This window comes from Carassius carassius, unplaced genomic scaffold (genome assembly GCF_963082965.1).
Source record: "Carassius carassius unplaced genomic scaffold, fCarCar2.1 SCAFFOLD_65, whole genome shotgun sequence".
NCBI classification, from domain to species: domain Eukaryota; kingdom Metazoa; phylum Chordata; class Actinopteri; order Cypriniformes; family Cyprinidae; genus Carassius; species Carassius carassius.
Window position 1 is genome coordinate 530,197 of NW_026775106.1, and position 57,500 is coordinate 587,696.

At 39.1% G+C, this 57,500-nt stretch overlaps 1 protein-coding gene across 4 annotated transcripts; it reads right to left on the reverse strand.

Moving 5' to 3' along the window:
• Nucleotides 1–5,613: 5,613 nt before the first annotated feature.
• LOC132136722 (zinc finger protein basonuclin-1-like) lies at nucleotides 5,614–13,558 on the reverse strand. Of its 4 annotated transcripts, none has more exons than XM_059547328.1 (5): nucleotides 13,114–13,557; nucleotides 11,014–11,116; nucleotides 9,772–10,007; nucleotides 7,445–9,162; nucleotides 5,614–7,190 (listed from the first exon to the last, which is right to left on the reverse strand). In XM_059547328.1, the coding sequence occupies exons 1-5, from the start codon at nucleotides 13,120–13,122 to the stop codon at nucleotides 6,668–6,670; spliced, it is 2,589 nt and encodes an 862-aa protein (XP_059403311.1). In that variant the 5' UTR covers nucleotides 13,123–13,557; the 3' UTR covers nucleotides 5,614–6,667. The 4 variants fall into 4 exon arrangements, with proteins under 4 accessions (XP_059403311.1, XP_059403310.1, XP_059403312.1 ...); XM_059547327.1 differs by having other exon boundaries at nucleotides 5,614–7,262; nucleotides 13,114–13,555; XM_059547329.1 differs by having other exon boundaries at nucleotides 6,952–7,190; nucleotides 7,569–9,162; nucleotides 13,114–13,558.
• Between the last annotated feature and the right edge of the window lie 43,942 nt (nucleotides 13,559–57,500).

Sequence of the window (57,500 nt, forward strand, 5' to 3'; positions counted from 1 at the left end):
AGGAATGAACTGCACTGCAACTATCCCTAAACTTAACCACTCACCTCTATCAACTCAAAACCTACCCTTTACGAAAAGTAACCACACAGCAACTGACCCTAAACCTAACCACTCACCTCTATCAACTTAAAATCTACCCCTGATAATTGTAGCCCCACCACCCAGAACTTACCCCTCATTCCTTTAGCCCTCTTAAAATGAACCCTCCTAAATGTACCCCTCATAAACTAACTCTGCTCTCATATATTTTATATATATATATTATATATATTTTTTATACCAACATGATGATTCAGTTCCAAGTCTGGTCCTTTCTCTGGGCCTGGGACCTACCTGAAGCGGCCGGTGGGGAGAAGGACAGCGCACAACCCGGCCTGGACCCTTTGGGGCCCAGGCTTTGGTTTTTCATTGCATTGTCTAACCTAACCCTAACCCTAACTCTACCCTAACCTAACCTAAGTCCAAAATTCCCAAAAAATACTAAGTCCAACCATAAGAATAAGTCCAAAATTCCCAAAAACACTAAGACCAACCATATGACTAAGTCCAAAATTCCCAAAAAACACTAAGTCCAACCCACCCAAAAACACTAAGTCCCACCCATACATTCGAAAATCAAGTAAGTGATCAACTCTATATCTCGGCACCTGGTGGCGCTAGACCGACGAAACCAAGTGCAATCGACTGGGGAGGGCCCAAGGAGTATAATAAACTACGTTTCAGCTCTCTAGCAGATACGGATCACAAGATATGGGGGGTCGATCAATTCAAAGGTGATCAATCTTCGCATTTATCCCTATAACCTAACCCTAACCTAACCCTAACCCTAACCCTAACCCTAACCCTAACCCTAACCTAACCTAACCCTAACCCTAACCCTAACCCTAACCCTAACCTAACTCTAACCCTAACCTAACCTAACCCTAACTCTAACCCTAATCCTCCCAAAAACCAACCCTGACCTTAACCACATAGGCCCTGGGCAATAGAGCCCGGGACATTAGAGCCCTGATTGTTAGAGCCCTATACTGGGTGATGGGACACTCTGGTGTGTGCCAGTATGAAAGTGGAGCCTGCTTGGTGACCATGGGTGGGATGGACAGTGCAAAACCCAGTCCGATGCCCTTTGGGCATTGGGTCTGGGATCTCTACTTACCTAACTCAGCCCGTGCCTCTCTCTCTGGGCCTCGCTGGTCTCCCTTTACGGAAAACCATACTGGATGTCTCCATCTGAAAAAAATCTAAAAAGATACATATGGGTTAAGAGTCATGTAAAAAGAGTTTGTATATAGTTGGTTTAAATGTGATACACAAAAATGTACAGTAGTGAGCCAGAAAGAGGGATGTATCATAGCACAAAAAAGGTGTATTTTTTTGAATGAAAGCACAGTAACGGTCGAAAAAAAAAATGGGGGTGCCGTGAGTGACAGATAACACAAAAATATGTGTTGGAAAATTGAACAAAAGGGGTCTTAAAAACACAAATAAGTGTGTGAAAAGAAATAAATGGGTCTGTGAGGATAGTAACACAAAAAAGTGTATACTAAAACAAAAAAGTAAACTTTTAAGAGTGTAAGGGAAGATGAAGGAGTGCTTGATTTCAAAAGATGCATTTAAATGTGCTTGATATATTAAAAGAAAAGGCTCTGAAAATTTAAAAATTCAAAAATAAACAGAGGGGAGGAGCCTAGGCCCTGCTCGGGGTATAAGAAGCTGCACACACAGCTCCTGAGTGAGAAGAGGAAAATAGATGATTTTTTGCTCCACCACATACATGGTGTTTAGAAATAAAAATTTAAAAAAATTATATTGAGCCCTGAGAAGAAAAGATTTATTTTACACAAGTCATGCCTGAAGAAGACACAGAAAGCTGTCGAAACGTCACGATAAAAGGCTTGTGTACTTGTATATAGTTTAAAATCTCCTCCCAAAAACCAACCCTGACCTTGACCACTTAGGCCCTGGGCAATAGAGCCCGGGACATTAGAGCCCTGATTGTTAGAGCCCTATACTGGGTGATGGGACACTCTGGTGTGTGCCAGTATGAAAGTGGAGCCTGCTTGGTGACCATGGGTGGGATGGACAGTGCAAAACCCAGTCCGATGCCCTTTGGGCATTGGGTCTGGGATCTCTACTTACCTAACCCTAGGGTTAGATTAGAATTAGGTTAGGGTTAGGGTTAGGGTTATTGCTTAGGGTTAGGTTAGGGTTTGGGATCCCATATATTCCTCGATGGTAATTTATTAAAGATTAATAGAGTAATAATACTGTCAAGCCTCTGCAATTGATCCAGAATGCAGCAGCGCATCCTGGCTAATTTAGCCCATTGGCCTCTGACAATCATGGCCTCCTAACAATCCCCATATTTGCTGATTGGCTTTATCACTCTGTCTCCTCTACATCGATAAGCTGGTGTGTGGTGGGCGTTCTGGCGCAATATGGCTGCCGTCGCATCATCCAGGTGGATGCTGCACACTGGTGGTGGATGAGGACATACCCCCTGACAATGTAAAGCGCTTTGAGTGTCTAGAAAAGTGCTATATAAATGTAAGGAATTATGCTGACCCTGTTGACAGCCATTTATGCATGTTTGAATTTGTTGTTCTGTAGCATATGCAGCAAAAATATCGAAGATAAATTGGCTAGCTCGAATGGCGGAAGCATAGTTACAGTTTAATATTTATTTTTTGTTATTTAATTATATATATAAAATGATGTTATTATGTTACGTAATTTTTACATATATTATCAATATTATTATTTCTTGTAATTGGCGGCCCACCTGCAATACCACCTCGACCCACTAGGAGGCGCGGCCCACAGGTTGAAAACCACTGCTATAGTGTATTATGTGTATGCCATGCTAAAGGGATGGGTCTTTAATCTAAATGTAAACTCACAGAGTGTCTACCTTCTTTGCGACACTAGATATATTGTTCCAGAGATAAGCCATCATTTGTTGGTTTATGCTGCTCCTTTTCCAGCACATGACCAGCATAAACCGGCAAAGGACCAACATAAACAAGCAAAAGACTAGCTTAAACCAGCAAAGGAACAGCTTAAACCAGCTTAAACCAGCAAAGGACCAGCATCCCAGCAACAAAACATACCTAACCAGCAAAAGCTTTTTTTTTTTTTCAACGGGGTGAAGGCCTATAATGCGATATGAGCTTGCTCAAATACTGAGGTGCTAAACCATTCAGTGTTTTATAGGTAATTGACAGGTCTTTAAAATGTATTTGGTGTTCAATAGGAAGCCAGTGCAGAGATGACAGAACCGGGCTAATATGGTCATACTTCCTGATTCTAGCAATGCTTAGTACATATAAAACAATCTGTAATAACAAAGAAAGCTATTGTGAGCAATAATTACTTTTGGATCCAATATATTATGCCGTCTTTTAGTTTTGAATTGTGCCTTGTTTATAAATGAATCCGTGGTGAAATAATCAAATGACCAATTTCTTACTAAGCTGTTTTTAGACTATCAAGACAGTTTTGAATTATGAAATTTACAGCATGTTTTTATAGTACAATAAAATCTTGATCTTGAGATCAAAGATCAAGGGAATTTTGATTTCTCAGTTCATGACCCCTTAAAGTTTTATATGAGTTTATGCTCATCAACAAGTACATGCTGTCATTTAAAACATACACAATGGAAAAGTCTTCCAACCATAACCCTAACCTAGAAACTCTTGCTGTCTTGTATATGTATTAGGATGCACTGTTCAAACAACCAAACCAAATTCAGTGTGACAAGAGCCACCAGATGGAGCCAGCTCACTACACTCTAAAGTGTCATTTGGTGGCATAAATATCATGTAAATGGTAAATGTTAAAGATAAAGAATGCTAATATAACAGCATTCAGACTTTGTAATTATTTTTGAATTGATAAAGTAAGATAAGTAAGATACAATTATTTCAGCATGCATGCACATACAGCAGTTACACAAGTCAGGTGGGAAATCCCAGAAGTTAGTAATTGTTTTGACCAAAAATAAAAAAAATGTAACAAGACCACAGTAAACAGATGATTCTTCTGCACAATCTGACTTTGCTGCAGCCTGGAATTGAACTGCTGGTTTCATGTGGTCAGAGGAGAACTGACCCCCTTAACTGAGCCTGGTTTCTCCCAAGGTTTTTTTCTCCATTCAGTCACTGATGGAGTTTTGGTTCCTTGCCGCTGTCGCCTCTGGCTTGCTTAGTTGGGGTCACTTCATCTACAGCGATATCGTTGACTAGATTGCAAATGATTGCAAAGATACTATTTAAACTGAACTGAGCTGAATGATTGAATCACTGAATTCAATGATGAACTGCCTTAAACTGTCATTTTGCATTATTGACACACTGTTTTCCTAATTAATGTTGTTCAGTTGCTTTGACACAATCTGCTTTGTTTAAAGTGCTATATAACTAAAGGTGACTTCACTTGACCAAAAGTACTGTAATTAATCAGTTGGATACTTTGCTTATATTTAAAACATGTGACAGCTTTACCTGATGTGAGATTTGTGCTGAGAACACAATTCAACAGAAGTTCTGTCCATCTCAGGATCATGATCCACAATCACAGTCATAAGGAATTTTTAACTTATTTCCAGTTCCTCATCAAATTCAAAAGAGTGTGCATGTTGAACTGAAAGGTGGCAAATGGCTAGAGATGACTTAACATTCTATGCTGTCGGTATACTTCTTTTTTTATACATAATGTAATTTACATACTGTCTGTTGTTAATTCGCTGTAATCTGTGCCTAATCACAGGTATGTCATATATGAGGTATGTCATATCTGAACCCAGTATAAGCTGTGTAAATGACAAATACACACACAAAACAAAAATGTATGTTGCTTTAGATTTAAAAAAGTATATGTAAAAGTGTATATGTATAGAAGTAAACATTTACCGATATTTTTAAATAACTGTTTTTTAACACAGACAAAATGATTTTATCGAACACAAATAAATGATTGTGACTTAGATTGGTATTAGAATCCTGATAACACTTCTCATCACGTTTCAGCATACAAATTCTGGTGGTGGGGAGGAGGCATGTTACAAAAGATTTTACACATAAAACAAAGCTAAAAGAATAAATGTCCACAGCTTTGTGTGTGCTGTTGTTGGAGCCTCGTCACTCGACCAATGTAAGACTTGATTCATTCAGCTCTGATTCATAGACAGCTTTATATGCATCAGTATGTCCTCATCTGTTGACTTCAGCCTAAGCTTTCACTGATACAATCCTTTGACTGTACTAATATTAAACATATTATAGAGCAACATCACTTTAAACTGATGAAAATGTGTTAGAAAACTGAATCTTAACTGAATCTTTCATATGTGTGCATTACAGCATTCAGAAAGACCCTGTGTGTCAATGTGTGCAGTCTGACGATTTTGTTTTTCATGCTGATTTACACCGTCCTGGATTAAAAATCTTTGGTCTCCACATGAATAACAACTATGGAAATATAGCTGAAAGCAGCAATGAAGGGGCCAAGCACAACAGTGGCAATTCAATTCAATAGGACATTATTTAAACCTTAATTAAGTGTCAAAATGACTGAGATCCAAAGAATTCATACTTAAACAACTAAGACAATGAGACAGATTTCACAATAAGAAGACAAAGTAAATCTTGCCAAATAAACATTATCAAAGAATTGTGTTACAATGCCCCATGTTTGAACAGTTACAAGCAAAAGAAAAGAGAAGATTTAACTGTTTGATGCGATTAAGTTTAAGACACATAAGCCAAGTTTGGTCCAGGGATGTCACAAAATCGCCCAACACAAGAAGTATATGAAAATGATCAAACACTGCAGGTGCTTGGCCCCCTGAAAATAAAATGCACACACAATAACTTACTCAACAGGACCACAACAGCCTCTTTAAATAGCATATTGTTTGAAACAGCAACACAATCTATCAACTTCACTGAATCTTTTGTGATAAAAACAAATCTGAACAGCAAGCAAACACAAATGTACTACCAGAAAATTCATTCCAGAACATGATAATGTGAGTCCTGCACCTTCAAACAGCTTGTGCTCCTCATCACTCTCTCGCACCATTACTCTGTAATGCTCAGTCTTTCTAACAGTCACTCTCTCATCTGCCGTTGACTCTATCATGGTGTACCAATGTTCTGTCTTTATCTCATGCTGAGGAGGGATGTGTCCCCTCAATGAATAAGTGCAGAGATGGGAAAAAGTACATGATTGATATGTGGCATTGGATAAAGAATGAGGGGATTAACATACTGTATAACAGCACTGATTGCTTTAAAGATCTCTTAAGGTGATTAAAACAATTCTGTATGTGCTTTGTCATGTGTCTCGTGTGGAGAACATCTCTGTCCCTTCAATCTTTTTGCTCTGTCATTTCTTCAGTCATTTTTCTAGATCATCTGTCCTGCTCTTAAAAATCAATAAATATAAGGAATGTTTGTCAAGTAGATATTACATTAGATATGAAAAACATATCTCAACATTCAAAAGGTAAACAACATAGAGTTTATTATAAATATGATTGTGTCCTTCCAGTTGTGGTTGATTGTGCAGTACAAAGAGCAGAGTGCTTTTAAACGCGAAGTAGGAGTTAGGAGTAAATCTTTGACTATGAACATTTAGGATAATATGGCTCTGAGTGTGTGCCCTACTCTTGATTCAGGGAGGTATTCATTACAAAGTTGCGGTGTAGATTTGGATTCTGACTGTGTCTGTTGCGACTCCGTACAGAGGAGAACGTAGTGTCACACCCTGGAACTTTGCATTTGTGAAGAAGGCGAAGGTGCACCGTTTTGTAATGGGCCCTGAATGTGCCTTTGTTGCTGTAAACTTTCTGACAGAGATGGCAGGTAATGGGCGATGAGCCGTTTGTCTGCTGACTGAGACAAGACGGAGACGCAGCCACTCTGACGCTCAGCCCGTCACAGCTCTCGTCACTGTCCTCCAGAGGGAGCCCTTCCTCACTGCCCACGTCTGAGTCCCAGGAGGAATGGGCGTTCGCTCTGGTGCTCAGGTCCAGTACTGCTTCATTCTCCACAGCGCCCTCTACCGGCTCAGATGCTCTCTCCAGTGATTTACTCATGGGGAAGACGAGGCCCATACGGTGACTCTCTTTGAGGATGACAGACATCTGGCTGAGCGGCTCTTTGTAAGAGAGGTCTGGATGCTCTCTGCAGAGAGAAGATGTTCCTGAATGATCTTTTGTCAACAGCCTGTGGTGCAGATTCAGGTTTGCACTGTGTCTAGAGGATTAAAAGCAAAAATGTTTGAAGGCAAATCCAACATTCTTTTGTTTCAGAAGTTTTTCCATCTATAAAAGCAATCCTCAAACTCTTAACCCTAATACAGCAACGTAAAAATCATGTGCTTTTAAAAAAACTGCCTTGTGTAATGCACTCATTTCCCTTAACCCTACCCGTCTTACCTATCTCTGCTGCGACGGGATGGAAAAGCAGCATTGCAGCCATCCACAGTGCACATGTGCATCTCCTTTAAGTGCACATTTCGATAATGCATTTTGACACTGTAAGGATTTTTAAATGTCTTACTGCAGATCTCGCATGGGTGTGCCTGCTCGTCTTTACCATCTGGAGATATGGTCTCTGGGTCACTGCAGCCATCTGCACAGTTTTCACTGCCGTGTGTGAAATGGGTCGGTCGGTGGCTGCAGGTCTGCTCTGGCTGCGAACTGTTTGTTGGTTCTTCACATTTTGAGGACACCCTTTCTTTCTCATCATTCTGTTTATTGTGAAGGAGAGAAGGAGATGACAGTGAGATGATATGACTGTCCTCCTGAGTTAATTTGTCCCATTGTGTGTCCTGTGAGTTGAGGCCGGATCGGACATCACAGTCCACAGTTTTGCGCCCCATGCTGCTGATGTCACACTTTTCTGTGTCTGTGCAGGGGCTGAGCGGTGGAGTCTCCTCCTCGGACACGCCCTCTGTCGCCAGCTCACCCTTCTCAATTTTGATGGGCATGCTGGACTTTCTGGACTTTTTCTTGGGCACTGGCTCCCAGCCACTCTGCATGTTACAGGTGCTCACGGGCACTGAGGAAGACAGAAGTGGGAGAGAGGGCAGGCTGCCCGGTGTATGAGCCAGCTCGGCTGGGGTCACCAGGCTCCGGTAAAAAGGAAGCACGGGCTGCACAGTCTTTAGATTGGGAAAGAGGATGCCGCTATGGCTCATGCTGGATAAAGAGCCATGGAGTTTGGGCTCTGAGTTGTGGATGATGAAACTTGAGACAGTCCTGCTGTCTGAGATAGCAGCAAAGTCTCTCTTCTCGCCCTCGGCTCCATCCTCCTGCCTCGGGCTCAGACCGCCCCGCAGGTCCTTGTCACGATTATTGCGGTTCATGGGCATGTGCAGCCGTGGATTTGGGTTTGCACTGTGCCTGTTCCGACTGCGTAAGGAGCTGAAGACCATGTTGCAGCCCTCAATGGTACACTTGTGTTTGATCTTAAGATGGACGGCGTTGTAGTGTATCTTCAGAGTTCCTTTGTCATAGAAGGTCTTCTCGCAGGCACTGCAGAACACACGGCCCTTCTTCAAGGATCCGCTCTTCTCTGCACACCGCACCTTGTTCTCAGGAGACATGTGTGCAATTTCAGAAGCAATGGAGGGCGTGCAAGGCGTAGAGGGAGAGGAGTCTCCGCTCAAGTTAAACTCTTCCGACTCTATCTTTGGAGACTCGGCGTCCAGCAGCATCTCAGCTCTCACGGGGCCAGTGTCAAACGGAGCAGCATCAAGGCTCACGTCTGACATCTCATGTCTCATCTGTGCTTCCTGATGGCTGGAATCAGTACTGGTGCATGATGCTGGAACAGAATTCAGCAGTTGCAGTGGCAGCATGAGGGCCATACTGTTCACAAGCGTTTCAAAGTGGTGTCCGTTACTGCAACCAGGTGCTTCAACTTTGGCCGGCAGACGCACAGGCCGCTGCGTACTACTTTCGATGAAGCTGCGGATGTCAGAATTGGTTCTTGTGGTTTGGACTACAACTGCCTGTCCCTCCTTATCCTGCAGCGCCATGAGCTCCACAATGGACTTGGTCTCTCCGAAGCGCAGGAACTGCTGCAGCGTAACAATCTCCTCTTCAAAGGTCATTATGGCCCAGCGGTCCAATACCTTACCAGCCACATCCTAGACACATACACACAAGGAATATAATTTGCATTACGAATTCTAAACTAACAAATGTCCTACACTTTGGCTCTAAAATACTCCAGAACTTCTGACAGATTGACAGAGATACTAAATAACATTTCAGCCATACATCTAATGCATGTGGACTTGAGAAGACTAATTGCTGCAGTGGAACGATTCGTTCTAGAGCGTAATTTTATTTCATTTAGATGATGCGGGTTTCCCTGTCGAAGTAGGAGGGGAGGGGAGAGATCAGAGGGGAGTCAGGCAAGTCTTTCAGTTCGCTTGTAATTACTCTTGAGTGCCAGCAGGCTTTGAAAGTCATGCAGCAGCTTCATGTTGTAACCAGAATAAATATTTCATCATACAGCATTCATCTGGAGGTCTGAAGAGGCTTTAAGTTTACATTCTCCACTACAGGAACTACCATGATTTTAATTGAAGTACCTGAATACTTGATAAGCAAATAGAATGAAAGAAACCTTGGTGGCTCACCAATGGATTTTCAAGGAAGAGTGTGAGAAAACTATAGTTATCCATTTCAAATTGAAGTGTGATTTTCTATGAGTGGGTTCAAGTGACAGTATTAGATGGGCAGCAGCTCACCTGCAGGACGTAACCTCGGATGTAGTCCTGGAGAGTCCAGTCCAGTGCATTTAGGATCTGAATAACCTCCTCCTGCTTAAGAACACTGAAGAGGCGGTCCAACAGGATCTTGAGACGCACTGGAATCGCCTGAGTCCCATAAAGCATCAGACTACAGATATCAAATACCACATTGGAGTGAACAATCTCCACCTGGCTTCCTTGGTACATGTGATGAACCTTCAGCTTACTCAGAGCTGCAATTTAGCAAAACAGGCATCGGTTTACATTCAGAAATCAGCAAAGCATCTCTCTATGTTTCATGAAAGCATTTCTGTCATTCGTCTGGGTTTTAGAAATTTTAGAATAATTCTTTATGCAATAAAAGTGTGCTTTTATCTATTTGGTAATGAGAAATTACAGACAAAATTGTAAATGATTACAAATACTAATGATAAAAAATGGGACACTACATTGACCATTTTTTTTATAAATTATGCCACATAACTTTAATGTCAGAAAGGCATTATTAATTTAGAACTAACAGGTTCCTTTATTATTATTAGTAGTAGTATACTTGAAAAATATACTTGAATATGCCAATTTAAGGAATGAGGTCCAATACAAGTTAAGCTTAGTCAACAGCATGACCTGTCCCTCATTTTCTTCAAAGAAAAGCACAAAAACATTACAAGGAGGCATATACTATGGAAATAAATGTGGTTATATATATATATATATATATATATATATATATATATATATATATGTATATATGAGGGTTGTGTGAAGCTTATAATTTTATAAAAGCACTTCAGTTCTTCTGTTAAAAGGTGTGTATTTTTTAGCTCATAATTTTGATGGTATCTTTAGGCATTACATTGTCATTGAACCAAGTTTGTAAAACTAGATATAAATCTGCACAAAAAAAGGTTAATAAGCATCTTACCCCACAATATAATTATCTTAACATGCACAGTCTTGTCGCTATAATTTTGAAACAATACTTTAGCATTTACAAATTGGCCCCCCTTGTTTCTATTGCAAATGCCTCACTCAGTGTAACAGATTTTGTAAAGAATATATTTTTCTTTAGGAAAGACAATTATTAATTGATTGAGCTTAACTTGAAATGAACCATAAATATTCCTTTAAAGTTTCGTTAAAGAGGAGAAATAAACAACTGTCAAGAGTGTTAAATGTGGTATGAAGTTGTGTAAATGTTTGTGTGAAATGTAATATTGTTCAGAATGTGAAACTCACCATGGGCGACCCAGCCGTGCCTGCAGTGTTCACAGAGACGCCGCCTCAGTTTACCAGGTTTGAAACTGTCACAGTTGCAGTTCACCACCGTGCAGCAAATAGCCTGTCAAACACACACGATAATAATATAACTGAACTGTAATAAAGACAACGCATTTAATTATCACAAATAGCCCTTCTTCTATCTAAAATGTAAAGTTTTATACTTTCACTTATATATATGTTGTGTGTATGTGTGTGTATATATATATATGCACAAACACACACACACACACACACACACTGTATTTATATTAAGCTCAAGATGCTCTTTGGACTTTTTTCATGCTGGAGAATAAACATGATCATCATTTTGACAGCAGCTCCAGTGCTGCTGTCATTAATCCAAAGGAGAGACACCAGATAGAGACTCATTTTCAATTCCATGTCCAGTTTTTAATTAACTTTTTTTACTGTTATGTAGATAATTTATTAATGATGATTTACATTGATTTTACATTGGACCTCTCTTTACACACATCCTTTAGGGACGAAACATACATTGAGTTAGTGTCATTTCATATTAATTAAAGTCACTTTAGCATAAATCAACAGATCAAGTTTATACTGCAATAACACAAGGTAATAGCCAATAGAACCAGATCATAACTATTTTTCAATAACTATCAAAGACAAAAACACTTACACACACAAAGAAGGACAGCGATTACTGAAAATGCACAAACCTCCCAATGTACTTTAAATATTTACATCATAAGAGTCTCTAAAAAAAACAAGAAATGTAAAGAAAATAATAATTTGGTGCATTGGTTAACATCAAAGAAACCTTGGGAGAGGTAAATTTCTGAATACATTTCAAATGCTTAATTATGCTTCTGTGCAATTCATTTTCCAAAGCTCTCTCATTACTGTTTTCCTTAAATTGATAAATTGTTAAATTGAAGTTTTATTAAATACATGCGAGAATTTGTATTTGTACAGTAATATTAGTATTACATGGGATTCCATACACACATGCTAATTCATGTTTTCACAAACAGTTTAATAACACAGCTTTATGGCTGATGGTGCGACTGCACTGTGAAATATATGACAGCAATTATTCAGTCTATTATTTTGGATTTTAATCTTTAAGAAATATTTAAATTTCTTAAAAATCATAACAATGTACTCTTTATGATTGATTGATTATTAAATCAATAATTTTGTAAATGTAAAATTTGTAAACTTTAAGACAAAGGTCCCAAGTAACATCATGACTGATATGTTTTAAAACAATATCACATAATATCAGAAAAATATTAATTTGACAAAGTGTACAAGTTAGCAGCTATACTGGGACCACAAAAAGATGTAGAATGATATGAAGAGAGAAAAGCAGCGGTGTACAGTGAAAACAAGCACAGCGGTGAATCTCTAACAGAAGGAGTTTTTCTGTTAGATCTCACAAAACAGGCCTGTAGCAGCAAACAACAGTGACAGATCAACATGAGCTTAATGAAGTCAGCACACACACACACAAAGCTTTCACGCCCCAAGGCCATTAACTGTGTTTTGCCCGACAAGAATCGGGGTCTAAGTCCCACTTTGGGACACTAACTCGTCACCATTAGCACAAAGAGAAAGACAAAAAAAATTAAAACACTCCTGGTGTCCCATTAACAAAAATCTTTCAGTGATTGTCTATAATGAATGTGTCTTTCACATTGGTCTTTAGATTAAACAAGCATTCCACACACAAACATTATGGCAAAGAATTAATACTGTCTTAAATTAAATTCCAGTGGACGAGCTACAAACTCACACACTTGTGAAGACACATCACACAAGAGCACAATAAAGTTTTTCCTGAAAGATCTAGCTATCAAATTGCTCTATTATTAAAAAAGGCTCTTAATAAATAGAAACATATTTACATACACAGTTGAGCTGGTTTTTGTCCCAAACACCAGTAAACCCACACACTACAGAACAGCTCACAAAATAAGCAAGCTTTTAAAAAGCATTTTTCTCACCATGACAGTCCATGCACTTAACACACAATCCTCTTTTTTATTTAATTTCTATAAGAAAAACTCAAACTCAAACTAAACTTCTTACCTCAGACATTTTGATCAAACTAAAGTTTCCAGTGTTTCTGAGAAGTTTGCCATTCCATCAGCTCCTGTCTGTACAAGTTCTCCCTTCTACTGCAAGAGAATCCATCACTCACAGTTCAGTCACACTCACCCACACAACACACACTTTCTCCTGCAATCGACAATCACTGCGCGTCCGCAGGCCCATGTGAGTGTGTGAGCGTGTCCAGGATGAGTGTGTGCTGGAACTGGGCGCTGGGGAGTGGAATAAGACCCTCCTACCCGTCGAACTCTCTGCCTCTCACCTTAGGAGATCTCTCTCTCTCTCTCACACACACACACACACACACACACACACCTCCCCCACTGGGTGGCGGGCCAGTCCCCTCACAGCTGGCTGGAAGAGGGCATGACACGCGTCTCTCACAGAGATTTGATCAAAAGGAATCACAAAGGCTGGAGGCTCCTAATGCAGTCAGGAGAGACTCTCTACCTCTGCTCTCTCACTCCAGCAGTTTGAGTAATGCATTAAATCAATGCAGCCCGGCACAAGACACTCAAGCACTGGATACTGTATGTATATGTGTGTGTGTGTGTGTGTGTGTGTGTGTGTGTGTGTGTGTGTGTGTGTGTGTGTGTGTGTGTGTGTGTGCGCTTAAACAGCCTCTGATCAATCCCAGCAACTTATGCTTTTCTCGCCAGAATCTTACATGCTTCATCCAATTCAACGTTTTCTTTCCAGTGATTCAGTTGTCACATGTCTGCTTTAAATACAGAAAAGAAAAAAAAAACTAGATGCAAGTTCTTTAGAAAAAAATCATTGGTCAGGCAGAAGGATGTGAAGGATTTTTGACTGAAGCGCTTGAATTCAAACCATTTCATTAAATACATGTTTCTGGTAATCGTGCCTCGCAACGCATGACAATCAGTCCATGACGTTTTTATCTACTGAGCTGATGAGGCGATATTACATTTGGTGCAGTCACTTGACATTTTAATACACCAATTATACAGCAGGTAAAAACATGCTGCTTTTAATCCATTACAGAGCAGGTTTTAACAGGTTTTTGCTTCTTTAACTCTCATAGACGGATGACTGAGTGGGCATCTTCTCTCCTTAACTACAAATTTGCAACAAGCAAAATGGCAGGAACTATTACTGTGTAGCTAATATAGCTTGAAATATTCGGTTAAATCTGTATTACTTACAGGAGATCAAAGCTTTATTTGTAAGAGGCAAATTTTATGAAGTCACACATGGGAAGCCCTCAGTCGTGCAGCGAGACCCAGAGGACGCTTATCAAATCAACATGCAGAAATTGGCTGGATTGCAGTGCTGCTGTTTGTAAGATAGCCTTTTTAAAGACAGAATTCGTTTTGCTGGTCTTTTCCCTCAGGCTGCGGTCTGGAGTCCAGTTCGACGCAAAGCAACGGCTCATTCTGGCAGATTCCTTCCTGCGAACTGCATTTCACATGCAAACACAAATCGCTTCATCTACAACATACAGGGACATACAAGTGTGTTTTGACGCATTAACAGTTAAAATATCATTTCATTAATGCTTAGTATTGAATTGCACACATTTGATCTTGGTTGTAAACAACAGGCAATGTGAATATCCAAAGAAATGATGCACCTCATGAGCTTCATTTGTTCATGTACAGTACTCCTAGATGCTGCATAACATGCTGCACGATTTTAGGCAAATATATCAAAGAATTTTACTGATCCCAGAGGAAAAAATGGGATACTGTCAAAGTGTATTGGCTGTAAAACGTATTTAACCCAATGAATTGAAAGTACATTCAGACTCTATAAACGATTTACAATAAAACAGTGCTGATCAGAAAAACTGAGATATTACAGTCAACTAAACTGACTTTTGTTTCTTGTCTCAGTTTTTTTATATACATTTTTTTATTTTAGTTTAAGATTACGGCTAAAATAAACCCATGTTTATACACATCGTTCATGCAACATTAAAGCAATAGTCCACCCAAAAATGGTAATTCTTTAATCATTTACTGCCCTTTACATCGCTCCAAACTTTTGGTGCTCTTGGGCGCTTTTATTAAGCATTAAAGTGAGCGACACTGTACTGCCATTACCAAAAAAGAAGAAGATAGATAGGTTTGGAATGACAACAAAGATAGTAAATTATGATAGAAAACGTTTCCTTTAACCTGCATAAGTCTGTCTGTACTGTACGCTGAGACTATCTCTCTCTCTCTCTCTCTCTCTCTCTCTCTCTCTCTCTCTCTCTCTCTCTCTCTTTATATAGATATATTAGGGCTGTCAGTCGATCAACATTTTTAGTCTACTTAATTACATGATTTTTTTATTAACTCATCTAATTAATCACAATTAATTACAAAATAAAATTGACTGTGAAAATACCCACAAAAGATTATTTAAATCTATTTTTGTGTTAAATTAGAAAGTATCAAGTAGACATTACAAATTGTAGCTTTAGAAATATTTGATCTGATTCAACAAAAAAAAATGTGTTACGCATAAACATTTAGGCTAAAGCAGCCTAACATAAACTATGGAACGTAATGATACTATGGAAGAAGATCATTTGAGAAGATAATCAACAAGTCATTGGTAACCAAAACTTTTTTTATACCAAAAGTCTTCAAAATACCTTTTTGAAGAGGTTTGAATGACATGAGGGTGAATAAATAATGACAGTATGTTTTTATTATTATATTTATTATTATTAATGAAATGGTACTCTAAATAAGAAACTAAATCTGCCAGCAGTTGGCGGTAATTAATGTCTTCATTTGATGCGTTCAAATGGCTGATCATTCAGGAATTAAGTAAATTGCTCTCTTTATGAATTGACTACTGAATCATTCATTCACACAATTCATTCAAAACGTGGATTCATTCAGAAAATAAATACCGCTGTGTTGCTCAACATACACAACAATTCTGCTTCGGCTTTAAAGGTAATATATTCTTTGCAAAATTGAGCAAAAAACACATAATATTGTGTTTAAAATAAAGCACAATATCAGATAAAAACTCATACAGTGGCATTCTTGCCCAATATCTTGAATTTTAGGGCATAACTTTTTTCATAAAAAACATAATTAATTTATGAAGTTATTGCCCTGCATCATATATGTCAAGAGTCAATTATATGTAATTTAAGATTATGTATATATAATGAATTATATATTTATTTAAAAAAAAACAGTGACTACTGCACAATTGTCATACAGTCAGAGCATTTCATAGATTATTACAAAGAAATTACTCTTAAAATTAAATTTCAGTGATTCTGTTCAATTCGGTAAAACATGACACATCTCTGCGGCACTAAACTCAATAAAGCTTGTTAAATAAGCTCTCCCTCATGCCACTGAAAGAATGAAATGCCTCATAGTGCTTTAATGAGGATCGTTTTAATCCAAAAAGGTATGAGTAAAAGCTTTTTGCCTGCAGAGAGTACTTCAAAAACACAGAAAGCAGCGAAAAGCAGCTTCTCTCTCATAGTGTCTCTAAAAATACTGCCTTTGAACAAGCTGAAGGCCACGGTAGCCATGAGAAGTCCTCGTATTCAAATCTGACACCCATGCCACTTTCAGAGAGATGTTACGTCAGATGGTTGTGGAGGAGCTGTGTGACCTCTGACCTCTCTCTTCTCTGTGCTCACAGAGGAGCAGGAATGAGCCCCGAGTGAAGCAAAGACAGATGTATGAAGAGGCAGAGCAAAGGTAAATGGGATAATGTTAAATCTGACCCTAACCCCAATCCAAACCCTGGAATTTGCAGAACCGCAAACAGCTGTCAAGCCCAAAGTGAAGGTGAAAGTCTCTGTGTGTGTGTGGAACCAGGTCAGGATGCAGCAGAGGATTAATAAAGTGCAGCAAATATCAGTTCCAGTCTGCAGTGTGTGTGTGTGTGTGTACGCACGTCTCAACACCAGTCTGCTATTGATCAGTCCAGTCCACATTAAGGAGAGATGCTTTTATGATAATCTGCTGTTGTCCATGTAATAGCTACATTAGACATGCTGCCTGCACATCGGACACCTGTTTGGTCTCTTTAGAATTACCGTTTGCATTACAACACTGTTTAATGGCCTTTTAAAAGAGGGGGGGAGGTGGAAAACTTTCCAGAAGTTAGAGAGCACTTCAAAAAGCCATCAGCAGATGAATGATGGAGAGAGAGATGGACCATCATCGTGAAGGTGGGACACACACACTGCAAAATGCTCGATGACAATGCCTGCACTTCCTCTCCTCCGAATAATTTCATAATAAACATTTGCCTCTGAAAAAGCAGCCATCAGAGGACTTCTCACAATCCCAACTGAAAGCATGAGCTACATAACATACATAACGTGTTTTAACCGGATAAAACAAAGATCTAACAGAATAGAGGGAGTGACTGAGCGATAGAGAGAAAGAGAAGGAAAGAGAGAAATTGGAGGGATTGCAGCGGCCACCTGGACTCCATCAGTTTCAGCAGCGTAAACATCTCCTACATTCCTGCTGCCACGCTGGCCTGAGGGGTCAGAGGTCATGATGACAAACGCATGACCCAGAAGCCCTGTGAGGAGGAGAAGCTTCTGGAATCTTTCAGCAGGGGACGGCGTTCAGTATTACCAGCCAAATACTACACACCCATCGCCCAGCAGTCCGTCTGAATAGCACAAGAAACACTGACATTCCCAACACACACACTCACAAACACACACACACACTTGCATTTGTGGTTTGCAGGGACACTCCATAGGCGTAATGTTTTTATACTGTACAAACTGTATTTTCTATCACCCTACACCAACCCTACATCTAAACCTACCTCTCACAGAAAAAAGTGGCAATTTTTTAATTTCATAAAACTAAAATGTATAACATTTATTATTATTTTTAAGCCTTTTGTTTTATGGGGACACAGGAAATGTCCTCATAAACCATGTTTACGTTGTAGTACCCATGTCATTATACACATTTGTGTCCTCATGAACGATATATACCAGTACACATACACACATACACACACACACTGCATCACTGTCACTTTGCGACACACAACCCATTCATTCATGCATCTCTCTCTCAACACACAAACAGTGTAAGGAGAAGTAGTGACACTTTGTATTGAGTTGCTCCTGCACTATGTGAGTACAAAAAATGTCATTTCAAGTCTCATGTACAATCACAATGCTGTGAGTGATCTGCCAAACATAATTCTCCAGATTAGAGCAATACAATCTCTGAACATGCTTCAGCTCTACAGTGCCACCAAACTACTGTGTTTGACTGTGAAAATGTATTTAGATACAACAATGCAAGTGAAGCTTATGAATAGTTCAGATAGGCAGATTTTTTAATTTATTTTAAAAAAATGCAAGCACAGAGCCCTGTTCATTATCTTATATATTTTTTCCAACAATTTTACTACCAATTTCATAATCTTGATGTCATTTTTCAGAACTCAAAATAGTCATTATTTGTAACACAGGCTGTCCTATGTTTACAACTTTGCATATTGCATTCATATATTTAATGAAGCCTTTCATTTGCAGAAGCATTAGTTAAAAAAACTGATTCATTATGAAATATCATAGGAAACATTACTTTAGATCACCCACACACAATATACCCATAGTTTCACTGTATGGTTTTAGAACAATCATTAAATATAGTCATTCAAAACATGATGCAGCTTTCATTGTGGTTCTACACATTCATACATCATTGTAATAGATAGATAGATAGATAGATAGATGTAAAATTATTGATGAAACAATCAACTCACAAAAGGTTTTTAAAAAATATTTAAATAGGAAAAAATTAGATAAGAAAAAAATTACAGTTTGAATACAGTAAAATGTCAACTGTAGTGTTCCTCACTGCACTTCTTTGTTTTTATCAACCCTGTCTTGTGGATTTGGCCACATGTTCTAATCCACATCATGATGGATGTTTTCATTAGTTAAACATCTTGGAAAAAATCTTCTGGCATGGCAAATACAGGCCTGACATTGGTCTCCTCTTGTGATGTCATTGCATGCATCATCTATGGCCTGAAGAAAAGGGACTTGTTTGTGAGTGTGCCTATTGTGAACCTTCCACCTCCATATGAAGAAACATTCTTCAGCTTAACATCGTTCTGGGCCACTCTCAAACTCTGGGTTCTCAAACTCTCCTCCATGTCATGGCCAGGTTAAGCCTGCCTCATCCAAAAATATTAATGGTTTTCATCAGCTTCCAGCTCTATCACCCTCTAAAAAGACATTTACAGTATTGTAGGAAAAACATAAAAAAAATAACAGAATGTAGAATTATTGGGTATTTATTTCTTCCTCCCAACAACAGACATATTGAAACTGATCATACCTGAACATACTCAGTCCTCAGTTGCTTCACTTTTATAATCCAAACATTCATTATTGTTCATAATTTTCCATTAAAACTATGCTTCAAAAGTTGAGCAGTTGTATCAGTTGATAGCTAGATCACTGTAATGAAATTAATAAGGGGAAAGGAAAGGGAGGTGACTTGTGACCAAGTATGGTGACCGATAATCAGAATTTGTGCTCTGCATTTAACCCATCCAAGTGCACACACATCAGTGAACACACACACACACACACACACACACACACACACACACAAACACACACACACACACAGACACACACACACACACACACACACACACACACACAGACACACACACACACACATACACACACACACACACACACACACACACACACACTCACACACACACACACACAGACACACACACACACACACACACACACACACATACACACACACACACACACACACACACACTTTGAACACACACCCAGAGCAGTTGAGGGTTAGGTGCCTTGCTCAAGGGTCTCATCTCAGTCGTGGTATTGAGGGTGAAGAGAGCGCTGGATATTCACTCTCTGCATCTACAATCCCTGCCAGACCTGACACTCAAACCTGCGACCTTTGGATTACATGTTCGACTCTCTAACCATTAGGCAATGACTGACCAACTGCACGACTCTCTAACCAATAGACACTAAATTCAGATGTAATGCATGAGTTGCATTTTGAAATACTAATGCTCTGATGTTAAGTTGTGTAATTTTGAACGAGGGATTTTAGTTGAATGTGTATTGTATCCAAGCATTTGTTAAGTGTTTTGAAAAAAATTCGATTTTGATCATCGGTTGTGTAGAGTTTTGAAAAATGACATGAAGAATCTGTTATTAATGTAAAAATTATTGTAAAAACTAATGTAACGCAATTAGTTACAGTGAGAATTACTTTGTGAAACCATATTATACAATATCAATGTAACAAAAATAATTAATTGGAATGGAATGTAGATGGTGAAACCTACAGGTGTAACCCATCACACACACACACACACACGTGACCCGGGGTCAGCGAGGGGTGCAGGATGCAGTGTGTCTGCTTGAAAGTGTGTGGATGTGGGCAGGGAGCTGGTTTATTTTAGTATGGGGGTGTATTTGGTGTATCGTGTCTCCATCCTCTCGTGTCTTCATTACAGGGGATACAAACTCTCTCCACTGTTTGAGTCTCCTGTAATACTCATGACCTTTTTCCTCCAAAACAGCCTTCCTCCACCTGTTAACACACACAATCTGCACAACTGTGACACTTCAGACAAAATCTAGTGAGAATTTTTTATTGCCAATCTCTTGTTCAGCTTAGTAGCTGAAGCGAAGGGTAAATGTTTAGGTGTTTTGCAGAAGTTGTTGGTCTAGAGCAACAGTTTTAGGCTGTTATCTGTTGATCGCAGACGGAGGCATGCGCTGCCCCGGGCAGCTGATGTGTGTTGGGGCTTGTAAGTGTGAAAGCTGCTCTTAGAACAGTGAATACCGTCAGCCACATATAGAAAGCCCATCAGAGTGTACCTGTGCTACCATTCTCCCACCAGTGCTTGTGACCCACTGCAAACTACTGCACAAACATCATCAACTGCATGCGATTACACATTTTGTTTCTGACGTTTCTCTTTAAGGGCCGAGGGGGGTGACGGGGGGGAATAAGAAAAGCATTTGTTGTCTGAATTAACAGTGAGACAGATTCACATACTTCCAGCCACACTGCAGAGGCCACAACGCTCGAAGCCAGGGACACACACACACACACGTTTGTTTGTGTGAATTGTGGGGACTTTCCATAAACTTCTATTACTTTTATACTGACCAAATGTTATTTTCTTTCCCCTAACCCTAAACCTAACCCTTACATAAAACATGTTTGCATTGTTACACTTCCAGATAAACATCATTGAATATATATTTAATACTTTTTATTACTATTTAAATTTTTTCCCCTTGTTATGTCAAAGATTTTGGGTTTTACTTTCATTAAATAAATACATACACACACACACACTCACACACACTTATACACACATGTACACACACTCATACACATTCACACTCTCACACACAGGCACACAGCCTCCCAAGAGACATGATTCACCTGAAGGAGCAAAGCACTGCCAGATGTGTCGGAAATGGCCGGGAACCCACGGACACACACACACACACACACACACACACACACACACACACACACACACACACACATTCATACACTAACCCATATGCATACTCATGCACACAGGCTAACACACGCTAACACTGTTTGCAGCATATGCTTTCAGTCAAGGGTGAAAAACGCAGGCACCAGCGCATGCCAAAAGCCTTTCAAGCATCAGACTGCAGCTTAGCGCACTGATCCTTCTAGTCAGCAGATACATGTCACCATCCAACAAGTCAAGGCTGGTTAAACTATAAAACAGCTTAGGGACCTTTTCCAGACACCCAACCTGGACTAACAAAATATACCTCCACATCTCTCTGAAGAGTCTTTGGGCACTCCCACAATCCAACACTCAGGAAAGACAAAAAAATACTAGCTCTCACTATAAAATAGTCATGTGAAACTGCAATTAAATGCTTTTCTTGACATAAAGCAGGTCACATCAGCTGGGTGTTTGTTCAGTAAACCAGTCTTGAGAGTGTGGTCGTGTAGGTGTGTTTCGCCACAGACACTGCTGGCTCACAGACGGACGTGAAGTGCAGCAGCTTTGAGACACTCATGTGGCAGCTGGAATGTAGATGTTGCACAATGAGCTGATTGTTTCATGGCGATACGTGTCTGAGCCAAAGACACACCTGCCCAAACGTGGCCACAGCTCTGACACAACTAGAGCAACATCTATCAGCAGTCACTCACACACACACACACACACACACACACACACACACACACATACACACACACATACACACATGCAAAAGACATTTACTCAGATAGAGAGGTTTACAAATGTCCCACCCTGAGGATTTTCCCAGCTCAAGCTTGTCAACTTTAATTTCTTTTTAAATTTATATTTGAGCTGAATAGCAGTTCTGATCACTCATCAGCCTGATGATCATACAGATTCCCTGCTCCTAGCATACTGTAAGTTTGAATATGCCAAACAAAAACAAAAAAGAAAGAAAGAATATAATTGCTTTTTACTATTTACTACTGCCCTGACTAATATATTTCACATAACAGATGTTTACAAATTGTCCAAAAAAAAAACAATAACTGAATTTACACAACTGACCCTGTGCAAAGGTGTACACACGGTTGATCTTTAATACGTTCCCTGGATGATTCATGTCTGTTAATTACCATTAATTGGTTAATTACCAACATTTCTTCATAAAAATCCTCATTCTTTTGTTGTCCAGCATCTTCTGCACTTTTGAGCATTTCTTTCCAACAGTGCCCTTATGATTTTGAGACCCATCTTTTCAGTTGAGTCCACCTTACAGTAAATGATCAAAAAAATTATAAAGCTTGTTTCTTGACCATTTTTCTTAATTTTTCTTGGAGTGATAATCTCTATGTATTAGATTGACAAAAACACAAGTTTTTTTTTATTATTTGACTTTGTTTAACCAGAGTGGGTCTTTGTGTCATGGACCACAACACATTTTGGTTATAGAGAAATTAAAAGAAACCTCCATATCAGCTCAGGATGGTCAGAGCTCTGAATTATAACTTATCTCCAGAGAACATTATAAGGTACATGGACATAAAGAATGAATTCATGCATTCATGTTTCTTTTGACTAAGAAGTGAAGCACAAATGTAATGATAAGGATCACTCAACATTTAGGAACAGTTTGTAATGTGCAATGATTTGAGTCTCGGCCATGATGTTTTTAAGGGGTACTTGTGTAAGTATTGTATTGTATTTTGTAAGTAATTATGTTTATGATTGGCATATGAGAGCTTATGCCTGTCAGTGAGGTCTAAAACAGTGGTTCCCAATCAGGAAACCAGGGACCATTGTAATAGTGCTGATATTAAATGCATTATTATTTGTTTATTACAACAGGAGGTCTCAAGAAAGGGGACCTGGGAGTTATTTAAACCATTTAAACTTCAAGTAATTTGAATAATTTGAGACTGATTATGTCCACCAATTAGGCTGTGCATCCTATATATACTCAAGTTCATGCTGTGGTTAAATCAAGTAAAATAAAATCTAATAATGGTCATAGTTTCAGATGTGTGCAGATCCACACATTTATTTTTAGTCACAATTTTCAGGAATTCCAAAAGATTCCTTTGGTTACAACGTCACAAAATGTTAGTTTCATTTGTATAAAACTTGCTCTTGTTCACAAGACCACAGACATTTATCAGTTGGTTACCAGACACTTCATCTGCTGGAGAGTTCTGGGCTTCGGTGATCATCTTCATGGATCAAAACATACAGGTTTTGTCCCCTGCTGTCTCCAGATCAAGGTAAGGTTATCACTGCATGACATCCTCAAACTGATCTAGACACCCAACAACATAGCAAACGAATATCTATGGATTTTTACTTGTTTCTGGAAAATGAAAATTCTCATGCACTTGATATGTATGGCAACACGCAGACCTGTGCAAAAGATGTGGGCTGTGAACGAGCAGATTAAAGTGCACAGCTCTTCACAACACCATCACTCCTACACCGCCTGTACGAGCCATTCACGGGACGTGCACACAGGTTTGTCACATATAGAAATACGAAAGTGGTCTTATACTTTCAGCATTTATGCAGTTTAAGGGTTTGGCAGCGTGACAAGGTCTTCACCATACTTGCGCTGTCAGTCAGGAATGTCAACATGCTGTGAATCTGCCTGGTCTATGAAGGATAAGAATGTTCCAGCATTTATTGTGCTTAATGCTGGAGAAGAGCAGCCTGTGTTAGCAGCACTGCCAAGCGAAAACGGACAGCAGAAGCTCTTGGTAAAACAGACGTGCTGCATCTCTGTGGAGAATAGCCCTCTCTCTTTTCTTCTTTCGAATGAGCTGAAGGAAAATCAATAGACTCTGGTGTAATGCCTGCGATGGCACTGGTAATCCACAGTTTGCATTAATCTTTCACGCACTGAGAGAGCATCCGTCTGCTTCTGTCTCCCTCCCAAACAGAATAGCCAAGCATTCAACTGAAGTCATTACCAAAATATTTTCTGTGTGAAATCATAAACACAGGCTCATTGACGTTGACATGTAGCCCTGACTAAAGGAAAAAGGAATGCAAAGTTACTGGATTTCAGAATGAGAACTGTGGGGTCACCATGAGATAACACACTTCTCCCTCACGCAGCACTCACTGCTCCTGTGTGAAAGTGTGTGTGTGCACTGATGGTCTTGTAAAAAACTGGACCTCCTCCCTACACACTGAATCATAATCTCACAACTTATGAGGAATTCACTGTTTATGGCACAGTTTCCATGTTTTTTTTTTTCATGACATTAGAGGGGCGTAAATCATCCGTGTGATGGCTCTGACTGGTACGGGAAGGGAAGCTGCTCGTAGAAACACCCACATACTCCACCAGATGTGCTTTATAGCCCCCCACGATTGCAGCACACTGACACCACATATTCCCTCTTTCTCTGCAAGCAAATGTTTGTGTAACTCCACAAGTCAGAATGACCATGAGAACAAACAAAAACAAATCAAAGGGATCAACTTTGCTGTGAAAACGACTCACTGTACTGAGTGAAGAGATCACATCTTCAGTGTTTTACGGGCATCTTGAAGGTCTTTTCTTCACACCAAACACGAAACAAAAAAAAGCTAATTGAATGTTTGACAAATGTCTATTTCAAGCGGTCAAGGTTTTGCTGGTTACAATATTGCTCTATTAGCCTCTGCTGGTTTTAAATTGCAAATAGTATGTTATGGAAAACAACACTATTATACACCTCTTTTGTCTATTCACACCAAGAGTGAAAGAAATGACTCTCAGGATGGGCAAAATTCAAACTGATGTACAATAGATCACAAAAATTTAATTCAGCTACTCCATCTGGAGCAAAGCGTAGAAGCAAGTTCAACAGTAATTTTAGCAATGAAAATACAATATGAAACCAAACACATGAAGCATTGTAAAAATAAAAATAATCAAATAGCAGCAACCAAAAGGCATTAGTAAATAAACCCATTACAGTTTTTTACAATAGCTATGACAATTTGTTCAATACTCAAAACAATTTTCCCAAACACTTAATGCACCCAAACACCTACAACACACAATTGGCAAAACAGGTAATTTCATGCTCAAAATCACACATTGTAAACAAAGTCTGCCAAAATACTGCGAACATATCTCAGAATCCAATAATTATTCCAAAACACTAACACATGTTCTCTTCAAACAGGAACATTAAGTAAATCATAGCAGTGTCATAAAAACACTAACATCAGACGGAATTACAGAAACTGCATTATTTTATGTTTCAGATATTCCCTTACAGTAGTATATTGTATTGATTAAAAAAAAACTTTTTTTTGAAGCCTCTCTACATTTTTTTTTGTTTGTTTGTTTGTTTTGGTAAATCCATGCTCTTTTCTTTCCTTTGCTGCAGAAATTAAATATATATATATATAAATTACCCATATATAAATAGATATATAAATGACCCATAAGTAGCTTTATAGAATGTAAAAGAAGACAAAGACAGAATTACTGGAGTAAAGGCACAGCACAGGATATTACTGCAAGATAACAAAAATATGCAATACAGTTGCCATGTGAAAATATAAAATATACAAATATAAAAAGAAGAATAAAAAATTAAATAATTAAATAATTAAAAGTCATCTTCTAATCTGCCCGGTCTTCTGCATTTGGCCACATGTTCGCAAGGTGGTATGCCTTATCCATCCCGGCAGTGTTCAGCTGTGATGTCTACCCTCCATCAAAAACTCCTTGACGAGGTTGAGGAAAGTCGGGTAAGGGGCAAGGAAAAGGGACATCGCTCTCGGACAGGTGTCCAACCAGTCTGTGACTGCACGGGGATGGAGGAATGTCTGCGTTAAGAGTTTAGGAAAATGTTGAAGTTATTGAAAAAATTGTCATAGCGACTGTAAAAAACTGTGAGTGTATTTGTATGATTTCTTGCGGGTTTCATAAAGATGCATGTTTGTATTTCCCTGCACTGAACACATTCACACATTAGCTCCCTCCCTTCACCTCCCTTCAGTTTCTTCTCCCATCAGTTTTGTGTCTCTGGCTGCACACCATCCGTTAAATACAGGTAAACTAATCAAAGCTGCTGTTGATTGATTAGACAGATGAACTCGCTCCTTGTTTAAATGTGATGGGTATGTGATAAAACATTCCAGTGTTATTTCTTTGATGTTTTGGTCACTTTTTGATTAAGGGTGTTAACTGTCCTTGTGAAGTGAAGTGAAGTGACATTCAGCCAAATATGGTGACCCATACTCAGAATTTGTGCTCTGCATTTAACCCATCCGAAGTGCACACACACAGAGCAGTGAACACACACACACACACACACTGTGAGCACACACCCGGAGCAGTGGGCAGCCATTTATGCTGCGGCGCCCGGGGAGCAGTTGGGGGTTCGATGCCTTGCTCAAGGGCACCTAAGTCGTGGTATTGAAGGTGGTGAGAGAACTGTACATGCACTCCCCCCACCCACAATTCCTGCCGGCCCGGGACTCGAACTCACAACCTTTCGATTGGGAGTCCGACTCTCTAACCATTAGGCCACGACTTCCCCCCCGTTGCAGCATCGGCACTGTTACTGTACTGAACTGAATCAACATTGACTAGTTTAATAGTTGAATAATGACTGATGTCTTCTGTAAAAGCTGCTTATTGCTGAATTGAACTTGTTTCAATAAATGGGGCAAATAAATGAACATTTCACACAGTTTTATTTAACTGAACTAATTAGATCTGAATAATGACACTGTGGTCTTGCTACAGCTGCTTTGTAGCAGAATTTGGGATAATTTTTGAAGGTTGCATCATTGATTCTGTTACTCTCCTACTTGCTGTGAAGCTGCTTGATATTGCATATTGGTGTGTTTTACTATATTATTTTAATGTGTTATCTTAATTATGAACACACTGGTTTGTAGTGCAAACTGTTAACTGTTTACCGTAAGTTGTTATTCTTCTAGTTATTTCCCTACAGTGGCCAGTGAACCCGAAGTCTCGTCAACGGGCTACCTTCCACACGGAACAATAAGGTGGGAAAAATGTTGTGAAAATTAGGGTTAGTCAGAATAACCAACAAAAAGCACATCGTCAATGTTGTCAGTGAGTCTGACTCTGGCCATTGTCATCATCGGATTTGTGCAGCCGCTCCGGAAAAATAGAAACAGCCTGCTGCTCTCCAGTCATTCTCACTGTGTTAAAGACAATGGACTCAAATGGCACACTTCATGTGTGGTCTAGTGAACTTACGAAGGCAGTGTGATTGTGAAGCTCCCAGGACTGTGTAGTGATCTGTTTGTCTTTTTAAGTGCCAGAAGGATGCTCATGGGTTCCCCCTTAGCGGCCGCTGTGAGCTTGATGCACATTTCCACCGAGTTCACACTAAGGCAAGCTTTTTGTACCGATAGGCAAAGCAGCATTACCTCCTGCAAGAGTGCACAAACACAGCTGTAGCTGTTAGTACATGTGGATGTCAATCCAAAAACTGGCTGTGTGAAATTAAAAAATCTAGTGTCAATATAAGTGAACCTAATTTTTGTTTTTGTTTTTATTATTTTAAAAAGCAAATGTTACCTAAACATTATTAAATTAATCACAATTACCTAAATATTCGAACAGCTCTAGTTGTTCTTTATAACAGATTTAAATTTTGAAGGCTAAGGAAGAACGATTCAGTCCCGTTTCCTCCAGACATGAAAGTGAAAGTGAAAGTGATGAAAGTGAAAAAAAAAAAGTGAAAGTGAAAAGTGACCCATGTGACCCAAAGCTGCAATCTTATTGGTTTGCTGCTCACAAAGAAGTGTAAATAGCTGCTTAGAAATCTATTGTCAAAATAGTTTGCATCATATACTTGTGTTTAAGCACTTTATGCAAAGTTTAAGTGAATTCACCTCAGTTCTGGTCATCATTAATAATTCTTTCTGTTCTTTTATAAGAGTTTTCTGAACTCCGTTTATTCTTCTCTGTTACTGATATCTATTATATATATATATATGTGTGTGTGTGTATTTATATATATATATATATATATATATATATTACAATATAGATTTGAACAGTAATAGTTACAACCAATGATCAACCAAAAATAGATCACATCCTGAACGCCATCCTTGAACGTTGGATGTTTTTGAAAATCCAAACAATTTGTTTGGGAAACACCTAGATGGAAGTTGGCTGTGAGTTTTGTTCTGCAGAACATTTTGGATATGAATATGTTGTTCGGCATCAGTGAAGTTTGGCAGATTTATTTATTCTGTCTCTGTGTAACGTGAATACTTGAGTATCATTTCAGCTCTCTCTCATTGTGGGTTCACTATTAAAGCTCAGTACCGCCTTAATCAAAGGAAAGAGAGCATTAATCCAAGTGCTCAGGAATGTGTGTGTGTGTGTGTGTGTGTGTGTGTGTATTACAGGCTGCTTGAAGGACAGGCAGTAATTGGAGGCATGCAGATATTCAGAGCTTCTGCTTGGATGGCTTCAGTTCAGACCCACCGGTTCAATCCCTTCATTCCACCTGACTGGTGAGCAAACAGCTGCCTGTTGTTGCCCCAGTGTGTCTTCATTGCTCTTATTAGGGATGCGCTCTGACCAGCATGTCATATATACTACATCACAGCAGATCAGCCAGCCTGCCGTCCAGTCACATGCACATCCTCGCTCACAGGCTGCCAAACTCAAGTTGTCATGCTTCGCAGTAGTTTTTTGCATTGTAGCATGTGATTTGAAGGTGTGTGGAAATATAAACAGTAAAGTTTGGAGTTTTATTTTGTATTTTTTTTTAAATAAAAACACACACCTTCAGTTTATTTCTGCTTGAATGTGGCCAGCTCCAGTTTACAGTGATGGGTCCTTTGTACTGTTATGCTGTTGTGTACAATAGCAACTCTTGTGCTACTGTACATGCACCGTTAGTATATTTCTGTCCAATTTTTTTTTTTTTTTTTAAGATGGTCTTTGGCCTCTCATTTCTTAAATTTGATTCGACGTTGTATTATTTATGTTCTGGAGCCGGACTCAAACACAGGTCGGCCACAGATAAGCACTACATTTCAAAGTATGCGCATTAAAGGGGTCATATGATGTTGCAAAAAAGAACATTATTTTGTTTAGTGAAATAGGTTTATGCAGTTTAAGTTTCAAAAAACACATTATCTTCCACATACTGTATATTATTGTTTCTCTGCATATTCATCATTGTGTCTCTCTTTGTTAACAAACCTGATTCAGATGATCTACAGATGAATACCTAGAATATCAAAATCAACTGCAGGCGGCAGATCCTTTTCCTATTTGGCGCCTAAACTCTGGAATAATCTACCTAACATTGTTCGGGAGGCAGACACACTCTTGCAGTTTAAATCTAGATTAAAGACCCATCTCTTTAACCTGGCTTACACATAACATACTAATATGCTTTTATTATCCAAATCCGTTAAAGGATTTTTAGGCTGCATTAATTAGGTAAACCGGAACCGGGAACACTTCCCATAACACCCTATGTACTTGCTACATCATTAGAAGAATGGCATCTACGCTAATATTTGTCTGTTTCTCTCTTGTTCTGAGGTCACCGTGGCCACCAGATCCAGTCTGTGTCCAGATCAGAGGGTCACTGCAGTCACCCGGATCCAGTACGTATCCAGACCAGATGCTGGATCAGCACCTAGAAAGGACCTCTACATCCCTGAAAGACAGCGGAGACCAGGACAACTAGAGCCCCAGATACAGATCCCCTGTAAAGACCTTGTCTCAGAGGAGCACCAGGACAAGACCACAGGAAACAGATGATTCTTCTGCACAATCTGACTTTGCTGCAGTCTGGAATTGAACTACTGGTTTCGTCTGGTCAGAGGAGAACTGGCCCCCCAACTGAGCCTGGTTTCTCCCAAGGTTTTTTTCTCCATTCTGTCACCGATGGAGTTTCGGTTCCTTGCCGCTGTCGCCTCTGGCTTGCTTAGTTGGGGTCACTTCATCTACAGCGATATCGTTGACTTGATTGCAAATAAATGCACAGACACTATTTAACTGAACAGAGATGACATAACTGAATTCAATGATGAACTGCCTTTAACTATCATTTTGCATTATTGACACACTGTTTTCCTAATTAATGAAGTTCAGTTGCTTTGACGCAATGTATTTTGTTTAAAGCGCTATATAAATAAGGTGACTTGACTTGATCAGCTCACTAGAACAGAGCTCTGTGCATGAACTGTGTTCCCATTGACATGGTCCCTACACAGTGTTCAATGCTCCCTACTCCCTGAGCAGGGGAAATATGTTGAAGTTTACTTCACTTATGGAACATTCATTCACAGATTTGAGCAAGAATATAAAAAAAGCAAGAAGAAGACGCCTCATGTGCCTGCTTGAGAACACGCTAAGGAGAGTTCTAACAGTTCGGACATTGCATGAATCAGAGGTAAAAATAAATAAATAAATACTGTTCAGTTTCTTGCACAGACCGATCATTTTGTGTCTTTACACATCAATGTAACATAATGAGCCACAGGGTTTAATTTGGTTTCTATTTGTGTATTTTTGTTTGTTTGTTTGTTTGTTTTATTGTATGTTTTAGCCGTGATTCCCATCCACTTAAGTTATAAGAGTGATAGATTGCAATGATTTGAGATAAAAATCTCAGTTTGTGTTCTACTGAAGAAACAAAGTCACCTACATCTTGAATGCCTTGGTGGTAAGCAGATAAACATCAAATTTTCATTTTTGGGTGAACTATCCCTTTAAGTACAATAATAATAATAATAATAATAATAATAATAATAATAATGGACAGGAATAAAGATAGCTCAGTCCAGTTAGACTAGCAGTCATCTGCTCAGGACAGATCTGCTCTAAAGTCTGATAGATTTTCAAGTTTCAAGTACAGTCAGGAGTACAAGTACAAGTCCCTCTAAAAAATATTTTATTTTTTGTCCCTAAGTTTGGGGAAGAGGAATGTAGGGCACAAATCTCAAAGTGTCCATCCATCCTGATGTAGAACCACACACCATGTGTCTGGGTTGAACTCCAACAGGAAGTCCCAGTTCCTGACAACATTAGTCTTTTCACCCAAAGGTCACATATTAACCCAGTTTATGGTCAACACTGTTTGCAAAGTAATTCCAAGAAGTCCAAGAAGTGTTTTCCTAATGCTACCTCTGGGCAGAAAGAAATGCATTCAGCTATCTCCTGAGGTGAGCATGCTTCTTTGCTGCATCACAGACACTTGTTATGGAAGTTTCCTAGAGTGTGTAAGTAGGATGTTATTTGAGTGCAGATATGAATGTACTCTTTTTTTCCAGCCCCTCCGATGCCATTCACTTTCAACACTAATCGGTGATGACCTTAGGAAGAAGTTTGTCTGTTCATTGTCTTTCTCATAGTTAGGAATGAGACAACAGCAAAAACTGATTCTGATCCTCACTGAGCGCAAAAAAAACCCTTAAGCTAGGAAAACCCTCAGTTATATTTGGATATGCTAGAATATAAATGCTAGTTACATATGCTAGAATAGTTTGCTTCGGTTCTGGATACTTTTCTTCTGTTTTCTTCTGTTCTGTCGCTGTCGTCTGTTGTGTTTCTTACTGGGATTAAAAGATTAAGTGACAAATTCTGTTGATGATCAGCTAATTTTGTGCATTTGTTTAGAGTGGTATTATTTGTCAAGAAATTGTTACTCAGCCTTTTACATATTGCCAACATAAATTCCTCAAAATTCAGTCAATGATATTATCCTGTCAACTCATGCATGAACATGTCAGTTTGTGTAACTGTCCTGTCATTTTCATTGTTGATTCATAGATGCAGACAGGAACCCATGCTGCTTTGCACTTTATGCAAGGTGAGTCAAATTTATTACTATACCGGCAGTGGGGAGCCGGTCAATACTTGCATCAGCAGCCCAGCGTTTCCCTCCTCTTCACACACATGCAGAGAGAAGAGCAACCACAAGACAGCCCTAACCCGATATTAGCCTCCATTTCTCTGCTAATAACACAACTAACACTTTGGCGTAAATCACAGGATGTGAGCTAGCATCTTCAGACCGTAAGTGTTTTTCGGATTGCATCAGTTTGCATCCGAACAGACTGAGGTTCAGAACACTGAAAGTCTTTTTTAAAACAGACTTTTCAAGAATTCAATAAATTTACTGAAGCAGAGACAAGATCCCGCTTGAAACACAGTCTTGTGATGTTTGATCTGTTTACTTTACTCCTTTGATCTGAACACGTGAACGTATGATTTCATCTGTAATAATTATCAAGGGGGAATCTGCAACGCATGTCGACCCTGGTTTTGGCTCCGCATGGGCCGGAGCCCTAGAGAAGAGAGACGTGTTTTAGACATGAGTGTTGATGGCTGGCGGGTTCTGTGTCTCTGTGTAAGTGTGTGTGCTGTGTTGCCCGTAAGGCTGGATGCTCTTATGCACTATCTACAGTGGCAGATCACTATGTGAAGGCTGACCGGTGGCCACTAATTCCATCTCCCTACCCAGAAGGCCTTGTTTCAAAGGAGATGCTCTAAGTGGAGCTGAGAGCTCTGAGTGGACAATTAGAAAATAGCAGCGAGCGAGAGGAAAATTTACATGGCAGCTGTGAGCCTCGGCTGCCGTCGTATGCTAATGATCCAGCAGATTTCTCAACACAGCCTGACAGCTCCAGGTTTGAGCAGCACGGACCAGAACCCTGCGCAAGCTAATTCTGCGTATTCCTGAAGGCCAGCGATTTAAGCCGTAAGGGTTTTAAAGGATTCTGAGGGATGTTTCAGAGTCAAATGACCGCTGAACTGAGATCAAGAAACTCTCCTAAATGCGATATTTGAGTTGATTCTGAATGGGCTTCTTCATTCCGCACCATACGATTTTTTTATATAGAATTTCAACTGTGCTGCCTAAAAACTCAATCGGTGCATTTAACCCTTCCCAACAGTAGTTCAGCAACACCATTTCTTAACAGTAGCTTTTATGCCGGTGAAGACAACTCTAATCAAACACATCTGAACCAGCTAATCAAGACCGCAGTGAGAACAGCACAGTGATAATGTGTTTGACTAAATAAAAATGAAATCGATAAATGAAAACTTTTAAACAAAGTGTTTATCTGTGTTTCTCATTGAGTTGGATGTTGCAGGTTCCAGATCTCTTGGTCTGACAAAACAAGCCCAGTGTTGCTTATAATGAAGCCTCATTGTGTTTGGATCATACAGTTGACATTCTCACACATCATCATCAAATCAAACTTGTTCACTAATGATCATACATTTTTAGTTGAGATTTTTACACTGTGTGACAGGCTCATTTTTCTTCACTGCATGAGAAAGTGGAAGAAAAGATGTTAATTTATCTTGTAAAATGATGGTTCTGCAGTTTTTCCTCCAGCATGTGAGTGGATTTTAACGTTAACGTCAGTTCCTGTTTGTTGTTGGCGCCCATACTGCGTTAGAGCTCCGTCACTATATTCTTTTTATCGACTATTTTCATCTTAAAAATCAATTTTATACACCATCGTTTCCGTTTATATAACATGTGAATATATCCTCTATTGTGTTCTACAAAAAAAAAAAAACAATCAGAGCGCCTCGTTATCACTAGCTTTATTTTGTGCTCCTGGTTCCGCTATTAGCTTATAGCCCGTTAGCATCAGCGGCGTGGTTGCTGAGAGAGTGGAGACCCGCGCTGGAATCATCCCGGGCTGACTCTCACAAGTCCGGGGTAAGTATACAGCGTGCTGTTAACAGTCCCACCACGTCTACTCTGTGTGTTTCTCTGCACAGGCCCGGTGCACCCAGGACGCGATCTTCCCAGATGTCCTTCACTCCGGCGCCGGGACACCACGGACCCTGGGTGCATCCACAGCGGAGGACGCGAGCCAGGCCCCGGGCGACGACTTCTCCCCCTCCAGTCTTTCGAGATCTCCACACGGAACCGCTTCACTCCCCTCCGCGAGACACAACGCGACGCGACGCTGTGATCATCGGAGAGTCCATCGTCCGACACGTCCATGCTACATTAGCCGAAGGTAAAGTGCACACTCATTGTTTGCCTGGTGCTCGTGTTCTCAATGTTTCTGCGCAGATACCCGCGATCCTGAAGGCCGGCGAGAGCCCCAGAGCGGTCGTGCTTCACGCCGGGGTTAACGACACCACGCTGCGGCAGACGGAGACGCTGAAGAGGGACTTCAGGAGCCTGATCGAGACGGTTCGCAGCACGACGCCCGCAGCGACGATCGTCGTGTCAGGACCACTGCCCACGTATCGACGAGGACACGAAAAGTTCAGTAGACTTTTTGCTTTAAATGAATGGTTGTTGTCATGGTGTAAAGAACAGAAACTGCTATTTGTTAATAACTGGAATCTTTTCTGGGAGCGTCCTAGGCTGTTTCGCGCTGATGGCCTGCACCCCAGCAGAGTCGGAGCGGAGCTGCTCTCTGACAACATCTCCAGGACACTTCGCTCCATGTGACTAGTAAGACAATTCTCTAATAACTATTATGATGAGTTTTGTTCCACCCACTTAAATGATAAAAGTACTTGCGCTGTACAATCTATTAAGACTGTGTCTGTTCCCCGAATAGTGAGGTCAAAATATAAATTTAATGTAGGATCTAAAAAAAATATTATCGTGATTAAACCAGAAACATGTAAAGTAAATGAACAAAAACAATCTTTAAAGTTTGGGCTCATAAAAATTAGATCACTCACAACCAAAGCAGTTATTGTAAATGAAATGATCACAGATAATAGTTTTGATGTACTCTGCTTGACTGAAACCTGGCTAAAACCAAATGATTATTTTGGTCTAAATGAGTCTACTCCACCAAACTACTGTTATAAGCATGAGCCCCGTCAGACTGGTCGTGGAGGAGGTGTTGCAACAATATATAGTGATATTCTCAATGTTACCCAGAAAACAGGACACAGGTTTAACTCTTTTGAAATACTTCTGCTAAATGTTACACTGTCAGACATGCAAAAGAAATCTAATGTATCTCTTGCTCTGGCTACTGTGTATAGACCACCAGGGCCGTATACAGAATTCCTAAAAGAATTTGCAGATTTCCTCTCAGACCTTCTAGTTACAGTTGATAAGGCGCTAATCATGGGAGATTTTAATATTCACGTTGATAATGCAAATGATACATTAGGACTTGCGTTTACTGACCTAATAAACTCCTTTGGAGTCAAGCAAAATGTCACCAGGCCCACTCATCGTTTTAATCATACACTAGATTTAATTATATCACATGGAATCGATCTTACTGCTATAGATATTGTACCCCAAAGTGATGATATTACAGACCATTTCCTTGTATCGTGCATGCTGCGTATAACTGATATTAACTATATGTCTCAGCGTTACCGTCTGGGCAGAACTATTGTTCCAGTCACCAAAGACAGATTCGCAAATAACCTGCCTGATCCATCTCAACTGCTATTTGTACCCAAAAATAAACATGAATTAGACGAAATGACTGACAACATGGGCACTATTTTCTCTAATACATTAGAAGCTGTTGCCCCCATCAAATTGAAAAAGGTTAGAGAAAAACGTACTGTGCCATGGTATAACAGTAATACTCACTCTCTCAAGAAAGTAATTCGTAGTATTGAACACAAATGGAGAAAAACTAACTTGGAAGTTTTTAAAATTGCATGGAAAAACAGTATGTCCAGGTATAGACAGGCTCTAAAAACTGCTAGGGCAGAGCATATCCACAAACTCATAGAAAATAACCAAAACAATCCAAGGTTTTTATTTAGCACAATGGCTAAATTAACAAATTACCAGACGCCACCTGATTCAAATATTCCACCAACGTTAAATAGTAATGACTTTATGAATTTCTTCACTGATAAAATAGATAACATTAGAAATACAATAGTGAATGTAGATTCTACAGCGTCTAACACTTCAGTTTCATCCATCGCACCCAAAGATAAACTGCAGTGCTTTACAAATATAGGACAGGAAGAGCTAAATAAACTTATCACTGTATCTAAACCAACAACATGTTTATTAGATCCTGTACCCACTAAATTACTGAAAGAGTTGTTACCTGTAGCCGAAGAACCGCTTCTCAATATCATTAACTCGTCGTTATCTTTAGGTCACGTCCCTAAACCATACGAGCTGGCGGTTATTAAGCCTCTTATTAAGAAACCAAAACTAGATCCTAGTGTACTGGCAAATTATAGGCCTATTTCAAATCGTCCATTTATGTCTAAAATTTTAGAAAAAGTTGTGTCTGCTCAATTGAGCTCCTTCCTGCATAAAAATGATCTGTATGAAGAATTTCAGTCAGGTTTTAGGCCCCACCATACACAGGAAAACTGGCAGAGTAATTTTTCCAGAGTCATTTTTTTTTTCCTCAAAAATAGTTGTTTTTGGTCTATTTTGAGTGAACAGAGTAAAATGTGTCCATAGAGTGGGAGCAAAATTAAAGAGTAACTGTGACTCCTCCTCAAAATCTTCTCCTCCGAAAGTTTCGTTTATCCGGCATTACGTTGGATACGGCGATCGCCATCGCATGCATGTGGATTTGGAAGAATTTGTGCTTCTGCTGGATGTAAAAGTAAGTAGAATTTCAAAGTTATATTACTCATTTTCATAATAATAGCCTCTATTTTGAGCTCAGATCATTTTGCCGCGTTTTTTTAAACATTACAGAGATCGCTTTCTAATGTTAACTTGATGTGAAGTTTAACGTGAACGTTAGTGCTCGACAAGACTTGTTTAGCTAGCTAACGAGGGAGAATCACTAACGTTAATCACTTGTTGGATGCTGTGGTGCACCAAAATGTTTAGCCTACGTTAGTTTACTGGGAAGGCGAACACATAGCCTAAAATGATCACATTTTAAACTGGCCTCAAGATAGAACTAAGTTAGGATAAATCTTGAAAGTTATCTTATTATCTTAAATGATAAATTATCTTATTTTTGTAACCAAAGCAAATAACGTTAGCTAACATATATATTACATGAACGTTAACACCAGTGAAGTTAGCTTCATATCAAATGTGACGAGCGCGCTCGAGTTGTGCACCACATGTACTTGACTCTGTAATGAGTTAAGTTAACGTTAGGAACGATGGAGGCCATTTGATGTGGATTTGGATGAGCATTGAGCACCGTGCCTTAACATAACTATTAAACTGTTATTACAAATTAAAAACACATTAGTGAAAAAAGTTAATTTATGTTGTGTAGTGCATTTGGTAACACGTTAGAATAATGTTCCATGGTGGTTACTAGAGTGTTAACAATGCGTTAATCATTTAGTTATTCGCATAGCCTAACTGTTACACATCATGTGTAAGTTAGTTATTCATAAATGATGGAAGTTCCATCATTAATGAATAACTTCAATGGAACAAATGATTAATGCATTGTTAACACGTAGTAACAACTATTAACTAACAAGAAACTCTGATTAATGAATTAGTAAGTAATATCGCTCTGAATGTGGTAGTTCACAATTAGTTTATCAGTAAAATAAAATAAAAATCATACCTCCCAGAGGACTACTAAGAACACTGCAGGTTCATAATTAACGTGAATAATGCATAACGTATAAAATATGGTAATGGTAGTCACCCACTAATAATGACTCAAGTATTACCAAATCCTTCAGAAGGAACTACTAATTATTTGGAACAGTATTATAAAGTTAAAAGCATGATAACTCCCGAGTAATGACTAAAGTCATAGTCATTGTAGGCTTTTTAGATTTTTGGAAGATTTGGAATAGTAATTCCTTCCGATTGATTTGGTAACACTTTAGTCATTACTAGTAGGTTACCAAGATCTTCACTTTAGAATACTGATCCAAATAGTTAGTAGTTCCTTTAGAAAGATGTAGTAACACTTGCATCATTACTATCCAAAATCTTACAAAAACCTCAACAGCTAACAATGACTTCAGCCAACATTAGGGAGCTATCATGCTTTTCATTACCTTATATTATACATAATCTAGGGCTCAACGCTAAGGATTTTTTAGCTGGAAAATCCAGCCGGGCCAGTGATTCAAATTTTTACTCGGCCTGTAAAACAAAGAAAGAAAATGGGCCTATAAAATAAGCTTAGTAAAGTGTTACCAAATTTTTTCTTTTTTTCCTTTTTTCATCTGACTGTGAGTGTCAACGCCTTGTTTAACTTTGTGTCTTTGGTCCCTCCAGAATGCAAACCAACAACGTTGTCAGAGTGAAGTTCAAAGATAGCAAGAAATATATTTTTTCTCCAACACCTTTTACATTTCAGACGTTTTTGGAATGTGGTGAGATATAACAAACTTTAACATTGTTAATATCATTAATACTTTTTCCTCTGAAAATATTTTTTTAATAGTAATGTAATAAGTATGATTTTATCTTATGGGGTATAAAAATAACTGTTTTAGTTCCTTTGGCATTGTTGGCCTTTGTCAATTTCCCAATGGTTTGTCTTCCTTCAGTTGCCAAGAAATTTGATCTTCCTACAATGGATGTAAAAGTCTTTGATGACTCAAAGACAGAGGTTGATGAGGAAGCTTTTGAATATCTGCTGACACGACCAGACATTGGTGTCCTGGAAATTTTCATCCCAGGCACAGCAAGCATTGATGGTAAGTTTTGTTTATTCTCAGCAATATTTACCAATTTGCATAGTCTAATCTATTCGACTAATTCTCAATAGCTGTTATAGCATGCAATCAAAAGTAGTATGAACAGATCTTCAGACCATTGATATGGTTTATATTGCAGATTCTTTAAGCTTAAGCTCATATTTAGGAGATACTGAGGGCACGTCAGAGTCTGATGACACAGCAATGTTGATTAGAAGTCCTCCTGAAAAAAATCGAGCTGAGGAACGTCATCTTGGTCAAGTAAGGATCACCAATCTTGCCTCTGAAATACATCTAGGTATATAGAATTACTTAAATAGTAAATATATTTGGAACTACACTTGTCAGTTGTTAATAATTTCTCATCTCTGCTCAATATTACATAATTCCCCCCTCCAGATGATTGAAGATATCCTAAAGAGCAGCCCTGGAGGCGAGAAGGTCATAAATGAATACACGCGCACTAAAAGTCTGTCAGATGGCAGAAGACGTGACTTGGTGAAAATATTGGTTGCCCAGTTGACAAATGAACATGGGTAGGTTGTTTATACATTTATTTGTAAATTGATGTTTATGATGTTATGGGTTGTAATTAATTTGTGCGTGTAAAGAACAAGCCCTTCCCGACGTTTGAAGGAAGAATATGCAAAGGGAATCATCTCCCTATTCCCATACTTGGCTGACCCCAGGAGCAAGCTTGGTTATGTAAGTAGCTGTTGCCTCTCAATCTTTTTGATTTACAGGAAGAGGATATACTCTGTTTATTGCAGAGTAAAGATTATCTACATTATAATTTATATGGTATTTATTTTCTTAGCTGTGTAATGTATAACTACTAGGTCTGTGTATTGTTCTGGTCATAGGAGCACTATTACAATGCAGAAGATGGAAGTGGATATCTGGCATGGAGAATAAAGACTCTGCAGAAAGAAGCATCAGAGGGACGGATGAAACGCCAACGGCAACCACAAACAGGTGCGATATTTGATGCTTAGTTAGTGCTCTTATTAGCTTGGCTGGAAGGCTTGATAAACTTTTTTTTTTTTATTGAACGTAAAACTTGCTTATTTTTATAATTTTTTAAAAGTATTCTAGTATTCTTTTGTTCCAGATTGGTCTGTAATTAAGTCATAATGTAAATGAGGTCAAGTGTTACATAGTATCTCTTCAAAATATAATTGCTGTTCTTTTTAAATGCAAATATGTTTTGCACAATCATCCATGTTGGGCAAATTTAAAAGTTCATCTGGGATACTGTACATGTATGTTTTCTATGTTTTTTCCTGTCATGTATCTAGTTTTGGTATAAATGTGTTGTGCATGCTTTTGAAAGAAAAGGAACTAAATATTTGGTTTTCATATTGTCTTAAACACTTTCAGGTGGGCCAACTACTGACAGGGATCCCTTCAAAGAAGACAGCTGGTTGAAAGATGAACGTCAGTGTCAGGAAGCAATTGCCCTGATGAAGCATACAGCTGATGAGGCAGTGGTAAAGGAAAAGATGAGGTTAACACTGGCCTATCGCCAGAAGATGCTGCACGACCCTAAAGAGTCATCTGATATTCTTTCTATTTTCCCGCGATTCTTGGATATACCAGGCTTGGTATGTGAGACTTCAAATTTTTAAACATGAAAACATACACATATGAAATTAAGTGCTATTGTTTTTCTGCAGTAACCCAGACTCATTAGGTAAAAAAAAGCAAGTTTCTACTGTGGTTCCTACTTTAATTATCTTTGGCATTTTGTACAGATTGATCAAGATTTTGGACTTCTATTTGGTGATGCGACCTCTGCAAAGTTGTTGGAGAAGTGGTCTACCAACATAAAACCATTATTGCACAGTGCCGTGGCCTCACACAGACTAGTGAGCTCCAAGACCTCATCCAAAATGCTGAAGCCACTGAAGGTGAAGAAGGTAACTATATTGTGCTATAACTTAAATTATTTAATAGGAAGTTATGCGTTAATGACAAGCATAGCTTTATTCAGATCTATAGAGTTTAAAGTGTGGTCACAACTTTACCCATTAGACATGCTTGATTCATATGCAACACAGACTTGCATGGGGTAACCTGTCAGAATGAAAATCACCTGTTTCTCTAACATTTCTACCCTGATCTTTTCTCAAAGGCCTAGTACAGGAGTTGCAGATTTACAGAATTTGGGTCTCTGAATAACAAAAGTATGGTTGATATGTAGTAGATAAAGTTTAACTCTATGACCTCATAGAGTTCTCATTGGTGCTGAGATTGCTGAGAAACTTAATGTACCTATGTGGACTAAGGTTCTAAATGTGAAATGGGTCAAGCGTTGTGGAAATACTTATCGTTTGGGGTTAGCAGTTTGTGTTCAAGTTCAAAATGAAATGCCTGTATTTCATGTAATCCAGAAAATTGTTATGTTGTTAAGATGAGCAGGTCCTTTTGATTACAACTGCACTAAAAACGTTTTGTTTAGCTGATCATATCCATGCTTACAAAGTTGCACATACCACAGAAGCACCTTCTGTTTTGGAGATTAGGGATATTTTGCACCAAAAGTTGTTTGATATTCTTATGTCTTATGGTTTGGATTCTGATTTGTTTATTGTACCATATTGTTTCATGTAATTCTTCATCTCTTCTTTTACATTACCACTATCACAATTTTCTATTATTTTAGTATTACTGTTTTCATTATTTATTTTATGATCACAAGTGAACTAAACAGGTGCTAGATTTATTTATTATTTTTTTAGTATTGTTTTCATTATTTTTTTTTAGGATCACAAATGAATTAAGTGTAAGTGTAATGTTGTTGAAACAGGTGCTTGAAAATAAAATTGAGACATGAGTATACAGTTGTTGATTTTATTTTCAGACTGAAAAGCAAGTTTTTCATTTATATTTTCTAGACTTTTTGAGTGTAAACCATGAATAGTTATTCTTTATTCAGTTAGTTATTCTTTATAGTTTACTCATAATTGATGATAAACAACTCTGGAGGGGAAGTAAAATGTGGCAGAGTAAATTTGAAGTTCCCCTGAACAGAGTTAAAAAGTAGCAGAGTCAATTTCTTGTAGCTCTTAAGTGAGTAAAATAGCATGAGAGTTGATTTAAAAAAACACTAAATAGAGTTAAATATCGTAGGAAAGAGTAAAATATTATCACTAAATTGAGTATAATTAACTCTGGAAAAACTGCTCTATCAAAAGAGTAACTTTTACTCTTTTCAGAGAGGGACCAAATGTTATCTGGCATAGAGTAAAATTTTCTTCAATTTGAGTAAATTTTACTCTAACAAATTTACTGTGTAGCACAGAAACTGCACTTGTTAAAATTACAAATGACCTGCTTCTTGCATCAGATCAAGGCTACATCTCATTTCTAGTTTTACTTGATCTTAGTGCTGCGTTCGACACCATAGATCATGACATACTCATAGATCGATTACAAAACTATACAAATATTCAAGGGCAGGCTCTAAGATGGTTTAGATCCTACCTGTCCGATCGCTACCATTTTGTTTACTTAAATGGGGAGTCATCTCATTTATCATCAGTAAAATATTGAGTGCCACAAGGATCTGTCCTAGGTCCCCTTCTATTTTCAATATACACGTTGCCCCTTGGTAATATTACAACCCGAATTCCGGAAAAGTTGGGACGTTTTTTAAATTTTAATAAAATGAAAACTAAAGGAATTTCAAATCACATGAGCCAATATTTTATTCACAATAGAACATAGATAATGTAGCAAATGTTTAAACTGAGAAATTTTACACTTTTATCCACTTAATTAGCTCATTTAAAATTTAATGCCTGCTACAGGTCTCAAAAAAGTTGGCACGGGGGCAACAAATGGCTAAAAAAGCAAGCAGTTTTGAAAAGATTCAGCTGGGAGAACATCTAGTGATTAATTAAGTTAATTGATATCAGGTCTGTAACATGATTAGCTATAAAAGCTTTGTCTTAGAGAAGCAGAGTCTCTCAGAAGTAAAGATGGGCAGAGGCTCTCCAATCTGTGAAAGACTGCGTAAAAAAATTGTGGAAAACTTTAAAAACAATGTTCCTCAACGTCAAATTGCAAAGGCTTTGCAAATCTCATCATCTACAGTGCATAACAGCATCAAAAGATTCAGAGAAACTGGAGAAATCTCTGTGCGTAAGGGACAAGGCCGGAGACCTTTATTGGATGCCCGTGGTCTTCGGGCTCTCAGACGACACTGCATCACTCATCGGCATGATTGTGTCAATGACATTACTAAATGGGCCCAGGAATACTTTCAGAAACCACTGTCGGTAAACACAATCCGCCGTGCCATCAGCAGATGCCAACTAAAGCTCTATCATGCAAAAAGGAAGCCATATGTGAACATGGTCCAGAAGCGCCGTCGTGTCCTGTGGGCCAAGGCTCATTTAAAATGGACTATTTCAAAGTGGAATAGTGTTTTATGGTCAGACGAGTCCAAATTTGACATTATTGTTGGAAATCACGGACGCCGTGTCCTCCGGGCTAAAGAGGAGGGAGACCTTCCAGCATGTTATCAGCGTTCAGTTCAAAAGCCAGCATCTCTGATGGTATGGGGGTGCATAAGTGCATACGGTATGGGCAGCTTGCATGTTTTGGAAGGCTCTGTGAATGCTGAAAGGTATATAAAGGTTTTAGAGCAACATATGCTTCCCTCCAAACAACGTCTATTTCAGGGAAGGCCTTGTTTATTTCAGCAGGACAATGCAAAACCACATACTGCAGCTATAACAACAGCATGGCTTCGTCGTAGAAGAGTCCGGGTGCTAACCTGGCCTGCCTGCAGTCCAGATCTTTCACCTATAGAGAACATTTGGCGCATCATTAAACGAAAAATACGTCAAAGACGACCACGAACTCTTCAGCAGCTGGAAATCTATATAAGGCAAGAATGGGACCAAATTCCAACAGCAAAACTCCAGCAACTCATAGCCTCAATGCCCAGACGTCTTCAAACTGTTTTGAAAAGAAAAGGAGATGCTACACCATGGTAAACATGCCCCGTCCCAACTATTTTGAGACCTGTAGCAGAAATCAAAATTGAAATGAGCTCATTTTGTGCATAAAATTGTAAACTTTCTCAGTTTAAACATTTGCTATGTTATCTATGTTCTATTGTGAATAAAATATTGGCTCATGTGATTTGAAAGTCTTTTAGTTTTCATTTTATTAAAATTAAAAAAATGTCCCAACTTTTCCGGAATTCGGGTTGTATTAGAAAATACGGAATTAGCTTCCACTGTTATGCTGATGATACTCAGCTATATGTCTCAACGAGACCAGATGAAACCTCTAAATTATCTAAGCTAACAGAGTGTGTTAAAAATGTAAAAGATTGGATGACCAATAATTTTCTCCAATTAAATTCGGATAAGACAGAGATATTAATTATTGGACCAAAAAAACACTACACAGAATCTTGTAGATTACAATCTGCAACTAGACGGATGTACTGTTGTAAAACCTGCTTTTAACAACAATTTTAATGCTACATATAGAAATAAAGGGACCAGAGACCTTCACTTTTCAATGAGCCATGTGTATTACACCACAAATCACCATACAGTCAGTAATACTACAATGTGCATAGTTATTCATTTGCAAGGGAGACATTGAATAGTCCAGACAATCATAGTGGCGTCTTTCGCTACTATGAACTCCGTCTTAGGGATAGTAGGAGCAAGATGAAACAGTACTTAAGTGCATTGTTGATGAGGACACATCTGCCTGGAACCATAAGAACTGTAGCTTGTAAAATGTACAATAGATGACAAAGATGTTATTGGCAAACTGAAGTCAATTAATCCCCTTTTTGATCAAGGTCCTAGTTACAATTGAGCTGCCTCCAAATGCCTGCACGTTGAACCCTCTGCATCAAACAAACTTAGTGACACCATTAACAAATTTACCCATCTCATTTACATAAACATTGCCTAACATCATATATACAACCAAAGTACTAACAGGAGTACTTACACTTGAGTTTAAGAACTTCAGGTTCCTCAAATCAGGGCCAAAAATACAAGAAAGCATTACTGAGAAAGTTTCACCATGTGGTTAACACATCCTTCCTACCTCATACTTGTTCTCTTATCCTTTTTATGTTACCAGGCATCTCACTGACTAGAGTGCCTCTAGTGACAGGATTAATAATTATTAATAATTATTAATAATTATTCATAATTATTAATTATTAATAATATTAATAATGTTCATCATCTGGCTGACTACGACTTGTATAAATTTTTCTACAAATCCTGTCATACGTGCACAAACTGACAGTCACCACTTATAAGCTACTACTAAATATTGTAGAAACATAATTTTCTGTAAAGTTGCTTTGTAACGATTTGTATTGTAAAAAGTGCTATACAAATAAACTTGAAGTGAATTTAATTTAATTTTGACAAAGACAGGTTTAGCAGATATTTGAATCAACAGATACAGTTAATATTTGATTCCAGTCATTTGTCAGGGTTTAATTAATTACTTCAGCCTATCTTACCATTCACAAACACCATAAAGCATGTTAAGCTTTGTTTGTCATGTTAACCTGTTCCTCACAATATAGTAATTGCTCTGAAAACGTTTGGCCCCTGCTGCTTTCCATCTGGATCACAAGGCCTCTGAAAGAGTGGAGCGGAAGATCCTGCTTTAAGGCATGGCAGGTCATGGTGGAACCAACAGATATGAGTATGTTTACTTCATTTTCCAGCTTTCATTTGCAGGTTTCCAGGAGCATTTGGAGATGGTGTTTCCTCCGTCTGTGGGGTCACTGCAGCGCCGCACTTCAGCCCTGCTGGAAAATACATTTTTCACTCTCATAGACAGATCAAAGGGTGAAGATGCAGATCAAAGAGAAGAGACGTGCATCTCCAGTCATATCTGTGTTGTTTACATGAATGCTAAAGGCACTAAAATCAAATATATTTTACTTGAAAAATATATGTTTTGTGTCAAAGTATTTTGAAGTCCACCAGCACACCAGGGTATAATTTGAAATTTTCAGATGATGGTGTCAAGCTTTAATGTGATTGGAGGAATAACCTTATACAGTTACTAAAACTATTCACCCCCAGCATGGAAATGAAAGAAAAGCTTCAGTCAGTCTTGAGATGCTTTCCAGATGCTGTATGGAAAGACACATTTGCTCTTTGAATAAGGCGAATTACATAATTTCGTACATTTGTTCTAAACTTCACATCATTTTTATGCATCTCTGTGAAATATAAACTGTTAACTGTAACACTTTATATCGTGAGGATAAATAGGAGGATTGAAACAAGCGTATGTGTTAAGACCCCAGAGCCCTCCATTTCTCTGGATTACTTAAACACGCTCGCCTGCCGTTAAATCTGGAATCTTTTACCTAGTCTCCACAGATTCACGTTTCTAAAAAGCACATTTTAATATTCATTCTTTCTTTTTAATTAATGTAAGACTTTTATCTTTCCTTCATTCATTTTTCCAGTTTTCTTGTTCTTTTTCTATTGTCTTTATGCTTTCTTAATGTTTAATTTTTTATGTATGTAATGCGCTGGGAGCTCCATTTTATCTATAACAAGGGCTATACAGATTTTTATTATTATTACTATCATCATCTTCATTACAATGTGTCTACACCAGATGTGACAAAGCAACCATTGCAAATCATTTGAACTTTGTGTCAGCACATCATAAATAGAACAATACATCAGTTTACTATTGGGGATTTATCATAGTGAAAAAGTTATTCGATGCAAACAGTCTACTTCTTAGCATGTGTATCTAACTGCAGAGCGAGAGGCCTGAAAGGGAGATCAAAGAGGGCTGAAGTCTTTGGCCAGTTGATGCTTGCAGCACTTGCAGCGTTCGAGGGCTGTCGGTGTGTTTGCGCATGTGTTTCAGATACGGCTTTGTGTCGGAACAGATGCGCGATGGCGCATGGATGCCTGGAGCCGCTCCAAACCACTGCGCGCGATCAGCAGGGCAGAAGAGGTGACACTTCACATCAGGTGAGTCCACATCTCCGTCTGCTATTCTCCTCTCTGTCGTAGATGCAGTGCCTTCCGAGGCCCCATGTTAACCTTTATTCAGCATGACAAGCACATGAATGCTGTTTATGCCGTGTAACTGTGATACTCTCGGTCTATGACTGGACAGTAAATGTTCTGCTCAGTCTTTAGGTTAACCACACTAACCACACCATGGTGCCCAAATTAAGCCTGGTGCTGGCACAGCTGTTGTTTCGGTGAATTCTGGCTCTTCGATCATTTAAATGCAGCCAAACTGAGAAGAATCTATCTTTCCTGTCCGAGCTGTTTCGCAATCAGGCAGAAACATACTGTGCTGTTTTGCTGATTACGACCGTGTCGAACCCACCGTTAGCATGCAGAATATGACTTTATCTCAAATGAGACACATTGTTACAGCAATTTGCAGTAAGGCTATTTTCGCAGTGCTTTGGAATATTAAAGCCTGATTTATATTTCAGCAGTTTGACACCTTGACATTTTGGCACCCCTGTTTTGAATTTCAGCATGCGTTTTGACATGTTTATATTAATAACATTGTGATCTCTGAAGGCCATTGCCCCAGGCTAGTGCAATGAGACTACCAAAGAAAGGCATTTCAAAAGGAATTCTAGAGCAGCAGAGGGACTCCTCAAATCAGCTCTGATACTTTAGGCTGATAAAAATCCATTAGGCCCAGGGGCACAGACGGGGGGGAAGGAGTGGAGCGCCTGGACAGGCCGAGAGCCGGCAGGGGGGCGGGAAAAACTGCGCGCTGGAGATCCGTTAATCAGCGGCTCATGAGATCTCGGGAAAGAGCCTGGTGTTCTGCAGATCGGTCCTGCTCTTTAAAAACAATCTGCGCTTGGAAGCACTCCTGTCTTTCTGCAGCGTTTGACGAATGATTCACTGCGCATGATGGAGGTGTTAGGCCTTACCGCCGGCCGGGTGAGTGGATGGATGACATGAGGAGAGGATATTGCATTAGTATCAGACATGCTGAAATGTGACACATGCGGCAGCAGATGAGATTATATTAGCCCACTGCAGGCTCACATTAACTCGTATGATTGAATGAAAGTGTGCCATTAGACAGCAACACACTATATTCCATAAAATCAGCAAAACTGATTTGATCTTCACTGTTATTCTGAACACACACACACATGTCCTAAATTGTTCTGCTTAATTGAGAAGGATAACACAATCACATCATTCCTTACCCCATTTCACGAGTTCGCCTTGCAGATAATAAAGCAAGAACAATAGCATGCATATTTGTCATGCTGTACGGAAAAGAGGCTCCGAGCTCGGCATTTGCCCTAATGCAGAGTGTTCTCCATATACCCCCCCAACCACCCCCATAGGAATGGCTCGACGGTGAGGAGTCGGGGTGTTGGAGGGATGCTGAAAGGCTGGAGAGAATGAAGGTAAGGGCGATTATTTATAGTGGTTCCCTCGTTTTTATTTAATGCCAAAAATCATTAGGATATTAAAGGTCACATATTTTACACCTTTCTGGAGTTTTATTTTAGGTTTTGATGTCCTAAAGAACAGGGTACAATGGGACTAAAGGCCCACTTAAGAAAAAAAATGCTAATCACTGCACCTAAAATGAATAATTGCAGAATAAAATATAAACATTGTATTGGACATTTATGGAGCAACAGATCTTGTGTGAAAATAAATAATTTAAGTTTTTTCTTTTGTTTAAAAATTGTATAAATGTATGAAGTGGCAAAGGGGCCTTACACGAGGCACACAGTACTGATACAAATACATTAGTTAGTTAATACATGCTCAAAACAATCACTAGTAAAGGGTTAGGTTAAAGTTTGTACAATTTTCTGCTTATCTTATATAAAAGAATACATTTTGTTCAATAAATATACTGTCATTAAAATGTTAATATAAAAAATATATTTTAAAATACAGAAACAAAATCATTTTAATAAGTAAAGATTCTGAAACTACTGAAGGAGAGCCAATAATAATATACATTTAGAGTAGTAACAACAAATTATATTTAAATATATGATATGATTAATATCATGTTTTAAGTATGATAATTTCATTATAAACATGGTGATTATCTCTAATATTTACACCCAACATAATATATTTTATTCACCATCTGAATCTAACCATGTTATGTCAACAAACGGAAAAGTCATCCATCTGTTAATTATTATGTTACTGTGTGCCTTTAGCCCTAACTGCAAGAGCACTTTTTACCCCAAATACCATTCTTTTACATATTATTTTGTTATTTAAAACTGTCGCTTTAATTATCTTAAAGCAGATGTTTTGGAAAGTGCTATGCCAAGTTTTTTTTACCATCTAGTGGTTTAAATGAAAATAATATCAAAGGCACCTTTAACACCGTTGTAGACTATATATTTGGGGTATAAGTACCAAAAACCATCTCAATATATTTTTTACAGCTCCTCTCCCAGGAGCTCTGCTGAGAACAGGTCAATTTTGGCCTGTCTTATTCATATTCATGAGCTTCTCTTCTGATTGGCCTGTTGTTTTCTGAGTGATGTATGGCCAGGCCAACTACAGGTAACTAGGGTCAGCTGACACATCAGCGCTAACTGGAGGCAGCAAAACAAAAGGGAAAACTGGAGGCAGCCCATTCAAACCAGCGCAGATTCGGCTACGGACTCTCTTGATCTTCTTCTTGATTCATTTAACTCAAAAGTAAAGAATGTAATTTATGATATTATTGCTCCTGAAATAGTCAGTAAGAAGACAGGCCGACAGAAATCAGTTTGGAGAAAATCAACAGCAGTTCAGACTATGAAAAGACAATGCAGAAAAGCCGAGCGGATGTGGCGGAAGACAAAACTTGAAATTCACTATAGCATCTATAAAGACAGCCTTCATGCTTTTAATGTGAAACTAGCCACAGCTAGACAGAATTTCTTCTCAAACCTTATAAACAGTAACTTAAATAACACTCGTACTCTTTTTGCCACTGTTGAGAGACTGACAAACCCCCCAAGTCAGATTCCCAGTGAAATGCTCTCAGACAGCAAATGCAATGAGTTTACATCCTTCTTTTCTGAGAAGATCATCAATATCAGGAAAGCGATTAGCACATCCTCAAGTAATGCAGAGGTCTGACAGATTTGTCTGTAATATGAAAAAGAATACACTATGTCTATTTTTGAAGCAATTATTTGAAAAATTTTGGAAGAAATAGTACAGCACCTAAAATCGTCAACCTGCTAACTTGACACACTCCGCACAAAACAAACTTCTTAAAAGTTTAGAAACAGATCTCTTAAAAGTGAACGCCTCACTTCTTTCTGGGACTTTTCCAAACTCCCTGAAAACTGCAGTTGTTAAGCCCCTCCTGAAAAAGAGCTATCTTGATAACACCTTTTTGAGCAATTATAGACCAATATCTAATCTTCCTTTTTTAGGAAGATTATTTAAAAAGTTATTTAAAAAGTATTTAAAAATTACTTAAAAAGGTAGTTTTTAATCAGTTGAACAAATACTTAAACTCAAATGGATACCTGGACAATTTTCAATCTGGTTTTCGACCGCATCACAGCACAGAGAAAGCACTCATTAAGATAATAAATTATATTCGTTTAAATTGTGACTCTGGCAAAATAAAAAGTGAAGTAAAAGTGAAGTGACATTCGGCCAAGTATGGTGACCCATACTCAGAATTTGTGCTCTGCATTTAACCCATCCGAAGTGCACACACACAGAGCAGTGAACACACACACACACTGTGAACACACACCCGGAGCAGTGGGCAGCCATTTATGCTGCGGCGCCCGGGGAGCAGTTGGGGGTTCGATGCCTTGCTCAAGGGCACCTAAGTCGTGGTATTGAAGGTGGAGAGAGAACTGTACATGCACTCCCCCCACCCACAATTCCTGCCGGCCCGGGACTCGAACCCACAACCCTTCGATTGGGAGTCCGATTCTCTAACCACCAGGCCACGACTTCCCAAAATATCGGTGCTGGTATTGCTAGATCTCAGTGCTGCGTTTGACACTGTCGATCATAACATACTACTAGAGAGACTGGAAAACTGGGTCGGGCTTTCTGGGATGGTACTCAAATGGTTCAGGTCATACTTAGAAGGGAGAGGTTATTATGTGAGTATAGGAGAGCATAAGTCTAAGTGGCCGTCCATGACATGCGGAGTCCCACAAGGGTCAATTCTTGCACCGCTCTTGTTTAGCCTGTATATGCTCCCACTAAGTCAAATAATGAGAAAGAACCAAATTGCCTATCACAGCTATGCTAATGATACCCAGATATACCTAATAGTTGGATGTGCCAGAACTTTCTTCAGTTAAACAAAGAAAAAATGAAGTCATTACATTTGGAAACAAAGATGAAGTTCTCAAGGTGAATGATTACCTTGACTCTAGTTTCTAGTTTCAGTAGTCATGTCAAAGCAGTAACTAAATCAGCATACTATCATTTAAAAAACATTGCAAGAATTAGATGTTTTGTTTCCAGCCAAGACTTGGAGAAACTAGTTCATGCCTTTATCACCAGCAAGGTGGACTATTGTAATGGGCTCCTCACCGGCCTTCCCAAAAAGACCATTAGACAGCTGCAGCTCATCCAGAACACTGCTGCCAGGATTCTGACTAGAACCAGAACATCTGAGCATATCACACCAGTCCTCAGGTCCTTACACTGGCTTCCAGTTACATTTAGGATTGATTTTAAAGTACTTTTACTTGTCTATAATTCACTAAATGACCTAGGACCGAAATGCATAGCAGATATCTTCACTGAATATAAACCTAACAGAGCACTCAGATCATTAGGATCGAGTCAGTTAGAAATACCAGGGGTTCACACAAAACAAGGGGAGTCCTCCTTTAGTTACTATGCCGCCCGCAGCTGGAATCAGCTTCCAGAAGAGATCAGATGTGCTAAAACACTGGTCACATTTAAATCTAGACTTAAAACCCATCTGTTTAGCTGTGCATTTATTGAATGAGCACTGTGTGAGGTCCAAACTGCTTGCACTATATTTTATGAATTGCACTGTATTTTATGCAACCTGAAATGATTGATGATGTCTTAAGTTCTTTTTAAATCATTTTTTCAATAATTTTCATTTTTAAGTGATTATTTTTTATATGATTATTTTACTTTCTTTTATGTAAAGCACTTTGAATTACCACTGAGTACGAAATGTGCTGTATAAATAAACTTTCCTTTCCTTGCCTTACATAAGGAGCTTAAAATATCGTCTTGTTGTGATGTTGGGTGCCGTAATACAGCCTCAGATTTGAAATTTTATTGCATATCTGCTTCCACTGCCAGAAAAAAATCAGAATCAGAATCAGAAAGAGCTTTATTGCCAAGTATGCTTGCGCATATAAGGAATTTGTTTTAGTGACATAAGCTTCCAGTGCACAGAGACAACAACACACAGACAAAAAAAAAATTCAAATAAATAAATTGTATAAACAGGTGACGACAGCTGTAGTTAAATGCAATAAAGCGGACTGGACAGAAATGAAGCACACACTTCTTATCAGAAAAGGTTCAGTAAAGTATTGTAATTTGCTGTTATGGGCACTTCTACAGATTTCTTGCCATATGTCTATGTTTCTTGCATCTCACGACTGTCGCATATGAAATAATGTCTGTGTGCATGTGTGTAAAACAACAAACTGACGTTATATAAATTGTAATTGAATATACATTTTGCCTGCTGAAATTTAACTGTACATACATCTTCATCATGACTAGATAGACACGGTGAGTTTGTCTTTACTCTTCAAGTTAGATCTTTTCCACATCATAGTAATAATCCTGTCAGTTCATCCATCCTTTGAGTGAGAGCGTAACGTTACAGGTTCAGATTTGCTTTCGTGGTTTAAAATTAACCTTTTCTACATGTTTCCGTGTTGTTGTTACTCAGCAACAACATGGACGCGATGTTGTCTGGGGGTTTGGCAAAAGTAGATGGGGGGTGCTGACACATTTGGACTGAAGTGAAGGTGCTGAAGGCGGTAATTGTGTGGTTCTGATGTCACCTTGTTACGGAAGTCACAACGCTTCGTGAAAAATCACAGCTATTTTATGCAGGCTGTGTGCATTTTACTATGGACTGACTCTTTTGAACCTTATATTTTAGCTAAATACCCCAGACAAGACTTCATTTGGACAGCTTTAAAGATGTTTTCTCAATATTGTTTTTTTGCTCCCTCAGATTTTCCAGATTTTCAAATAGTTGTATCTCAGACAAATATTGTCCTCCTAACAAACCACACATCAATGGAGAGATGATTTATTCAGCTTCCAGATAATGTAGAAATCTCAGTTACACAAAGTTGACCCTTATGACTAGTTTTGTGCTGCAGGGTCACAGATAGAATATAGTAGGTGTACATGCTGAAATGAATTTATGCATCACAACAACACAATTCATTAACATATACATTACTGTTTGGGGTTAGTTTTTAAAAAAATTTTTAATGTATTTTAAGATTTAAATTGTAATCAAGGATGCATTAAAAAGTTGCAGTTTTTTTAATGTTACAAAATATATCTATTTCAGATTAATGCTGTTTTTCTGAACTTTCTACTCATCTGTAATTCCAGGAAAATAAAATGTATCATGGTTTCCACAAAAATATTGAGCTGCAGAACTATTTTCAATATTGATAATAATTAGAAATGTTTCTCGAACAGTAAATCATCATATTTTCATGATTTCTGAAGATCATGTGACACTGAAGACTGGAGGAATGATGCTGAAAATACAGCAGAGCATCACAGAAATAAATTACACTTTAACAGAGATTACATTTACATTTAATAATTTAGCATACGCTTTTATTCAAAGCGACTTACAAATGAGAACAATAGAAGCAATTAAACAGCAATAATAAACTGTAAGAAATTGTTCACAATATTGTATTTTTACTTTTTTGTACAGAACAGACTTTTTTTTAATTTTGGGAAAAACAGTACTGTATCAGAAAAAATAAGCAGATCATATTTTAAACACACAGTAGGATCAAATGAAACGGAATAGAAAAAAATCTGAAAGGTTTTGCTTATAAAAATAAAAAAAATAAAAACATGTCTTAATGTAACTGAAAGTCCAGTTAATGTAAATCAGCAGAGTGTTGAGGAAGGTTTTTTGTTTTTCATATTTTTCACCACATCAATCGGAGTCCAGCCGAGCACACCAGGACCTGCCAGAACCCATCACACACTCTGATAAACACACACACACACAAACACAACCCATCAAACACTCTGATAAACACACACACACACAACCCATCACACACTCTGATAAACACACACACACAACCCATCACACACTCTGATAAACACACACACACACACACAACCCATCACACACTCTGATAAACACACACACACACACACATTTACATTTACATTTATTTATCCAAAGCGACTTACAAATGAGAACAATAGAAGCAGTCAGACCAACAAGAAAACAACAACAGTATACAAGTGCCATGACAAGTCTCAGTTCGTCTAGTATAGAACGCATAGGTAGGTTTTTTTTAATTAAAAGACAAGAAAAGGAAAAGTGCTAGTGTTAGTTGGTTAAGTGCAGGCGAAAAAGATGAGTCTTAAGCTGTTTCTTGAAAATGAGTAAAGACTCAGCTGTACGAATTGAGATTGGGAGGTCATTCCACCAGCTGGGCACAGTCCAGGAAAAGGTCCGTGAGAGTGATTTTGAACTTCTTTGGGATGGCACCACAAGGCGTCGTTCACTTGCAGAGCGCAAACTTCTGGAGGGCACATAAGATTTAACCAATGAGTTTAGGTAAGTTGGTGCCGTGCCAGTGGTCGTCTTGTAGGCTAGCTTCAGTACCTTGAATTTGATGCGAGCAGCTACTGGAAGCCAGTGTAACCTGATGAGGAGAGGAGTAATGTGAGCTTTTTTTGGCTCATTGAAGACAACCCTCGCTGCTGTATTCTGGATCAACTGCAGAGGCTTGACAGTACATGCAGGAAGGCCCGCCAGGAGAGCATTACAATAGTCCAGTCTGGAGAGAACAAGAGCTTGGACAAGAAGTTGGGTTGCTTGCTTGCACACACACACACACACACACACACAACCCATCACACACTCTTATAAACACACACACACACACACACACACACACGGAACACAGAACATGTCACACACTCTGATAGACACACACGCACAGACATACAGAATTGCTGTCTGCAGTCAAGTAAATAACATAATAAGCTTTTTACTTGTGAGTGAATATATATAATAATAATGAATGAATAATAATATATACTTTAAAAATGTAATTTATTTTTTATAATAAAATGATTTATCATGAATTACAGTTTTTTTCGATTGCTAAACGACAGTGAGCACAACTGGAGCTACACGTGCAAAACTCTAACTACAGTCTGCACTAACAACAGTCACCTGAGCTAAACACTTCACGTCACCTACAAAACTCATTCCAAGCAACAGAACTCTTAACACATGGCTCAAAACAGGCTCAGTGCAGCCAAACACTCACACAAACCTCACTGAGATAACACACACCGTCACTCGGAACACACCGAGAGGAGAAACACTACACACGACCCTCGCTGAGATAACACACACACCGTCACTCAGAACACACTGAGAGGAGAAACACCACACACAACCCTCGCTGAGATAACACACACCGTCACTCAGAACACACCGAGAGGAGAAACACCACACACAACACTCACTGAGATAACTCACACCGTCACTCGGAACACACCGAGAGGAGAAACACCACACACAACCCTCGCTGAGATAACTCACACCGTCACTCGGAACACACCGAGAGGAGAAACACCACACACAACCCTCACTGAGATAACACACACCGTCACTCGGAACACACCGAGAGGAGAAACACTACACACGACCCTCGCTGAGATAACACACACCGTCACTCGGAACACACCGAGAGGAGAAACACTACACACAACCCTCACTGAGATAACACACACCGTCACTCAGAACACACTGAGAGGAGAAACACCACACACAACCCTCACTGAGATAACACACACCGTCACTCGGAACACACCGAGAGGAGAAACACTACACACGACCCTCGGAACACACCGAGAGGAGAAACACTACACACAACCCTCGCTGAGATAACACACACCGTCACTCAGAACACACCGAGAGGAGAAACACTACACACGACCCTCGGAAAACACAGAGAGGAGAAACACTACACACAACCCTCGCTGAGATAACACACACCGTCACTCGGAACACACCGAGAGGAGAAACACCACACACGACCCTCACTGAGATAACACACACGCCGTCACTCGGAACACACCGAGAGGAGAAACACCACACACGACCCTCGCTGAGATAACACACACCGTCACTCGGAACACACCGAGAGGAGAAACACCACACACGACCCTCGCTGAGATAACACACACCGTCACTCGGAACACACCGAGAGGAGAAACACCACACACAACACTCACTGAGATAACACACACCGTCACTCGGAACACACCGAGAGGAGAAACACCACACACAACACTCACTGAGATAACACACACCGTCACTCAGAACACACCGAGAGGAGAAACACCACACACAACACTCACTGAGATAACACACACCGTCACTCAGAACACACAGAGAGGAGAAACACCACACACACCCCTCGCTGAGATAACACACACCGTCACTCGGAACACACCGAGAGGAGAAACACCACACACAACACTCACTGAGATAACTCACACCGTCACTCAGAACACACCGAGAGGAGAAACACCACACACAACACTCACTGAGATAACACACACCGTCACTCAGAACACACAGAGAGGAGAAACACCACACACACCCCTCACTGAGATAACTCACACCGTCACTCGGAACACACCGAGAGGAGAAACACCACACACAACCCTCACTGAGATAACACACACCGTCACTCAGAACACACCGAGAGGAGAAACACCACACACGACCCTCGCTGAGATAACACACACCGTCACTCGGAACACACCGAGAGGAGAAACACCACACACAACCCTCGCTGAGATAACACACACCGTCACTCGGAACACACCGAGAGGAGAAACACCACACACAACCCTCGCTGAGATAACACACACCGTCACTCGGAACACACCGAGAGGTGAAACACCACACACAACCCTCGCTGAGATAACACACACCGTCACTTGGAACACACCGAGAGGAGAAACACCACACACAACCCTCACTGAGA

Coding starts and splice junctions, on each gene's coding strand:
- LOC132136722 (XM_059547327.1), bottom strand. Junction 9,163..9,771: donor TCCGAGGTTACGTCCTGCAG/GTGAGCTGCTGC, acceptor GTATGTGTCTAG/GATGTGGCTGGTAAGGTATT. Junction 7,263..7,444: donor TCCCGTCGCAGCAGAGATAG/GTAAGACGGGTA, acceptor TTAATCCTCTAG/ACACAGTGCAAACCTGAATC.